At 34.7% G+C, this 72,089-nt stretch overlaps 1 long non-coding RNA gene across 7 annotated transcripts; it reads left to right on the top strand.

The window, feature by feature from the left end:
• The first annotated feature begins 57,729 nt into the window (after positions 1-57,729).
• On the top strand, positions 57,730-71,437 carry LOC131162220 (uncharacterized). Of its 7 annotated transcripts, none has more exons than XR_009138723.1 (4): positions 57,730-58,236; positions 70,026-70,171; positions 70,341-70,430; positions 70,666-71,437. It is a non-coding gene; the product is annotated as an uncharacterized LOC131162220 (long non-coding RNA). The 7 variants fall into 7 exon arrangements; XR_009138726.1 differs by having other exon boundaries at positions 57,732-58,236; positions 69,405-70,171; positions 70,346-70,430; XR_009138722.1 differs by having other exon boundaries at positions 57,743-58,236; positions 69,405-70,171.
• Positions 71,438-72,089: the final 652 nt, after the last annotated feature.

Below are 72,089 nucleotides of genomic sequence, written 5' to 3'. Positions count from 1 at the left end.
GGCCCCACTTGGCGGGTTTAGGGCATCACACAAACTGTGCACACTTTACATGGTGCAAATCCTAGCTTAATTACCCAAGCTGATCCAAACTAGTACACCTTACAGAATGGTGTTTTCCTCTTTAGACCACACCTGGAATACAAGGATATAAAATTTTTTATACAAATAAAATGCATCTCAAAAAGCAAGGTTGTACAAATTGAAGTTCTAAATGCACTCACACTAATATGAAATGAAGCTCAAGTGAGTGTATATTTTTCTCTCAAATGATTTTCCCAATAAAAGTGAGAGAGTAAAAAATAATTTTCTCAAGATTAAGAGACCTTTAAAGCAAAGATAGAATAGTTGAAAATATGCTCAAGGTTCTTTTGATTTACCCAAACACTTTCTCAAAATAATTTTCCAAATATTAAGTTCCAGGAAAACTGGGGTTTTGGCTCAAAAAGAATTTTTGCGAATAAAAACAAATGAGCCTATGAATCTTGCAATGAATGTTCAAAGATTCACAACCTATAAATAATTTCTCCATAAAAATATTTATCAAGAAAGACTATGTAGAGAACCTCTAATCTTACTCTCAAAGATGATTTTCAAAAGTAGAGGCTTGAGAGAGTAAGTGCTTTTGAATACATACATATATATATGCTCAAATGAATGATTTCTTAAACAACTCTCAAATGCAATAACTTTTCAAGTTAAAGAAGTAAAAGAACAATCAAAGCTCTCTTTCAAAATGATTTTTCAAGGGAATTAAGAGAAAGAGAGTAAAAATGAATAAAGCACAAAAATAAATTTTGGGAGGATTTATAATCTAAGCATTACTTAGGAAATGAGTTATGAGGGGCTATTTAAAGATAGCACTTAAAATATGACCATTAGGGACACAGAGGGTATTTTAAAAATATTTAATAAAAAATTAACCACGTTTTAGTGCTTGAAATTCAAGCAACTTGAGAGGGTCGGTCGACTGAGCTTGAGCGATTTCCACCCCTTCGTGGGTTCAGTCGACTGACCACAAGAGCCAGTTGGCTGAGCCTTTGAAGGTTAGTCAATTGCGCTTGCTTTGTTCTTCTATGGCCAGTAGATTGAGCCTTTAAGTATGCCAAGAAAATTAGGTTCGGTCGACTGGTGAATGCACTTGTTAACTGACCTTAAAGTGAAATTCAAATTTTACGAGGTTTGGTCGACTGACAAAACTCAATTGAAAAACTAGTTGGTTGACCGAGCTTTGTAAAATGTTGACTTTCTGACCAAAGGATGGTCGGTCGACTGAGCCAGATAAAGCACTTATGGCTCGGTCGATTGAGCGTGGATAAAAGTGTAATTTTGGCCCTAATTTTTTTTTCAAAAGCATATTAAAAGCTTTGTATGATTTTAGTCTATGATGAAAGAGGTTTTCTTGTGAAAGGTATGGTCCCCTAAGGTCAGTCTATGGTCATTTTTTGAGTTTGGTATTCATATCATCCATGTCATGCATTATTACATACCAAAAACCTAAATGCAATTAAAATAAAAATTGATGTCTTCTTCTTTCTTGCTCTTCTGATCCGTTGTGGAACACGCCAAGTGCATGATCTTGAAGTCTTTCATGGCTTCCATTATCTTTCCCGTATATGTGATATGAAATGTAAACCTACTCATGCACTAAATAGCACACATAAGATACTTGTGCTTTGTCAGCATCAAAACAGAGATCAGATTTAAAAAGTCAACAATCTCTCCTTCTTTTATGATGACAAACAGATAGGAGTAAAGTGGGTTAAGCCTCAAAAAGCTCCCCCTATGAACATCCATATCTTAAAATAAGTAACATAGCTCGAACATATTCATGAAAGAAGTCATTTCAAATTAATTATACATTTAGTTTTTGCATTAAAGCATTTAAGCTTAGTTATTTGCCCCCCAAAAAAATTTGCCCTATTAAAAAATCTTCCCCTTTTGGCATAACGTCATTTATTATTTTGTCATAAAATTTTCCCCCTTTTTGCATCAGCAAAAGGGTTAAGTGTAAAAAAATTTGAGTAAAAAAAATGCTTGGCTTAAGAGAACTCACCCTTTTTGACATAAAACTCGGGCATAAAAAAATTTAAAGTTGTTTTAAAACATTTGAAAATATCGTACACAAAATACTTTAACTGGTCATTTTAGATAAAAATGACATGATAAATATGGTTAGACTAGAAATATCCTTAAACCAATATAATTTAAACAATACATAAGACCCGAAAAAGTTGGGATTTAAAGCACGCGGAATATGATAGTAAGAGTAGATTTGAGCATAAGAGTAATCTAACTAGTTCGCATGTATATCTATGCATGATCAATGAACCCCATTATGCATTAAAAGAAATATACACATATATAGAATAACAAGGCAAGATATAAAGAATATTAGTTTTTGTTAGCCTAGCAAGGCTAAAGAATCTTAATTTGATGATAAAAAATCAAGGGAATTTAACATGTGTTGGTTAAAGTGATAATTGTTTCAGGAAACAAACGTATAAGCTCAAGATTGAATGTTCAAAATGCTCACAAGCCTTATATCAAAGAAGAAAGCTTATACTTAAAGTCAATCAAATGAAAGCTTACCAGAAATCGAAGCTTGGATTTAAAGAGAGATGGAAGCTTAATGGATATTGAAGATTGGTTTCAAAGATAGACAACTCTAAAGCTTAAAGCATACTGAGACATGAAGTCAAGATGGAATCAAAGAAATGGAAAAAGCATGAAGACTTGGTGCTTAAAGTATTTACGTTTAAGAAGTCTTATGTAAGTACTTCATTCAATATCAATATGGATATATGAAGCTCTTTAGGGAACCTTGTAGACTTAGAGACCAATTTTTGAAAACCTTGAAAAATATTTTTTAATGTTACATTTGAAATTTTCAAAAATTAAGGATTCAAAGTATTGAAAAATTGAAAATTGTGAAAAATTTGACAGCTCAGCTGACTAACCAGAAAAGCCAGTTGACTGACATTTTTTTAATTGAATTTCTGCTCAGACAGAATGGACACAATTGACTGACATAGTCGACTGACCTAGGCCCAGTCGACTGACTTGTGAAAATTTTAAATTTTAAATAGCAACCGGAAATTTCCAAAAATAAGTTTTTAAATTCTAAACATTGTAAAAACTTGGGAAACACTCCAAGTAACGTGGGAAATAAATAATTATTTCTAAAACTCTATAAATACTCCCTAAACCCAAGGATTTTTACACACCAAGCAATACAATTAGCATTCAAGCATTGATATTGCAAAATGTTCTAAAGCCCTCTCTTGCTAAAACTCTTGCTGAAGAATACTACTAATATTCTACTGATTAAAAGCCTACTGTTCTTGATTTTCTACTACATTTCTCAATTCTTAAAAAGAACCACCGGTGATATTCATTCTTGAGCTTTATATTGTCTATTTGATATTTGATTTGAAGTATATTAATACTCTAACTTGTACTAATCAACTCTATTTTGAGAGTGTCTTTGTACACCAGGAATTTCTTCTTATTCGTGTGGTTCTTTCGACGATTTGTTAGCTTTGGTGCAATCCCAAGAATGGGGGTGAATTGGAGATTTAAAAATTATTCCTAGGTTTATCTAATCAAATAGTTTTTATTACGCATCCTAGGGGTAGTCTAAGCAACTTCAAACCAAAGAAGATATTTTAATCAATAAACATTGAGGTGTAGAAAATAAACTGACACTAGATATGTTATCGAGGTTCGGCCAAAGTGCCTACGTCCCCGCCTTGGCTCACCAACACAAGGATTCCACTATGGCTCACTTAACGGGTGAAGCAGCACCGTTTACAACCAGGTCAATTAGCAGGGCTGACCTCTCAACCTACACCTTACTAGGATGGTGCACCTAGCTTTCCTAACTGGGTCTAGGCCAGTTTAGGACTATTCAACAGGGCTAGTCTCCCTCTTCAAGCCCACGCCTGGAATACAACATATGTATATGAATTTTTGTGTACACGAAAATATGCTTCTTCAAACAAGAAGATGTGCACCATAGTAAAGCTCAAATAATAACACAAGCACGAATGATAGAAAAATATGCTCAGTGGTTAATGATGTGTGCTAAACACTGAATCAAATATAGATAAACAATTAGGATCTAGAGTGTATATCTAAGCAAGCTTTAAAACACAGTATTGAATATCACAATATCAGTTTAGGGTTTCAAAAAATGCTAGCAAGATGATTCAAACAATCTCAACAAAATGTTCTTAATAAACTAAGCACAAGATATGTTTGAATGCCAACTTGAAAATACTTTTTGCACACAAAAATATGAGCTAAGGTAACTTGCAATGACAATGCAAGAACCACAAGCCTCTAAGTCTTCCCACACAAGATCTTTTAAATAAAATCCGTGGGAGAACTTTAAGTTGTACTCTCAATAATAAAATCAAATAATAAGCACAACAAATGAGAGTTTTAAGCTAATAAGAATGAAGCACAAAACTTTAAGCACACTCACAACTCTTGGATAACAAGAAAAATGAAGCTTTTAAGTGTATGAGAGTGTATGGGAGTAGTACAGGCTAAAATAGAATTATGGAATTTTGAGAGAATTTGGCCTTAATAATCTTTGCTATTCCTTGCAAATTTTTGCAAACGAACTAGTATTTATAGGAAAGGGGCAAATTATAACCGTTGGGGACATATAGGGTATTGTTAATTTGTTTGAAAACCAATTAAAAAAATTAGCCCTGATTACCTCGGTAAAAATAAATCCAACCCGAGAGTTTTAGGTGCTTGAGCCTAAGTTCGGGTGCCCGAACAAACACAGTACAAAAAGTCATTTTAATGGTTTGGGTACTTGAAAATAAGTTCGATTTGCTGAACTAAGGTGATTTTCCAAAAGACTGCGTTTTGAGTGCCTGGTCTGAAGTTCGGTTAACCGAACTCACAAGTTCGGTCACCTGAGGCTAAAACGAACGTAATGTTTGGGCACTCTGGTTAGTGAAGAAGTGACCTAACACAGATTCGGTCGACTGTGGAAGATGTGTACATTTTGGTTTGGTTTGCCAAACATAGGTCGACTTGTTGACCAATCCACGATTCGGTCGACTGAGGTAATTTGAACTGCCAGGTTTGGTTGCCCAACCACTCACAAAATTTGGCCTATTAAGTCCAATTCATTTCAATTAATTCCCATGATAACGTAAGTGATTATGGAGACTAATTTGTGCATTTGTGTAGGGACCCAAGGTCCAACTAAGGTCATTTTGAGCATACCTACCTATCATGCATGATGCTACTTATTATAAGTCATATTGAGGTACAGTCCATAATTAAATTATATCTCATAATGAATAAAATGAAAATAATTACAACTACAACATAATTTTCTTCAATCTTATGCCTCATCAGCGTACGCCATCATGATATGGCTTTCTGTTCGAATACATACGTAATGTGAACCTGCATGCAAGCCTTAGTATGAACATTAGTGCCAAACGCATTTATCATTATCAAAACTGAGATTTGATCAACTAGGTCAACAATATCCCCCTATTTGATGATGACAAATGATTTATACAAAAGTGGGTACAGTCAAGAAAGGCTTCCCCTACCCCAAAGGTGTGGTTCAGGTGGTAGTGCGGCCTGTGGCAGTGCCTCTCACGAGGTCAGGTGTTTAAACCCTCCTGGGTTCATTTTCGCCCCTGGATTCCTAAAATTTACCTCTTTTTGGAGTTGTGGGGTCAGCTTCAAGGGGCACGGGATTAGTCACGTGGACCGTAAAACGGACACGTGGAAGCCCGGTGCGTAATCCAAAAAAAAAAAAAAAGGCTCCCCCTGACTATATGCATAAAGAGAATTAAAGCTCAAGGTGCTCAATTTAATGTACTCAATTTAAATTATTTAAATTTTATTATACCCAATTTTGCCTCTTCTCCCCCTTTTGGAAATAGCAAAAAGGGTTAACAAATATAGCATGAAGGCAAAAATAATCATTTAGATACAAAAGATATATTGGGAAGATTTTTGAAAAATTTGGCAGCATGCCATTTTGAAATAGACCATTCTAAAAATAACTTTGTACCTAAGTGACCAGTTTTGAGTTTCAACAAACAACATATAGCAAATTTTATTCAATAAACTCAAACAATACATAAGTCAAAGAGCTAATATTATCATGCAACACAAAAAACTTAGGACATCCACTAATACCAATTATGAGTTGTTACCACTTTGTTTAATTGCCTTTTCTCCCCCAATTGATGATTATGTAAGGATGAAGATTAATTTTCATTTAGCTTTTACTCATCCTTTCAAAAAGATTTTAATATTTAATCTATCATAATCATTTTGATTTTCGCTTGTCAACAAATATATGTATTCCCACAAGATATAAAGCAAGAAGAGAGATTTGGGACTGACTTATACCACTTGTTATAACCACTTATTGGAAAAATATGATACCAATTATTAAAGTTTACAAATGTATGCATTGATGCCAATTGCTAATATATTTCCATAAGATACAGAATTATAGTACTAAATATATTTTATTTTCTCAAAGCTGTATGTTTTAAAGCAAAGTGGCTCCCCCTAAGATTGTGCATTCTTTAAACTTATACCTTGAACACAATACAAGTATGTTATTCTAGAAGCACAACTTAAGTTTTAAAATATTCAGCATTTATAAAAGATATAGGATATGTGAAGTGATTTTGAAAAATTTAGGCAACATTTTGTCTAAAAATGTGATTTATCCCATAAAAACCTTCAAAACATTTAAATATGTATGCACAAGCAGCTCCAAATGATTCAAATTAAAATGAGCTAAGTGTAGACAATTTAAAATCTAAACCAAAAATTACATGCACATCCTTTTTGATTTTAGAAAATATTTCAATATTTTTGGGAAAATGTCTACCAAAAATTTGACAGCATGTCATCTGTAAACAGGACATTTCCCATATTTAACCTGCACAAAAAGATTCTCAACTAGACAGTATATCACAAGTTTTGAGCATGCAAGAACCTAATATATCTACCAATAGGCAATTTCACATCAATTGCATCCACCATGCAAGAGGCTTTCAATCAGATAAGCATGTATATGTATCAAAGCATGCAAGCCAATAAACTATCAGACATATATAAATATAGGCAAAATGACAATCACCACAAGATAGTATCTGTATGAATTTTTGTATGTGTGTGGTGAGTGTGTACAGCCGAAAAACAAAATAAAAAGTTGTTTTAAGTATTACAAACCCCAAATATAAATGTATGTAAATAAAGCATGAGATAAATCAAATGTAAAACATCTGAACTCCAAGGACTCCTCTAAGTCTCACCATCATCATGGTCATCATCCTCATCACCACTCACCTCCATTTGACTCTTGCCGATGTCCTCATCATTCATCTCTCTCAAGCGCTCACCGAAGATATGAAAGTTCGCCTGCACATCAAACTAAAACTCTAAGAACTCGCCATAGAGAGCATCAAGTTTGGCCAAGGAGGAGGATGCCTGCTCTGTCATGGAGGTCTTAAACTCCTGAAATGATGTTGTGAGACTTGTGATGGCTGCCATGATCTCAACGTTTGATGGCACATGGGGCTGCTCTTGTGGAATCTCCTGAGCCCCTAGTCCTCTCTCTGGAATAGTAGGTAACCACATGTTACCTATGAGCTCATACGCCATCAATTTCAGTGTGGTGGAGGAGATGACGTCAGTGCTCTTATCTTCTTTAATACTACATATGGAGTCCTCGTGACTCTCTCCTAACAAACAACCTAGATAGGATGCCTCCATATGGCAGTATGATCCTCTTTCCTATAGTCTTCACAAACATCCACTGAGGATTAGTCTAGGAAGATCCAGCTTCTTCCTCGTGAATAAACACCATATGACGAAGCAGTCTAGGTATGAGACATGATCCGTAGACCCCGACTTTGGCAAGATAATATATGAAATCAAGTGGTGTACAACCTTTGCCTCCAAAGTCAATGATCTATAACTAGGGGTGTGTGCGAGATCTACCACGGGATGAGACATCACAAGATTCATGAAAGTGCTCACGGTGAAGTCCTACTCATTTATCCAGGTTGAGGTGGAGTCAGAACAGTCAATGTCACCTCGTTGGATACAAACACCTCTTCCAGGTATGCATCATTGAACTAGATGTCTGTCTGAAACACCCTTGAGTAGCAACCCTGGTCCTCCTGCCCTATGTTGGGGTAGAACAGCCTGACGAGTACTGGGTAGATCCCCCTATGCTGGAAACTTATGAACTCATCCCATCCCTGGTATTTGAACATGTTTAATATATTATTAAAATATGTTTGCATAAATTGAATTTCCAATACCTTACCAACAATGGGATCCTTGAGGCGGAAAACTTTGTCATACTTGATCCATCTCTCAGGTGTACGGAACCATTGGTCAAGCATAATACCTACCTCAGCGCATCTTTGGTCTCTAGACATGATGAGAAGAAGTTTTTTTAAAAGGCATTAGGCTCGGAATGAAAATGGAGTGGCTGGAAGTGAGGAAAACTAAAGAAGCTCTCAAGAGTGGAGTGAAAATGAAGCCTTTCCTGAGGGTGAAAGTATTTATACAGCGTGGTTCAGGCACCTGAATAGGAATTCGATTGCCTGAACTGCAATGATTATCCTAGGCACTGAGTTTGTTCGACTGACCAAACAAAGATTCGGTCAGCTAAATCTTTTCAGTTTTTCAATGCTCAATAGCCCGTGCTCAACAACCCGAACTAATTTGTTCATCAAAGTTCGATTGGCTACAATACTGATTCGGTTACCCGAATATATGTTTGATTGCCTGAATGATTTTGAACTGAAGAGTTCAGCAGGCCGAGTAAGGTCAATATGCTGTTCAACATTCTAAGTTCGGTCGCCCGATGAGAATAAGCTGAAATGGTTCAGCCAACCAAACTATGATGATTTCTCTTGCTTTGACCTTTTCTTAATATATATAAGACCCCCTATGATTTACATATAGTACCTAAGGTTTATGAAGTCTTCTTATTCTATTCAATTTGCACTTGGAACAACTTTGGGTCAAGAAGGGATGGAATCGGATTTTTCTTTTACTCTCCACACTTGTTTCATTTTAACTCCTTCTCTTTTGAACACACAATCAAATTTGATATGTCCCTTCTTTTTACACAACGTGCAATAGATATGGGTATAAGGACTGGAGGAGGTACTAGCATAACAATCCGATTCTTTCACAAAGTACCCCATATACATATTTTTCTTCTTTCTATTTCTAATTCCGTGTACCATATACCTTACCTATCTAAGGTCATCTTCTGTGATCCTAGAACTTATCAAAGTTGTCCTTCCCTCTAGTGAATGTGTGGATGATCTTAAACTAGTCTTCTATTTTCTTTTCTAGCTCTTGCATTTTTAAAATTTTAAAACCCTTGCAAACATTTTGTAATTTAATGAACTCTTTAGTCATATTGTTTGTTTTTTGTTCAAGTTCTGCAATCAGAAGATCTTTATTATTATCATTAGAGATTTCGGATTTCAAGATAGAAATTTCTTTTTCTAATGATTCATTCTTGTTCACTAATCTTTTGATTTTCAAGTCATTTTCTCTTTCAGTAAGAACTTTAGATTCACATTCTTTCATACATGCCTCGTACTTGTTCTCCAAAACAATATATTTCTTATTAGATTTAACAAGTAATTTATGACTTCTAACATATTCAATTTGCAGTTCTTTATAAGTAGGCATGCTTTCACTATCACGACGATCACATGATTTAGAATCAGATACATTATTCAAATCATCACATTAATCATTTCTAGATTTGTCTAACAAAATGGAAGGAGTTGAGATTACCTCATCACTAGTTAAAGCAACAAAGCACGGGTTACCTCCTTCAAGATCTGTAGAGCTTGAGTCACAAGGAGTGATCACTTGATTTTGCATGGATGCTCCATATCTCCTCTCAAGTTCATCCCAGATCCCTTTAGCACTGCTGCATGCCATAACCTCATATAAAATATCAGAATCTAAAGCATGTAGTAACGTATTCATAGTATAAAAATTCACTTGCACTAAGTTCCTATCATTATCATCCAACTCATATTCATATTTAAGAACATTGTTAGAGTTAGGGTATTCTCAAGAGGGGGGGGTGGTGAATAGGAATTTTAAAAATTATCTCCTAGGTTAAATGAAATACCCGTATAGTACCACCTAGGATCTTTCTATGCAACTCCAAATGCACTAATAATATAATGTGTGGAAATTTAACTCAAGCGCATCACTCACACCATAACATACATGTGCAGCAAATATAAAGTGCAGAAATATGAGCAAGGCATACGATTTATTATCGGGGTTCGGCCAACTGTGCCTACGTCCCCGCCTCTAGCTCGCAAGCCCGAGGATTCCACTAAAGGCTCACTCAACGGGTGGAGCGGCACCGATTAAAACAAGGCCAATTAGCACAACGCTGATTTCAACCTTTACAACTAGGTCAATTAGCAGGGCTGACCTCAACCTACACCTTAACAGGATGGTGCACCTAGCTTTCCTAACCGGGTCTAAGTCAATCCGGGACTATTTCAAAGGGGTAGTCTCCCTCTTTAGGCCCGTTCCTAGAAATACAACAGTATGTTCACAATCAATGATATGGTATCGTGATTATGCTTTCAAGTAAAGTAGATATGTACCAAGTTACACACAATCACATACACCACCAATAAGATATAATAAGTAAGCTCAATGTGGTCTTAGATGTCTACTCTCAAATATATTTACAATCATTGTAATTAGTGCGTGAGAGTGCAAATCAGTATAATCTTTGTATCACAAAATATATTCAATCTCAGTGCTCAACCAAAGATATCAATAAAATAATATAAATATTTCAATCACCATATTTTCTCAATTGTATGATGCTCAAGTAACGTATAGGTTTGGTTTGCAAAAGGAGTTTAATCTTTGTATTCAACAAATGATATAAATCAATGAATATTGCAACAAAGATTTTCACCTCATAAACAAACATCTCTTCAAACAGTTTTTCAAGATGAGACACAATAGATATTTGCAAATGATTTTGAAAAGATTTTGCAACCAAAAATAAATACGAGCTTCTCAAGATGTTGCAATGAATATGCAATCTCAGAAGATCAAAAGAAGTCTTCTTAGGAGAGACTTATTAACAAAGTTCCCTAAGAAAACTTAAGGTTTTGCTCTCAAACAAAATCGAATCAATTAAGCACAACAAATAGAAGAGCAAACCTTTAGAGCAAACAACACTTAAATGAAACTTACGAATGATTTTGGCAATGAGAGGAGGTAAGTATAAGTGTATGGATTTTAGAAATGAGTAGCATAGATTTTTGGAATTTCAAAGAATTTCTCCTAATCAAGATTGTTAATCCCCCACTAATTATTCCAAATGAGGGGGTATTTATAGACTTTCCCAAAAATATAATCGTTAAGGACATGGTTGGTATAATTAGAAAAGTTTTAAGATTATTTAATTATTTTAACCATGTTTAACTGAGTTAACCATAGTAAAAAAAAATAGGTCCAACCTGAGAGCACCGGTCAACCAGGACAAGTTCGGTTGATCCAAGTTCTAGGGGTTCAGTCGACTAAGCGTGAAATGAACTGTGGTCTTCGGTCGACCAGACATGTAAGTCCAAAGGCGATTTTCAATATTTGTGAGGTTTGGTCGACTAGGGTCAATATGAACTGAACTGGTCGGTCGACCAGATAGTTGGGTTCCCACACGTGGGAACTCGGTCAACCAGGTTGGTGCAAAGCTTTTCATTCTCGGTCGACTAGGAGGTCAAAGTGTTGACTTCCTTGGAAGTTCAGTCAACCAAGGCCAATTGAACTGCAGGAGTCAGTCGACCGGGCTGTGGTCAACCAGTTGACTCGGTCTAGGTTTGGTCGACCGGGGGCAAAATGAACATGAATTTCCAGTCAACCAAAGGTGCACATTTCGTGCAATTCGGTCTTGTTTCATCCAACAAACACCCTATTTCAAATAATCAAACATGTGTATGCATGAGTGAGTGTTGTAGGGTTATTTCGAAGGCCTATTTCAATTATTCTTGGTTTGAGCTTACGTATCAGATCATGCATATGATGTGTGTGTGATTATTACAAACCATAGACCCTAATTACTATTATAGACCCTTTGCATAAATGAAATATATTACAACACATAAAAATTTGGTCTTCAACTTCACTCTTTCTTTATGCATTATGATCTGCCAAATAAAGTTCCTGCACATAACCTCAAATATGGATCAAATACAATAGGTATTTGTCATTATCAAAATCGGGAGTGACCTATAAGGTCAACATTCTCTCCCTTTTTGATGATGACAAATACATCAAGCAAAAATGGCCATAAGAGTTAAGAACACTAGGCAATGGGTAAACGTCATATTTATACATTATAAGTTTTGGAAAAATTTTTGAAAATTTTCGGAAGAGTACCGTTTGAAAATGGGACTTTCCAAAACCGATCCTGTGTAAATAATAACCTGTTTAAGTTTATAAATCCTAACAGTTTATCCACAACTACTTAAACAGTTCTAGTATTATCAAACAATAAAACATAAAGCCCATTATTATCATGCTGCAGATACTTAAAATTATATACACCAGCAAGAACAATTTTTACTATGTCTAATCCAATGAGAAATATCAACAATTATAGTGTTGTTAGACTTGTAAATTATACTTAAAGGCTCCCCCTAGCAAATTGAATTCAAGATAGGATAAAAAGAAACTGCTTAGACTAAGTAGATAGATATTTTACTAAGAATCGTAAGAAGTGTAAACAGTCAATTATTGAGTCTTAAAAATGAATATCATGGATTGGAGATTGATTCATCTTACCAATCAATTAGTATAATCACTCCTAAAGATCACGCACACATCGAAAGACAAACATTGAGGCATTAAATAAAGCATATAACTAAAAACCATCCATATCAAGGCATACAGAATATAATGACGATCAAGGTTCTTAGAAAAGCCTTAATATTTAAAAGTCAAACCATGATGCATGTGAGTTCATTATTTTCTTTCTCTAATGATGGAGCTGAGCTCCTCTAAATATGTGACCATTATGTAAGGATTTAGGTTTGATATCTCTATTTAAGTTTTCACTCATCATTTGAAAAAATTATTTTAAGGTTAATTTCATCATAATCATCCTTGGATAAGGTTTTATGTTGGGAAAAATCATGTTGAAATTTCGGCAGCATGCCATCTGTCAATAGGACATTTCCCAAATAAACCTACATAAAATATTCTCAATATATCAGAGATTTAGGGCATGCGAGAACCTATATCAACTACCAACATGCAATTACACATCAACTACATCTATCATGCAGGAGGCATTCTATCTTAAACATGCAAGTAGGTAGGTAGTGATATATATATATTGTTTATGATATCCAACACACAAGCATCATGTAGTACTTGAGAAATAGATAGCCATAGCATTCCCAAAGTAAATACACATCAACAAATAAAAATAAATAACCCAACCAACAACATAATCTAGAATAAATAGGGGTTAAAGTGTAGTGTGTAAAAAGAGAAAATAAAGAAAGAGAGAAAGAGAAAAAAAAAAAAAAGTAACAACCGTCTTATAAGTACAAATCAGATGATATGAAAGAAAGTGAATCATAACCACAAATTCTAATCTACAAACTGCACTCCTGAATCTAGATGTCCCCCCCCCCCCCAATCAACACCACCATCGACACTATCACTTACATCAAAGTCGAAGTCCATGGTCATCCGGTCTCTCTCGTCCTGCATCTCCTAAATCCGGTCATTTAACTCGCTGAAGTTAACGACCATTGTCCTCTCCAAATCTGTGAACTGGCTAGAAGTGGAGATGGAGAACTGTCGGAACTCATCATGAAGTGCAGCAAATGATGATGTAAGATCCCTAAGATCTGACTGAACTGATCCTCTAAACTGCCCAAAAGAATCAGAGAGGCTGGTGATGGCAGCCATCAGATCCACGTTTGACGGCTATGCGGGCAGTGGTGGTAACTCCTGCGGGACCTCCTCCTGTGCTGCGGCACCCCTAGATGGCAACCAAAAGTTGCCGACTAGATTATTCCACCTTAGTCTTAAGGTGACAGCAGAAAATATATCAGTACACCTCCTTCTCTTCGGCACAGCCACATTGGTGCGGGTGACTCCTATGGATCGAAATAACTTGTTTTAGATCCCTCTGTATGGCATAATGATCCCGTGGCTGATCGTCTTGGCCATCATCCATCGTATCATCAAATTAGGTAAATCTAGCTTTTTCTGAGCAAACAAACACCACATAATGAAGCATTCTAAGAAAGATACATGCACTCTAGATCCCGCCTTAGGCAGGATATTATATGTAATCAAGTGGTGCACAACCTTAGCTTCTAGTGTGAGCTGCCTATATTGTGGGGGGTGATTTTGATTGGCTGCTTGTGGATCAGACATGGTTAGATTTATAAAAGTGGCAACCATAAAATCCTATTTGTGTATCCAGGAAGTTACCGAGTCTAGGCATTCAAAGTCGCCACGATTTATATCTAGGACATTAGATAGATACTCTGCATCAAACCAAACATCTATTTTTACTACCCAAGAGAAATATTCATTCTCATCATTTCCTAGATTTGCGTAAAACACCCTAACATAAGTGGGGTAGTGGCCACTAGGCTGATAGGAAATGAAGGCTTTCCACCCCTGATACTCAAACATATTCATGAAATTTCTAAAGTATTGATCCATAAATTCCAGATCTAGAATCTTACCCAGTATGGATTCTTTTAGGCGAAACTTTTGTACGTATCTGATCTTGGAGCGCTCTGATAAAAACCAGTGTGCGTGAGATCATGGGCTTCAATGTGGTCATTTTGATGAGCCATGAGAGATTTGGCACAAGTCCACAGGTATTGAACAATGCTTGGAGGAATAGTGGGGTAAGCTTTGAAATTTTGTAGCAGAAATGAGCTTTTAATGTGAAGAAGTTATTTAAATACCGTGGTTTGGTCGACTAGGAGCAGATTCGGTCGACCGATGGTTTAAATTCTTCACGAACCGACAGTGTTCAGTCGACTAGGAGAAGATTGTATTAAGAAAGTCGGTCGACCGAGGTGGCGCATGATCCTCTTGTTCGGTTGACCAAGGGTAGACCAACATGTTTGGTTGACTGGGAGCTTTAGTTCAGTTAATGCTTGGTCGACCGAGCATAGTCAACTTTTCTTATTTTGACCAAAAACACCTCCTAAGGTTCTGATTTGATATGACCTATATATTTTCACATTGACATGGTCTTTAAGGATTCTTGGTGAAGTAATATTATACAGTTAAAGCATATACCAAGACTTGATGGTTTAAGCAGAGGCCACTTCCTAGTCCTGCAGTCATTACAACCCCTAAACTTAGAGACTAACGAAAGATAAACTAGAAGTTGATTTCAATTTGAATGTACTTTTCTTTAAGTCTTACGAGATTTTCTTTCATGACTAACCAATCCATTTCTCTTCCCAAGCCTCTGGCACTTCTAAGTGGACAATTAAACCAAACATGCCCTTTTCTTATATAAGATAAGCAAACTTTATATAGGCGTGAAAGATTATGCTTATTTATTTTAGTTTTACTCATTGAGGTATTATTGTGGGTTTGATAAACAGAACATGTACCCTTTTTGAAAAATTTATTTCTTTTGAATCTTAAGGGTTTATTATGATTATTCTTTCCATATTTTATTTTGGGTGAAGCTCTAGAATAATCATTTACTTCTTTCCTTATGCAGATAATTTTCTTTATCCTTTTAATTTTTCTATTATATAGAATGGCATGATGATCTTTTAATTCTCTCAATTGTACAGTTATCCATTTGTTTTGATTTTTCAAAGAAGTTTTATGATATGACATTCTAACTAGAGACTTTTGAATTTTAAATGACTCCTTTTTTAGTTGTCCATTCAATGATATGCTTTCATCATAAAACTCACTGCATGATTCAATACACGACTTGACTCTATAATTATCATATGAATCCATGCTTACAGTATCATTATCAGAAACAATTAGTGATTTATCATCAGATATATCACAGTTATTACATGAACCATTGCATGCTATGTCGATAGTAATATCACAAGGAATATCACATGATTCATTAAATGAATTAGCACAATAATTTTCACATGAATCATTGCATGCGGTAACAGCAGTATTTTCACAAAGAACCATAAATGATTCTTCACATGATATTTTGCAATTATCGGCATAAGAATCATCAACTGCATAACAAACTAAAACAGAAGGTGAATCATATACCTCCTCATTGATTACTAGCTCATGATTCACCACTACCAGATCATTTGATCTTAGAGCTTCTAGAGTGGCAATCTCCCTATCTTGGGTCTCTCCATATCTCTTTTCCAACTCAACCTAGATCTCCTATGCACTACTACATGCTATAATCTAATGGAGAATATCAGTATCCAAAGCACAATATAGCATACCCATGGCATATAAATTTACATGCATCGAATTTGCATCATTTTCTACAGGCATACGAATTCCATTTACAGTCACCTGTCAGGCCCTCCAGTTTATTGATTTTATAAAAACGATCATTCTAATTTTCCATATGGTGTAATCAACACAACAAAATACAGGAGGAATGAAAGGTGACTATCCCTCACCAAATGGGGATACACCAATATGAGTCATTGCGATCTTTTTGCAAAAACGTTTAAGTCTAGTGCAACGAGGCTCTAATACCAATTGTTAGAATCAGTGTATTCCCAAGAGGGGGGTGAATTGGAATTTAAAAATTATCTCCTATGTTAAATGAAATACCTGCATAGTACAGCCTAGGATCTTTCTATGCAACTCCAAATGCACCAATAATATAATGTGCGAAAATTTAACTCAAGCACATCATTCACACCATAACATACATGTGCAGTAAATATAAAGTGCAGAAATATAAGCAAGGAACACGATATGTTATTGGTGTTTGACCAACTATGCCTACGTCCCCGCCTCTAACTCGCAAGCCCGAGGATTCCACTAAAGGCTCACTTAATGGGTGGAGCGGCACCGATTACAATCAGGTCAATTAGCAAAGGGCTGACCTACACCTTTACAACAAGGTCAATTAGAGGGGCTGACCTCAACCTACACCTTAACAGGATGGTGCACCTAGCTTTCCTAACCGGGTCTAAGCCAATCTGGGACTATTTCAAAGGGCTAGTCTCCCTTTTCAGGCCCATGCCTAGAAATACAACAGTATCTTCACAATCAATGAAATGGTACGCGATTATGCTTTCAAGTAAAGTAGATATGTACCCAATTACGCACAATCACATACACCACCAATAGCATATAATAAGTAAGCTCAATGTGGTCTTAGATCTCTACTCTCAAATATATTTACAATCGTTGTAATCAGTGCATGAGAGTGCAAATCAGTATAATCTTTGTATCACAAATGTATTCAATCTAAGTGCTCAACCAAAGATATCAGTCAAATAATATAGATATTTCAATCACCAGATTTCCTCAATTGTATGATGCTTAAGTAATGTATAGGTTTGGTTTGCAAAAAGAGTTTAATCTTTGTATACAAAAAAAAAAATTATATAAATAAATGAATATTGCAACACAAATTTTCACCTCATAAAAAAATATCTCTTCAAATAGTTTTTCAAGATGAGACACAATAGATATTTGCAAATGATTTTGAAAAGATTTTGCAACCAAAAATAAATACGAGTTTCTCAAGATGTTGCAATGAATATGCAATCTCAGAAGATCAAATGATGTCATCTTAGGAGAGACTTATTAACAAAGTCCCCTAAGAATACTTAAGGTTTTGCTCTCAAACAAAATCGAATCAATCAAGCACAACAAATAGAAGAGCAAAACTTTAGATCAAACGACACTCAAATCAAACTTACGAATGATTTTGGCAATGAGAGAAGGTAAGTATGAGAGTATGGAGCTTAGTAGTATAGATTTTGGGAGTTTCAGAGAATTTCTCCTAATCAAGATTGTTAATGCCCCACTAATTATTCCAAATGAGGGGGTATTTATAAACTTCCCCAGAAATATAACCGTTAAGGACATGGTTGGAATAATTAGAAAAGTTTTAAGATTATTTAATTATTTTAACCCTGTTTAACCGAGTTAATGACGGTCAAAAAATAGGTTCAACTCAAGAGCACCGATCGACCAGGACAAGTTCGGTCGACCCAGTTTTAGGGGTTCGATTGACTGGGCGTGAAATAAACTGTGGTCTTTGGTCAACCGGACATGTAATTCCAAAGGCGATTTTCAATATTTACGAGGTTCGGTCGACTAGGGTCAATATGAATTGAACTGGTCGGTCGACTAGACAGTTGGGTTCCCACACGTGGGAACTCAGTCGACTAGGTTGGTGGAATGCTTTTAATTCTCGGTCAACTAGGAGGTCAAAATGTTCACTTCCTTGGAAGTTCGGTCTATTATGGCCAATTGAACTGCAGGAGTTCAGTCGCCCGGGCCATGGTCAACTAGTTAACCTGGTCCAGTTTGATCAACCGGGGGCAAAATGAACATGAATTGCTGGTCGACCAAAAGTGCACATTTCGTGCAATTCGGTCCTGTTTCATCCAACAAACAACCTTTTTCAAATAATCAAACATGTGTATGCATGAGTAAGTGTCCTAGGGTCATTTCTAAGTCCTGTTTCAGTTATTCTTGGTTCGAGCTTACATATTAGATTATACATGTGATGTGTGTATGATTTTTACAAACCATAGACCCTAATTACTATTACAGACCCTTTTGCATAAATGAAATATATTACAATACATAAAAATTTGGTCTTTAACTTCACTATTTCTTTGTGCATTATGATCTGCCAAATAGAGTCCCTGCACATAACCTCTAATATGCATCAAATACAACAGGTATTTGTCATTATCAAAACCGGGCGTGACCTATAAGGTCAACAAACATTAACATATTCAATGGTTTTTATAGGCACAATATCACCCTGATCAATGACTTTCCAAAACCTCCAATTTAAAGCTTTCACAAATACAATCATTCTAAATTTTCATACAACATAATTTTCACCACAAAATACTAGAGGGTGCATAACCAACCTTCCCTCACATGAAGGGGATGCACTAACACGAACCATCATGATTTTTTACTAAATAAGGTTTAAGTCTAAGTGAGGAGGATTTGATACCAAATGTTAGCTTTGGTGCAATCGCAAGAGGGGGGGGAGTGAATTGGGGATTTAAAAATTATACCTAAGTTTATCTAATCAAATAATCAGTATTACACAACCTAGGGGCAGTCTAAGCAGTTTCAAACCCAAGCAGATATTTTAATCAATAAACATACAAGGGCAGAAAATAAAGTGCAGAAAATAAACTGATACAAGATATGTTATCGGGGTTCAGCCAAAGTACCTACATCCTTGCCTTGGCTCACCAGCACAAGGATTCCACTATGACTCACTTAACGAGTGGAACAACACTGTTTACAATCAGGTCAATTAGCGGGGCTAACCTTAACCTACACCTTACCAAGATGGTGCACCTAGCTTTCTTAACTGGGTTTAAGCCAATCCGGGACTATTCAATAAGGTTAGTCTCCTTATTCAAGCCCACACCTGGAATACAACAAATGTATATGAAATTTTGTGTACATGGAAATATGCTTCTTCAAACAAGCAGATATGTACCATAGTATAGCTCAAATAATAACGCAAGCATGAATGATGGAAAAATATGCTCAGTGCTTAATGATGTGTGCTAAACACTAAATTAAGTATAGATAAGCAATCAGGATCTAGAGTATATATCTAAGCAAGCTTTGAAACACAGTATCGAATATCACAATATCAGTTTAGGGTTTCAAAAAATGCTAGCAAGATTATTCAAACAATCTCAACAAAATGTTAATAAACTAAGCACAAGAGATGTTTGAACGCAAACTTGAAAATAATTTTTGCACACAAAAATACGCGCCAAGGTAACTTCACTAAAAAAGAAAAGGGTTTTTAGTGACAAAAGTATTAGTGACCGTTTTAAAACCATCACTAATAGTGTTGTATTAGTCACGGTTCTTCAAAACCGTCACTAATAGTGTTCTCATTAGTGACAATTTTAGCAGCCGTCACTAATACAACACTATTAGTCACGGTTTTAAAACTGTCACTAAATATTGCATGGTAAACAATTTTCGCGCAAAAATTTTTTTCGGGAAAATATTAGCTACGATTTTGTGGTATTAGTGACGGATTAAATTCTTCACTAAAAGTCACTTATTAGTGGCGATTAACCAACCGTCACTACTAATATTTATGAATATATAAAAAAAATTAGTTAAGGGTTTAAGTTCAAAGAATTAGTGACAAATTAAAAAATTCGTCACTATTGGTCATTATTAGTGACAGATTTGACAACCATCACTAGTACTTCATTTTTTTTAAAAAAAAATTGAGTTCAAAGTATTAGTGACGAATTTGTAAATTTGTCACTATTGGCCTATCATTAGTGACAAATTCGAGAACTGTCACTAATACTTCCTGTTTTAAAAAAAATTAAAAATTTTAAATTCAGAGTACTAGTGGCGAATTCATGAATTCGTCACTATTGGTCCCTTATTAGTGACGGATTTGAAAATGTCACTAATAATGCATTTTTTTAAAACAAATAAAAAAAATTTCAGTTCAGAGTATTAGTGACGATGTTAGTCACTAATAAGGGACCAATAGTGGCGAATTTGTAGATTCGTCACTAATACTTCTTTTTTTAAAAAAAATAAAAAATTTTATGTTCATAGTATTAGTGAGGAATTTACAAATTCGTCACCATTGGTCCCTTACTAGTGACAAATTTCTAGATTCGTCTCTAATAGGCCATTATTAGTGACGAATTATGGACCGTTACTAATGTTATGTCATTTTAAAAAAAAAATATTAGACGGAGAGTAGTAGTGACGATTTTGAAACTGTCACTAATTCCCAAAACTCTTATCCCTCCACACAAGATATTTTCCCACACTTTCCCCTACTCCTCACTTTTCCCTCCTGCTTCAGCTGGCTCCTACTCCCGTGAACCTCTCTCCCAATCTCCCACTGCTCTCGCCCTAGTACGTGTTGTTCGCCGGACGTCTCAGGCTTGATCGGAGCCCTAGCAGACTCGCGACCCTCGTCGAATCCCTTTCTCAGTTTCCTGCTATTCCTAGCCGACTGACGGCCTTCTCACCAGACATCTTGGGTTTGGTCGGAGCCCTAGCCAACTCGCAACCCTTGTAGAACCCCTCTCCTAGTCTCTTGCTACTCCTGGGTATCTCTTAAGACCTATACACCTATTTTGTATTCCAGAAATATTTTGCATTTTGTTGGTGCTTTGGGGTATCTATTTCTTTCTTGTTTCTGCTTTAGAATTTTCTTCCTAAAATAATATAATATAAGTGATAAATTCTTATGGGGAACAATGATGGGAAAAGTGAAAGATTATTTCACTAATATAACAATTAATTATGTGTGTGTATGTTATTGATTGATTTCCAAAAATGTAAAAATACCTTGCCAACGAATGATGATTCTAGTGTGGAGCAAGGATGACTGCATGCTCTATCTTGATTTTTTGATAAAAGGTAATGCACCGAAGATGAATCACTAATTAATGGGGAAAGGACTAGTAAATGCATATGATTAAATTGAATAGGAGTAGAGGAGTCAACATCCATTCATCATTAAATACAATTAAATGTTAGAGAATCAATATTTACGTGGATAATAATAATCCAATTGAAATAGATAACAAAGGCACCTTTTGTTGAACAAATTAAAAGTAGTTCGGTTGGATTTGTTACTGAATGGAGGTGGTTGTGTGGTGGTGTGGGTAGTGAGGGGCTCATGGCACTACTAGTTTAGTGATCCTTTAGTTTGGCTTTCCTAAAGGAGCCGCTTTTCCCTTTCTTTCTCATTTCTATCTTATTATATAACTATTTATTTTACTTTCATTTAGTGTGAAAACTTGTTGTTGCTAGTGAACAGAGGGGCTTAATTGTTGTATTTGTTTTTCTCTCATTGAGCCTTTGTAGTGTAAGCCTCATCGTGAATCTTGCTGATGCTTATTAAAAGCGTAAATGTAAATGTTTCATATACATGGATTTCCAAACAGAGCTTATAGATTTTCTTGGTAAAATGATACAATAAGCTAGGAGAAGTCATTTTCATAGATTTTCCAAGTAGAAAAGATGAATGTGCGCTAGTGGGTTAAACTATGTCTAGGGATTCGAGAAATTGATGATTATTAGCATGATTACAAGGGCTTAATATCATATTTGTGTAGGCATTGTGTAATGTCAAATGAGAGTTATAATATGGCTATACAAGTGAGTGATTTGGAGATTCACAATCAACTCCCTCTTTCGATTACACAAGCGTTGTGAGAATTTAGGTTTCTATTACTTTGTCGCATTGCTTTCTTCCTTTCCTGCTGAATTATTTTAATGCACAATTGCTTAGGTTTTTGGGTATTTCTAGAGCAGGGAGATGTAGAATTCATAATTCATAATTATTTTTAAGAGTTCTGGAGCAAAGAAAATTTGATACATTGTTGTAGTTTGAGTAATATTGTTTTGTTAGCAGATCTATCTGTTTGTGTAGTGTGAGAAAGAGCAGGTCACTTGCAGTCTTACCATACATTTTTGGAACCATTAAAATTATATTTGTTTAAATTTAGATTTGTCTATATTCTTGGTCCATTTTTGGTATCACTTTATTTCTTTCTTAAATTTTATTTTACTTAATGGAATTTACTTGAATTTTTTACTCTCTATGTGATCATAACTTACCTTCTTTTAATGATGAAATGTAGTTTTCTATTTGTGGAGTGATTATTTAGTTTTAAGAAATCCTTGATATTCATTTATGCAAGATTTGGAATTAAAACATATTAAATAAAGTGTGGAAAGAAAAGGTTGGTCATTGGTGGGGTAGAATGTCCAATAATTATAGTACAATAAAGTAAACAAACATATTAAATGTAGTCAATTAATATATGTGAAATTCATAAATCATTTGAATATTATTTATTATACAAATATAGATAATTTAGATATAAATGGAAAAATAATAATTTCTAACTAATATCTAAGTTTAATGTTCATATAATGTCAAAAGTTTCGAAAGCTATTCACATCCTTCTAATAAAAGTATTCAGTTAGGAGATAAAAATTAAGAGAGAAATTTCATTCTAAACTTTTCAATCTCACATTTGAACTTCAAGAAAATTTCGTTGTATAGTTAAAATTTTAACAAGTTTAAATTTCAAGTTTTTGATAAATTTTGTGTGATTCATGAAAAATTCAATGGGACATTTGAAATTGAGGGTTACCTCAACTCTCTTTTTTCTTTTCTATATTGTGCTCATAATCTAAATTTAGTGTGGATAAAGTCTCAAATTCAATGGCTCTATGTGGGATGCAGCCTATAAGGGTTGGTTGCACACACACAAACACCCTCATGAACAAATTTTTACAAACACAATTGTATATATCGTTGAATTGAATTGCTACTAATCTGCAACCAGTTCAAAACATTATGTTTCTATTTCCTTTGTACTAAATCAAATCATACTTCTTTTAAAGCAAATTTTAGTTTTCAATTTTTATGATCATCCTATTATTGGGTATTTATTTTTTCTCGGCTGGTATGTTTATTTGTTTCACAAATTCTACACAATTATTTTGATTCAAATGTCTTAATTATTTGTTATGGTTGTGTATGTCACTTTATTATTAGCATCAATTATAAATGGTATGCAACATAAAAATTTTTTAAGGCACTTGTCCACTTGATATCAAGTAAGCCAGAGTTTCCTAATTTGCATAGCATTTATATGTAACATAAAGGAAAAAAGATCTAAACCAGTATGCTATTAGGAAAAAATTGCAATTATCTCTATATGTTTTATGCGTTGGTATAACGGACCAACTCTTCTTCCATTTAAATATTAAGGTTTAATTTTAAGTTGAGGCCATTAGACATGGACTACACAACAAGCAGTAGTCCATCTTCCATCCTACACTCACATCTATCTACAAGATTCTAATTCGAGACCTCCAATATAACATTCTCAAAATATTACAAATGGAATGCCTCTTTGGAGCCATAGATTGAATTACATATAATGCGGAGGAAGCATTAGTGTCTAAAATAAAATGTAGGAAGATAACATCTAGCTATAACTTGTCATTTTGTTTTAGATCTACACCATTCTCTCCCAACATCTTGCTGCAATAATTTATCTTTTGTACATTGGTCATTCTTTACCAATGGAACAAATGTCATAGCCATAAATCACCATTTTTCCCTTAGAGGAACTAATATTCATAATTTTATTTTGCTAGGGCTTGATTCTTTTGTGGTAAATTTTCCACGCACTCTAAATCAGTTTTCCCTAGGCCTCTAGGGTGATACATGGTGAAAATTTTACTATTCCCAATATTCTAAAGTAATGGGAACTCATTTGAAAATTTTCAAGTATAACTCAAAGCTTCTTTAATTAGGCTATCCCTTTTACAGCAAATATTACTAGTTGAGCCCTTTAGGATTCTTGACTTTGTGTTCTCTATCTTTCTTGTTTGTTTACAAAGTTTACCTTAAGTTGTTGGTCTAGACACTTTAGAAAGTGAGGATGATACCGATATTGAGGACGTAGAGGGGGGTAAGCATGTTATTTTTGTCACTATGTATCTGACATGTGTAAATAACTTAAAAATAGATGTTGCATCCATCTAATATTCGTACTTCTTATATTTACTTGTCTATTAATTTGCAGATATGGCACCAAGAGGTCAACGTTTGGAGAAATTCTTTTAGGCACACGAGTACATCACATGAGAATGATCTGACATCCTCCAGACCGGTGGACCCCATCGATCCTGATGCGGAGGCACCATTGTTTGAGCCATCGGAACCTCGGCCAGATATGGATACCACTTATGCGACTGACACGCATGGTGAGTTGTCGACCGTCATGAGCAGTGTTGATATGGATACGATTAATTTATTTATATGTCAACTGTTGATGATAGTTATTCACGTGTATGATTATAATGTTGTTCTTAAATTAACTCTACTTTCAGCATCTACGTCCACGGTCAGGTCAGGCCGTAGTGCAGCTTAGAACATGTCACTAAACAAGCACCTGGATAGGACTAAACATCGGATTCGGATTGACATTCCTCCAGGATACACTGCCCCACTGAACGATTGGTGCACCGCGTGGATGAGGGAGCTCGGCATTATATGCCGATAGTATGCTCTAGTCACCACATTCAGCTGGCCGCATGTGACTCAAGAGCAGCGCATTTTGGTAAGTTCCCAAACCCTTTAAAGTTGTTTTTAATTTAAATGTTTTTTTACTTTTAATATACTAGCCAATTAACAACTGTCTAACATTGTAATTGTATTACCTATATATGCAGGTGGAGTTTGATATGGACATCCTTGAGGATGACCATGTGAGGAGGGCGGTCAACGTCCAATTGTGTAATAAATTTAAAAGCTATTGCTAGAAAATGCGTTCCCATTTTTTAGCGATGGGAGATGAAGAAGAAGCGCGGCCATACGATAAGATATCCCAAGAATATTGTGACGTGGTGTGTCGCCATTTCCATGACCCACGCTATCAGGTGATGTGTTTGTATTATAATCACTAATTTTTCACAATGATGTCACTAATATGTTGTCATTACATCTTCCTTGTAGGCCATATGTGAAACAAATGTTGCGAACCGCATCAAACTCCCTACGACGCATTGTGGTGGATCGAGGCTATTCGTAATTCATCGCCAGGTAATTACTGTATATAAAATTATCTGACCATTACATGACATAATACTAATGATGTCTTATATGATAATGTAGCGTGATCCCGAGACTGGCGCAGAGAAGCTGCTACCGGATCTGTATTAGAGACCACACCAACGGCGATCGGGGGAGTGGTGCGAGGGTGCGCAGGACAGACATGTAAGTGAAGAAAAAGATTTAGTTTATTACTTTATTCAAAACATCAAAGTTGTAGTCTTACTTATTCCTTTTTATCATTTTCATGATTGAAATTAGGCATAGATGGTCGAGCTGAGGGATGCACCTGTTTCAGAGGGGAGTCAGCACATGACAGATTTCGAGATCACTTCCCAAGTGCTTGGGCAACGAGCAGGGACTTGGGTGAAAGGTCTTGGAAGTGGTTACATTGCCCCAATAGCATCATCATCCATGGGTGCGGCGGCTTGTGCAGAGATGGAACGACAGCGCCGAGAGCCAAGTATGATAAGTAGGAGATGGCTCAACAGATGCAAATGATCGTTATGGAGAACGCGGAATTGAGATCAGAGGTCTCTAGCTTTCGAGCCCAAATGCAAGCCATGATGGATTGGCAAGCGCAGTTAGAGGAAAGGATGCGCCAATCTGGACCAAATGATGCGAGTGGCTCCTCTGATTAATTATAAGGTATTATGATCACAAATTGAGTTTTATGTTAAATCATGCTAGTCTAGAACGCCTCCTGCATGGCGGATGCAGTTGATGTGTATTGCATGCTGGTAGTGGATATAGATTCTCGTGTGCCTTCAACTTCTTATAAATGATCTATTTGAACCTATCAGGTGCAGGTTTTATGGGAAAACGTCCAATTTACAGACGGTATGTTGCCAAAATTGCGTTAAAATTTTTCCAAACAAAAAAAAAAAAAAAGATAGGCTTAGTTTAATGTTAAAATATTTTTGAAAAGATGAATGAAACTTAGGAATCATAATAAATGAGGCAATGTAGACTTAGTTCATTTAGAGCGAACATTCATTTATATGATTTTGGTTCGGTAAGCTTAAAGCATTCATTGTCGTGCTAAAAACATTTAAAATATTATATACACTTGACTGAGGATTTAAAATTTTGAAAAAGGCATATGTTGAATATATACATAACTCACAGGGAACATCAGTTTCATAATTATTTAAATTAAATGCTCTCATCACCTTATAACGTTTATGTCCAAATGCTTGGATGAATAATAATACTACACTGAACCCAATACCATCCATTGTTCTCTGCTATTTATATTCTGAATTTAAGATATGGTTACATGTATTACTGTCGTGAATATGCTACATGATTGCATGCTAGTCTAGAATGTCTCCTACTTGGAGGATGCAGTTGATGTGTATTGCATGCTGGTAGTGGATATAGGTTCTCGTGTGCCTTCAACTTCTTACAAATGATCTATTTGAACCTATTAGGTGCAGGTTTTATGGGAAAATGTCCAATTTACAGACGGCATGCTGTCGAAATTGTGTTAAAATTTTCCCAAACAAAAAAAAAAAGAAAAAGATAGGCTTAGTTTAATGTTAAAATATTTTTTAAAGGATGAGTAAAAACATTTGCCATGTTCGAGCAAAAAAAAAAATTGCCATGATCTAGTGGCTTTTCAGTTGTTGAGTGAACACTATAAATCCCTTGGACTATCTTTAGTTTGCAGAATGCTTATTCCTAAGAATAGAGATAATTGTAATAGAAGAACTTGATAATTTGTATTAAAAATGTATTATAATGCACAAGTGAAAATTTATAATTTCTTATCAATCATAGTAAAGAGTAGACAAGGAATGGCTATAATTTCATCATAGATATACCTTCCATATTCCATGTTGAGTAGAAGAATGATGAATAAATATGAAATGACTATTATCTCTATTCCTAGATTTCTTCTTGTATTCCGTCCTATTCGTAAGAATAGCTATTTAGTGAACCAACAAAACCTCAATGTATCTGGTGAACTTTTATGAGGCATCCCACTCATCATCTGATGTCAATTGTTCTCATGTGGTGAGGTGCCCTATTTTTGTTAGTTGTTTGTGGTCAGCTTGTGAAAGTAGCTTGGGCTTGTTTAGTTGTCAAAAACAATTTTTCATTTTTCATTTCTAGATTTAAAATGACCAAAATATAACCTTGTTTTGAATTAATATAGATGTCTTCAAAACAGGGAAATGTGTTGACATTTTTTATTTCATTATATTTTGAAAATAGAAAACAAAAATTATTTTCCAATACTAAACTAGCTGTTACATTTTCTGATACTCAATGATGAGGGGGGCATCTTTTGCATGGAAAATTTGTCAAGCATCAATTTATACTACTGAATATTGCTATATTTGTTTTAATTTTTATTTTATGTTGAGCATCTCGGCAAAATGCATTGGTTAAATGGTTTTGCAGATATATTTTGGAGGGGAAAAAGCTGGAATTCTACATGAAGAAGATCCAGAGGAAGAAGGGAAAGGGAGCAGATGCTGCCTAAAGTTTTGTTGCCTATAGATTGTTTTTATTTTTCTCAATCCCATATCTCATTTCAGGCATTGGACTCTCAAAAGATTTCTAGATGAATTTGTTTGTTTATCTAAACTTTGTTTCTTGTGTTACTATTCAATGCCTCATTAGAATATATCAGACAACATTGTCTCTTATAGTTTTAATTGTTATTTAAACAATTGGAGTTTTTGTATTTTAATTTGAATTTGTACTAGTATTTGTATTCGAATTTTGGATATTTTTAAATAATTTTTGTTATCTGAACATATGTTATTTCTTCATTTTAATTGAATTTGTAGGAAATTTTGAATGGTTTCAGTTTATGTATTTGAAAATGTAATTATAAATTTTTATATAAGAATTCATGATTAAAAAAATTAGCATTAAAAGTTTTTTTTATTTTTCTAATTATTAGTGAAGGATTCAAATTCGTCACTAATACCCTACTATTAGTGACTGTTGATTAAGGTGTAATCCCAAGAGGGGGGGTGAATTGGGTATTTTTACAAAATTCTTTGAAACTTATTTACCAATCAATCCCCATATCTAAGTTTAACTAGTCACTTATCAAGTTGGTGTGAAATTATTCAACATACACAAGCAAGCTAGAAATTGAAATACGATGTGAAAAATAAAAAAGATAAGGGACAAGAGAATGCAACCACAATTTTACGAGGTTTAGCCTACTTAGCCTACGTCCTCGCCTTTAGCAACCACTTAAGGATTCACTAACCCTGCTCCTTAAAGTGAGATAGAGCTTCCCTTACAATCCGCTACTTACAAGAGGCATAAATTCCTCCTACTCTACTTCTTGCGAAAGATACAACTCTATCCTCTCACACCGGTTCACATACCGAACCGTGTATACAATAGAATCTGGAAAATACACTAAAAAACAATGTTTCTAACTAAAGCTGGTGAGTACAATTCAAATTCCTAAAACATTGTCATGTGATATAACTTGAAGCTCATGAATGAATGAAAATGATAAAATCATTTTATGTATGATATGCCTCAACACACAAATCCCTTTTTAACCAAAACTTTCAAGTAATGATAAATTCAAAACGTTTTGGAATAATCTAGGGTTCTTGGTTCACTTTACAAAAATGCACACTTATATAATTGAAGTGAACTTGTTGGCAAAAACTTTGTCTTGAATATACACTCAATCAAAATCACAAAGTTTTATTTCAAGTACTCAACCACAAAACTAAGTATATTAATTTGCAGGAAAATATCCCTCAATTAAAATTATAATTATAAGTGTCAAGGATATTAAATCAAGTTCTAATGTATCTAAAGATAGATCCTTTTAGAAACCACACACTTGAATCAAACCTTTCAATGAGTCACACACCATAAAACAAATAATGATCTTGTTTAAAATAGCTTGGTATATATAAAAATACTTTCAAGATCACTCTTTTAATCAAAACTAGGTTTTTCAATAAGAAGCCCTTTGAGAAAATATATGTATATTTATATGCTCTTGAACCAAAAATTAATCTACCAAATTAGATAAACTTTCTCAAGTAATGATCTCTTAGAAAAATAATTTTTGTACGAAAGGCACACTCAAGATCAATACTTTTCAGTACTAGTCAAGAACAAACAATGAGATGATATGTAAAAATCACAAGACTAATAACTTGAAAGATCAAACCTCAATACTAGATTGAAGTACAGTAGAGTAAATTAGTTCCCTTTGAAAATCTGAATTGATTTGCCCAAGCTTGAAGATATGAGATTGATGTATAGGCAAACGAATAGCACTAAGAGTAGATAATCAACAAACTTGCAACAAGGTGTGTTCTTCTCTTTCTTGTGTGTCTCACACTTGTTCTAGGGTTTAGATATTCATAATATATAGTATATTACCCTTAGGATTGATCTCAGCCGTTGGATCAATAAGATACCTCGCGTGTCTTTTTAATAAAGAATTGATTTTTAGGCTTTCCCGTGAGTTCAAGCAACTGAACTCGACTTCAGGCTCCTGAAGTGTCAACTTCAGGCGCCAGAGGTTCCAATGTCAGGCGACCAAGGTGCCTCTGCCAGGTTCTGTCTTTTCCATTTAATTCTTCAAGCTACCGAACTTAATCTTCAGGCTACCGAAGAAATTCTTCAGGCGCCTGAGGATAACTTCAGGCTACCGAAGTCCCCTCTTTCACACATTCATTTCCAGTTTAAAATTCTACTTTAATTCTTTGCTTGGGTCTTTTATACAACAAGTTTTCCATAATTTTAAACACATTTCTAAGCCCATGTAAGTACTCTAATGATGTACATGAAATGCATGAATCCTAAAATCATTCTAAGTTGTATTGAGCCTCAAGATAAATCATACGAAAATGCAGGTACATGAGTTTTAAATACCCATTCCCAAGACATTCTTGAACTTTGCCACTTGCATCTTGATTCTCATACTCTTTGAGTTCCATGGTACTTTCAAATATGTATCAACTTTACTTTATAGCGTCCATGACCCGTTATCTTTCCGTGCATGCTCAGTGTAAGTCTTGTTCACAAACTCAATGCACAGATCAAATATCAAGTGATTTTTCATTATCAAAAACCGGATTGGACTCATAGAGACAACAGTGACAAATTTGAATCATTCACAAATAACTTACTTTTAGTAACGAATTTTGGATTCGTCAATAATACCATGCTAGTAGTGACGAATTTTTAATTTGTCACTAATATCGCTTCTATTAGTGACAAATTTTTAATTCGGCACTAATACCATACCAGTAGTGACGAATTTCTTATTCGTCACTAATACTCTTTTAGTAGTGACGAATTTCTATTTCGTCACTAATACCCATACTATTAGTGACGAATTTGACTTAAGCCGTTCTATACTATGTAGTGACAGTGTTAGGGTTTTAGTGACGGATTATTCCATTATTAGTGACGAAAGTTAAATTCATCACTAAAAGTTAGTAGTAATGGCACATATAGCAACTATTTTAAAATTGTCACTAATAATCATAAATTTGTCACTAATAACTAATACCCTGATTTTTTGTAGTGCTTGCAATGACAATGCAAGAACCACATGCCTCTAAGTCTTCCCACACAAGATCTATTAAATAAAATCAGTGGGAGAACTTTAAGCTTTACTCTCAATAATAAAATCAAACAATAAGCACAACAAATGAGAGTTTTAATCTAATAAGAATGAAGCAGAAAACTCTAAGCACACTCACAACCATTGGATAACAAGAAAAATGAAGCTTTTGAATATGTGGGAGTGTATGGGAGTAGTATAGGTTAAAATAGAATTTTGAAATTTTGAGAGAATTTGGCCTTAATGATCTTTGCTAATCCTTGCTAATTTTTGCAAATGAACTAGTATTTATAGGCAAGGGAAAAATTATGACCATTGGGGATATATAGGGTATTATTAATTTTGTTTGAAAACCAATTAAGAAAATTAACCCTGTTTACCCCTTTTTAATCTCGGTTAAAAGAAATACAACCCGAGAGTTTCGGATGCCCGAGCCTAAGTTCGGCTGCCCAAATAGATGCAACACAAAATTTCATTTTAATGGTTCAGGTGCGTGAAAATAAGTTCGATTTTCTGAATCGAGGTGATTTTCCAAAAGACCGCATTTCGGGTGCCTGATCTGAAGTTTGGTTAACTAAACTCACAAGTTCGGTCACCTGAGACTAAAATGAACGTAATGTTCGGGCACTCGGGTTGGTGAAAAATGACCTGGCACAGGTTCGGTCGGCCATGGAAGATGTGTACATTTTGGTTCGGTTTGCCGAACATAGGTCAACTTGTTGACTGGTCCACGGTTTGGTTGATCGAGGCAATTTGAACTGTCAGGTTCGGTCTCCTGACCACTCACAGAATTTGGCCTATTAAGTCCAATTCATTTCAATTGATTCCCCTAATAATGTAAGTAATTATGGTGACTATTTTGTGCATTTGTGTAGGGACCTAAGGTCTAACTAACGTTGTTTTGAGCATACCTACCTATCATGCATGATGCAACTTATTACAAGCCATATTGAAGTACAGTCCATAATTAAATTACATCCCAAAATGAAGAAAATGAAAATAATTACAACTACAACATAATTTTCTTCAATCTTCTGTCTGATCATCGTACACCATCATGATATGGCTTTCTGTTTGAATACACGCGTAAGATGAACCTACATGCAAGCCTTAATACAAACATTAGTACCAAATACATTTGTCATTATCAAAATCGGGATATGACCAATTAGGTCAACATGGTTCAAGGTTGGTTGGATCATTGTACCGAGAGTGGGGTATCGTTTGGAGAGGGGGCTCTTCCCTTTAGGAGATTGTAAATGGTTTGCTCCGCCCAAAAAAGAACAATATAGTGGAATCCTTAGGTGGTCTTGCCTAAGGTGAGGACATAGGCTAGGTATAAACCGAACCTTGTAAAAATAGCAGTCTCACTCTTTACCCTTTCTCTTTAAATTTTTGCATATATAAATTGTGTGGTTTGTATTTGAGTGTAGGAAGCTAAAATCTAAAATTGAGAAAACTATTAATTTAGGAGAGTACGTTGATTAATCTTTTGTGGAAACCTTAAAGGGAGTATGTTGATTAATCTTTTGTGGAAACCTTAGTTAAAAGGAAGCAAACAAAATTTTATATAGGGCTTTAATGAAAATCAATACAGGGCTTTCATTCAAACTCTACTTTGAGTTTTAGCAAACGTTGAATATTGCAAAGTGTTGCAGCTTATACATTGGTATTTTGATTAGTTGATTAATTGATTGTTTGTTTGGTTGATTGTCATTGAATTGTGTTGATATTGAATTTTGGGTTGATCAAATTAAGAATTAAAATTAAACAACTCTTGTGTGTTTGCTGAATTTACTAAAGGTTGTGAATTTGTACAAAAAAAAAAAAAAAAAAAAACATGACTTAAAAGAAACTTTTAAAAACCTAATTCATCACCCTCTTAGGACTACACCTTAGTTTTCAATTGGTATCAGAGTGAGGTCATGGTAAATCTTAAATAGAAGTTATAAAAAGATCTAAATGGCACACATAGGCTCCCTTTGGAGAGGGTTATTCCTCAACCAGACCACCAATCTTCTATGGACTCAACTATACATTTTGGAAACAACAAATGAGAATTTGTCTTCTAACCATGGATTAGAAAGCTTGGAAGGTTGTCACACATGGTGACTTGATTCCTACAAAACTAGTAGATGGAAAAGAAGTTCTTAAGGAAGAAAAAGACACGACTGAAATTGACCATAAAATGTTACAAGTCAACTCTAGTGCTATAAACGCTTTATATTGTGCTCTTGATATAAATGAGTTTAATAGGGTCATGACTTGCAAAACGGAAAAGGAAATATGGGATAAACTTGAGGTAACTTATGAAGGTACCGTTGATGTTAGAGACAATAGAATTGATATGTTAACTAGTGAATACGAAGCCTTTAGGATGAATCTGGATGATCCATTACAAACATGTACACTAGGTTTACGCATATCATAAACTCCTTAAACATTTTAGGGAAAAATTATTCCACTTATGAGATGATACGTAAAATCCTTAGAGAGCTCCCACCCATTTGGGAACCGAAATCCATAGCCATAATAGGAGAAAGAAATCTTTAAAATACCTCACTAGATGAACTAATTGAATCCCTTCTCACCTATGAGATGGCTATGAATGAGAGAAATTATGAAAACAAAAGTAAGAAATCTATAGCTCTTAAACCATCTAAAGAAAGCTCAAGTGAAGAAGGTGATGACACAAGTGAATTAGATGATGCAGAACTTGCATTTATCACTAAAAGACCTGGAAAATTCTTTAAAAGAAACAAGAAGTTCACTAGAAAGTTTAAAGGTGCAAAAACTGATAAAGGAGAAACAAGTAAAAAGGAAAACAAGAATAAGAATGATCCTCCTACTTGTTATCATTGTAAAAAGGTTTGACATATTAATCTTGATTGTCCACAACTCAAGAAAGAAAAGAAGAAGAAGAAGACCACAATGAAAGTTACATTAGATGATACAAGCTCAAGTGATTTGGAGAACGAATCAAGCGAACAAGAGATGGCCAACATGTACTTCATGACACACAATGTTGAGGTAAATTCTTATTATAGTTCTTCGGAATAATCTAGTGGAGAATCTAGTATTAATTCATGTGAAAGTATGCCTTCTTACAAAGAAATTAAAGCTGAACTATTCAACTTACACAATAGATTCATCAAAGTATCTAAGAGAAACATAGTCATAAAAGAACAAAATGAGAATCTGAAGAATCAACTAGAAAGTTCTAAATTGGCTGAAAAAGATAAGGAATCTCATATTGATGATCTAATGAAGAAAATTAACAATATGTCTCAAGAATTAGTAAAACTACAAGTGAATGATGATAGCAAGAAAAATCTAGAGATAAGTGATATCAAAAGTAAAAGATAAAGAAATATCATTTACAACTTTACTAAAGGAAAAGAGAATTTTGAGAAAATGGTTGGACAACAAAGGATGGTTAGTAATAAAGAAGTAATAGGTTACAACAGAATTGCAAACAAAAGAAAGAAGAACTTATTCATGAGATACTTTGTAAAAGAAGGCAAACACTATGCAAGTACATCCTCTACAAATGTATATGAACATACTACTTGCTACTTGTGTAGGAATTAGGGACACAAAACGTTTAATAGTCCACTTAAGAAGAAATATGTCAAAGTTAATAAAGAGTGGAAAGTAAATACTAAAACTAGGCATGATTTAAAAAGAATTAAGAGGTTTGGATTTCAAAAAGTAACACCATAAATCCTTCCTTGTAGGTATGCTTTAGGACTACTATATCAAAATAAAAATAGTATTTGGGCAACGGGTGTTCAAGACATATGATGGGAGATAGAACAAAGTTCACGTCCCTAGTTCAAAAAGATGGAGGATATGTGACTTTCGGTGACAATGCCAAAGGTAAAATCGTCAGTATAGGCAAAATTGATAAAGAACCCTTACTTACTATCGATGATGTTTTGTTAGTTGATGGACTAAAGCATAATCTTTTAAGTATAAATCAACTTAGTGACAAAGGTCATGACATAATCTTTAAGAAAGATAAGTGTATAGTTCAAGACTCTAGACAACATGAAATTCTATTCACAACCTACAGAGTAAACAATGTGTATTGCATAAACCTTGAAAACTTAGTCACTCAAGATGTACATGTTTGGCTGCCATAAATGAAGCTAGAAGGCTAGGACATGCTAGCATGGACTTATTATCAAACCTATCTAGAAAGAACTTAGTTAAAGGTTTACCAGACACAAAGTTCATTAAAGATAAAATTTGTGAAGCTTGACAACTTGGAAAACAAATCAAGACAGGCTTTTAAAAGAAGAAACATATATAAACTAGTAGACCCTTAGAACTTATATATTTGGATTTGTTTGGTCCTATTAGAACTCAAAACTTAGGAGGTAAGCAATATGCCTTTGTAACAGTTGATGACTATTCTAAGTTTACTTGGGTATTGTTTTTTGCCTCCAAGGATGAAGCTCGTAATATGTTTATAAATCTATGCAAGAAACTTCAAAATGAAAAAGGATATAATGTTTCAAACATAAGAAGTGATCAAGGTAGAGAATTCAACAAAAAAGATGTTGATAAATTTTGCAATTAACATGGAATTAACCATAATTATTTAGCACCTAGAACTCCACAAAAAAATGGAGTTCTTGAAAGAAAGAATAGAACACTTCAAGAAATGACAAGAACAATGTTAAATTAACACAATTTACCAAAATACTTTTGGGCTGAAGCAGTGAATACCGTATGCTATGTAATCAATAGAGTATCAATAAGATCAAAATTAAATAATACACCATTTGAACTTTGGAAAGAGAGAAGGCCTAACATTTCGTACTTTCATGTGTTTGGATGCAAATGCTTTGTATTAAATGATAAAGATGAGTTAGGAAAATTTAATGCAAAAGTCGATGAAGGAATATTCTTAGGTTATTCATTAAAAAGAAAAGCTTGTAGAATATACAATAAAAGGACCCTTAGTATTGTTGAATCAATTCATATAACATTTGATGAAGAAAATCATTTCAATAAAACAACAAAAGCTGAAGAAGTTCAAAATACTCAAAAATTAGAAGACTTAGAAATTGTAGAAGCAAGAAGAGAAAAAAATAAAGAAAAATCAAATAATGATGTTGTTGAAAATATTGAATTACTAAAAGAATGGAAATGTGTAAGAAATCAGCCTAAAGATCAAATAATAAGAGAACCTACTAGAGGAGTAACTACTAGATCATCATTAAAGAACTTATGTAACCACTATGCATTTTTATCACAAGAAGAAACTAAAAATATAGAAGAAGCTTTAAGTGATGATTCTTGGATAATAGTTATGCAAGAAGAATTAAACCAATTTCAAAGAAATAAAGTATGAAAATTAGTTCCTAGACCAGATGACCACTCAATAATTGGACCTAAATGGGTATTTAGGAATAAAAAGAATGAAAATGACATAGTTGTAAGAAATGAAGCAAGACTTGTAGTTCAAGGATACAATCAAAAAGAAGGAATAGACTACGAAAAGACTTTTGCTCCTGTAATAAGAATGGAAGCTATTAGGATGTTATTAGCATATGCATCTCATAAAGAATTCAAATTATATCAAATGGATGTAAAAAGTGCTTTTCTAAATGGTTTCATAGATGAAGAAGTTTTTATGGAACAGCCTCTTGGTTTTGAGGACATAAAGCATCCTAATCATGTATTTAGATTAACTAAAGAATTGTATAGATTAAAACAAGCTCCTATAGCTTGGTATAAGAGATTGAGAAAATTCTTACTAGAAAATTACTTCCCAAAAGGAAAGGTGGATAGCCCCTTATTCATTAAAACCAAAAGTAAAGACATGCTTGTTGACCTTATAGGTCAAACCCGGTTTTGATAATGACAAATACTCATGTATTTAATGAATATCTAGTTCATGTGTAGGTCTATATTAGCAGATACATTGATGGCACGTGAAAGCTTAAAGTGGAAGACCCAATTCATATTGTACTTTATTTCATGTTGTACTTAATTCATATGCAAAGGGTCTGTAATAGTAATTAGGAAATTTGGTTTGTAATAAGCACACACAACACATGCATGATTTATTATGTAAGTTCAAACCAAATATGAACTAAAAGTGACTGTAGAAAGACCTTAGGATTTACCCTTCAATCGACCGAAGGTCGACCGATACCGAACTTTTTTGGTGTCTTCAAAATTGGGCCCTAAGTGACCTTAGGGCACACACCATTGCACCTATGATTATTAGGCAGTTGAATAGGGTTTATATGTTTCAAGACTAGACTGAAATGCACACATTGTGCACTTTCGATCAACCAGCCAAGGCAGTTCATTCTGCCCTGATCAACCGAAACAGGCCTGGGTTAACAATTGACCAAGGCCCTGGTCAACCGAACCAGAGTAGTTCAAATCCCCTAGTTGACTAAAACCCTCTCTGGTCTACAATTTGACCATCTGGTCAACCGAGCCAATTTTGTACTCCAACTACCTGGTCGACCGAGGGTCCTCGAGAAAAATCCCAATGATCTGGTCAACCGAACCACCAGTTCAAAATGGTTCGGTCAATCGAACCTCGAAGAAATGGGAAATCACCCACTTCTGGTCGACCGAGCATTTAGTTCAAAAACCTCCTAGTTGACCGAACCATACGAACTCTGGTCGACCGAAACTGTTCTGGTCGACCGGACCTCTTGGGTTGTCCTGATTATTACCGTGGTTAAATATTTTTTAAACAGGGTTAAAATATTTGAAAGGTCATTAAACTTTCCTAATAATTCCTAATAGGTCCCCAACAATCATAATTCAAGTGGTGTCTATATATACCCCTTCATTTGGGAAGATTAGGAATTGGATTAGCAAATATAATCAAAAATTTCCTCTCAAGAAAAATACATCCTACAGCTCATACTCTTTCTAAATTCACTCAAACTTACCTTCTTCATCTCTTTGTATCATTTGTAAGTGTATTGAGTGCTATTTTTTAGAGGCTTTCTCTCTCATTTCGTGTGTGTTTGAATCGATTTTTACGAGAGCATAACCTAAGTATTCTTTGGAGGCTTTTCTCATAAGCCTATCCTAAGAAGACTTTGTTGAACTTCCAAGTGTTGCATTTTCGTTGCAATAACTTAGGGAAGTTTGTATTTGTTTTTGGCTTGCAAAAATATTTTCAAACTTACTCAAATATCTTGTGGTATTCATATTGACATTTTTGTGGAAAGATATTTGTGTTTGTTATACTAATCTTTGTGGCAATATTTATTCAAGTTAATATCATTTGCTGAATACAAAGATTGCATATCCTTTGCAAACCAAGCATATACACTATTTGAAGTGATTGACATATTCTGCTATTTGGAATATTTGAATCTTGCATGATATCTTTGTTTGAACATCTTGATTAAGAACATACTGAAATACAAAGATTGCTTGTTTACACTCTTACATACGCATTACACTGATAGAAAATACCTTTGAGAGTTGAACTATCTAGACCACACTAAGCTTACATATTAAATCATTTGTGGTTTATGTGATTGAGCGCATTTAGGTACAAATCTGCTTTACGTGAAAGCACTTTCATATTGTACCATTTGATTGTAATATCTGAGTGATTCCAGGCGTGGCCTGAGGGGGCGGTAATCTAGTCTGGTAAGGATTAGTGTAAAGGTTGAGATCAGCCCTGTGCTAATTGACCTAATTTGTATAGGTGTCGCTCCACCCATTTAAATGAGTAAGTTATTGTGGTAATCCTTGTACTAGTTAGTCAAGGCAGGAACGTAGGTAGTTGGCCGAACCTCGATAACATATCTGCGTGTCACCCTCTCTTTACTGCTTTCTGGTGCTTGTGTGATTGATTAAACTATTTTATTTATTTTCTAATACATTTATATTACTTGCACTAGATTGACCATAGGATTGTGAACATACTGCTGTTAGGAGGAATACCTAGGGGTTAAAATTTTAAAAATACCAATTCACCCCACCTCTTGGGTTCACAGTAAAGCTAACAATGCTAATTATACAAATCTATGCTGATGATATTATATTTGGTGCAAGAAATGATGAATTATGTAAAGAATTTGTAAAGTGTATGCAAAATGAGTTTGAAATGAGTACGATGGGAGAATTAAATTATTTCCTAGTTTTACAAATTAAGCAAGCTAAAAATGGAACATTTATAAATCAATCAAAATATATAAGAGATATGCTTAAAAAGTTTGATATAGAAGGAAGCAAACCCATAGGGATGCCCATGAGAACTTCAATAAGCCTCGACAAAGATGAAAAGGGAAACTGGTAGATATGAAATACTATAAAGGTATGGTAGGAAGTTTACTATATCTAACGGCAAGTAGGCCCGATATAATGTTTAGTGTTTGCATGTGTGCACTTTTTCAATCAGCACCTAAAGAATTACATCAAATAGCTATTAAAAGAATTCTAAGATACTTAATAGGAACAATGGACTTAGTTCTTTGGTATTCTAAGGACACTAGATTCAAAATCATTAGCTATTCGGATACCGACTACGCAGGGTGTAAGATAGAAAGAAAAAGTACAAGTGGAACTTGCCACTTTCTAGGATGGTCTCTTGTCTCTTGGTTTTCCAAGAAACAAAATTTCGTAGCCTTGTCAACAGATGAAGCTGAGTATGTGGCAGTAGGTAGTTGTTGTGCACAAACACTCTATATGAAATAACAATTAAAAGATTTTAATTTATAGTACTCGGCCATACAAATTAACTGTGATAATACAAGTGCAATAAACAAATCTTAAAATCCGATATTTCACTCAATAACTAAACATATCAACATAAGACATTATTTTTTAAGAGATCATGTGCAAAAAGAGGATATTATACTTGAATTTGTGAATAAAATTGACCAATGGGAAGATATTTTCACAAAACCTCTACTAGAAGACAGATTTATATCTATATGAAGAGAACTTGGATTGTTACACAGTAGAGAGGTTGTGTGAAGAACAAATTTTAAGATGAGAACAAAGGTCAGCTGACTAACCACAAGTCTAGTCGACTTACTAATGGAAATGAATTTCAAAAGAGAACAAAGGTCAGCTGACTGACCATGAGTCCAGTCGATTGACTTACGGAGCTTAAAATAAAATCTAAGTGCAAAACCCTAACATTTTGAGTAGTCGGTCAACTGACCCTATTTTTCCTCTCTTGTTTCTTCACTCCTCTTCGATCTTCAGCACTCCAACCTCCAAACACCTCCAATTAATCTTTGAACATCATCATCCAAAATCATTCCCCCACAAAAATCTAGTGTTTTACCCGTTTGATTTTTCATTGAAATCCTAGATGCCGATAGCAAAAGCAGTTGGGCATAAGACTTCCTCACAAGTTTTGGAGGACTCATTCATTGAACAATGTCATGTCACTTCACATGCCAAGAGTTTCTACACAAATCATCTTCATTCGACGGATCCGATTTTGGGTAAAATTCTTGATACTTCATTTTTCACAGAAAATTTTCCCCACATTTTATCAATGTTCAGTGATTTGGGTTGGCTAACTTTTGTTACCTATCAATCCAAAGGCCACTTCCCTAAACTTGTGAAAATTTTCTATGCTAATTTGGTTAAAGGAGACTCTGTAGTTACTATCGAAGTAATGGGCAAGTCAATTGCTCTTACACTTGAAAACCTAGCCACTATCTTCAACATAAGCCAAGGAGATTTCAAATGTCCTCCCTTGGGATCATCATGGATAATGGAACAAGGATTTACTCCCGAATAATTTCTTCCATTAATCATGATTAACGAACTTGTTTCGTTCGAAAATCCTCCATTATACAAACATCTGAACCTCCAAGCCCAGATACTCCAAAAGATCATCACATACAATATCCTCCCTTAGACTAGTTCTCATGCTTATATCTCATACCTGGACTGCTTTTTGCTATGTTGTTTGCTTAAAGGCAAGAAACTTGACTTATTAAGCTTAGTTCTTAAGTGGATGATATCCCGTATTGAGACTCGTTGGGTCATTCTTCCTTATGGAGGAATTTTGAATCTAATCTTTGCTCATCTACATGTTTCCTCGCCTACTGACTTCTTTATCAAACGTACCCATTACGATCTTTTTAATTCTACTATGCTTAAGCAAATGGGACATGAAAAATATGAGCATGGTTGGTTTCTCAAGTGTAGTGGAAGGCAAAGGCAAGCTCTTAAACAACAACTTCCAATTGATGATACCCCTACTTGGTTTCATCCTTTTTATCATCAATTCACCACCTTTGGTAGTGACATGAAATCTGGACTCCAATATCTTCAAGAGTATTTTTCTTCTTTTTAGATCTATTATTCATCACTTGATTAACGACTTCATCGTATTGAAAAGCATTTGGCTAGTTCTTTACGCAGCACATATCCTATGGATATTAGCTTTGTTCCTGCAAGTGATGATGCCAATGATGGAGAAGAAGACACAACTGAAGAAGAGGAAGAAGGTGATGATGAAGGCACTGGAGAAGATGAAGAAGATATAGCTAATGATGATGATAATGCTACAGATGATTGATCTTTTATTGCTCTTTATGCTTTGTATCTTAGTTTCATGATACTATGTTTCTATGTTTTGTTTGTTTTATATCTCTCGATGGTTTTTGTTGACACTTTTGTATGCATTCGGATGAATATGATTATCTATTTTGTGCTTTCAAGTGACTACATTTAACTTTACTTTGATACTTTTTGATTGATATCAATAGAGGGAGAAAAGTCTTGGAGAAAAAATGAATATAATGTTGAGATATATTGTTGACCTACTGATATGTGATACGAGATATAATATGATGCTATGAGATGATTTTTTTTTTTTTCATCTTGATATATATAATTGTTTTTCAAACATTGCTACAAATATTCTTATTGTAAAGGGCAACCTTATCAAGGTTCACTCATTTTTTACTCCTTATTTGTCATCTTCAAAAAGGGGGAGATTGTTGGCCTAACAAGGCTTACGAATCTTATTTTGTTGATAACAAATCAAGGGAATTTAACATGTGTTGGTTAAAGTGGTAATTGTTTCAAGAAAAAAACATATAAGTTCAAGATTGAATGTTCAAAATGCTCACAAGCCTTATCAAAGGAGAAAGTTTATACTTAAAGTCAATCAAATGAAAGCTTACAGGATATTGAAGCTTGGATTTAAAGAGAGATGAAAGCTTAATGGATATTGAAGATTGGTTTCAAAGATAGACAACTCTAAAGCTTAAAGCATATTGAGACATCAAGTCAAGATGGACTCAAAGAAATGGAAAAATCATGAAGACTTGGTGCTTAAAGTGTTTACATTTAAGAAGTCTTATGTAAGTACTTCATTCAATATCAATATGGATATATGAAACTTTTTAGGGAACCTTATAGACTTAGAGGCCAATTTTTGAAAACCCCGAAAAATAATTTTTAATGTTACATTTGAAATTTTTAAAAATTAAGGATTCATAGTATTGAAAAATTGAAAATTATGAAAATTTGACAGCTCAGTCGACTAACCAGAAAGCCCAGTCGACTAACATTTTTTTTAATTGAATTTATATTTAGAAGAAATGGACACAGACAACTGACCCAGTCAACTAACTTAGGCCCAGTCGACTGACTTGTGAGAATTTTAAATTTTAAACAACCACAGGAAATTTCCAAAAATAAGTTTCTGAATTCTAAACGTTGTAAAAACTTGGGAAACATTCCAAGTAACGTGTGAAACAAGGAATTACTTTCTAAAACTCTATAAATACTCCCTAAACCCAAGGATTTTTACACACCAAGCAATACAATCAACATTCAAGCATTCATATTGCGAATTGTTATAAAGCCCTCTCTTGCTAAAATTTTTGCTGAAGAATACTACTAATATTCTACTGATTAAAAGCCTATGGTTCTTGATTTGCTGCTATGTTTCTCAATTCTAAGAAAGAGCCTCCATTGATTTTTATTATTGAGTTTCATATTGTCTATTTGATATTTGATTTGAAGTATATTAGTGCTTTGGCTTGTACTAATCAGCTTTGTTTTGAGAGTGTCTTTGTACACCAAGAATTTGTTCTTGTTCTTATAGTTCTTTGATGGTTCAAGGTTGGCTAGATCGTTGTACCGAGCGTGGGGTATCGCTTGGAGAGGGGGCTCTACCCTTAAGAAGATTGTAAATGATTTGTTCCTCCCGGAAAGGAAAGGTATAGTGGAATCCTTAGGTGGTCTTGCCTAAGGCGAGGACGTAGGCTGGGTATAAGTTGAATCTCGTAAAAATCTCAGTCTCACTCTCTACCCTTTCTCTTTAAATTTATGCAAATATAAATTGCGTGGTGTGTATTTGAGTGTAAGAAACTAAAAGATGAGATTAAGAAGACTTTTAATTTAGGGGAGTACATTGATTAATCTTTTGCGGAAACTTTAAAGAGAGTACGATGATTAATCGTTTGTGGAAACTTTAGTTAAAAGGAAGCAAAAAAAATTTTAAAAAGGGTTTTAATCAAAATCAATATAGGGCTTTCATTCAAACTCTACTTTGAGTTTTTGCAAACGATGAATATCGCAAAGTGCTGCAGCTTATACATTGGTATTTTTATTGGTTGATTAATTGATTGTTTGGTTGTTTGATTGTCATTGAATTGTGTTGATATTGAATTCTGGGTTAATCAGATTAAGAATTAAAATTAAACAACTCTTGTGTGTTTGCTGAATATACTAAAGGTTATGAATTTGTAAAAAAAAAAAAAAAAAGACTTAAAAGAAACTTTTAAAAACCCAATTCACCCCCCCCCTCTTGGGACTACACCTTAGTTTTGAATTTTTAAAATGGTTCTTACCATAAAAAAGAAAATGTCCCCTTTGAGATTAAAAAAATACTAGGGATGATGCTTGCTGAAAAAGAAACTTTAATATAAAGTTCAAGCAAGCAAAGATTTCCTAGTTTAGCATTTTAAGAATAGCTTACAATATAACCTGAAAAAGCAGCAACGATATGGATCTAAATATCTCAAAAATTTTAAAAATAGGATCATATGGCTAATCCAAAGAATTTGTGGCTAAGTATTATATTTTTCATTTGAAGTGTTCAACAAAAAAATTATAATTAAGCACATGCCACGATGAATTAAAACATAGATCTAAGCTAAAATTTTGGTGAGCAAAACAAGATGAAAATTTATTTTAGATGCTCCCCCTTTTGATTTGAATCCTAACTTAGATGCAATAAACTACTTATAGTATTCAAAGGTTGATTTCACTAAGAGCTCCAGGCTGTATAAGCAATCATTTTATATCTCTTAAAACAAATATGCCGGATAAAGATTAATTCACTTTATTTTGCATCCAGTATAATTATCCCTATATTTCACACATGCATTAGAAAAGAAATATTAAGGCGTACACCAATGCTCTTAACCCTGAGAACAATCCATATTTATTCATAGAGTTTTAAGAGGAGGATATGATGTTTAGGGTTCTTAGAAGAGCCTCAATACTCAAAAAGCTAAACGTGATGCATACAAGTCATTTATGCTTTTTCTATAGGAATGAAGCTCACCTTCTCTATATGTTCTTATGCATGCATTTTCAATCAAGGATGGAAATAAAATATTCATTTTACATTCACTCATCCTTTCAAAAAATATTTTAGCATGCATTTTATCATAAACATTCTAGCATATGGTTTTATTTTAGTAAAAATCTCATGAAATTTTATAAGCATGTCATTTGTAAATTGAACATTTTCCCATAAAACATGTACCTGAAATCTAGTTTTTTTTTTTTTTTTTCGTAAAATAATTCATATTAAGCATGCAACAACCAATATCCACTACCAGTATGTAATTCACAATACTGCATCAGCCATGCAGTTGGTGTTCCAATTTAAGCATGCAATCAGGTAGCTCAAATAATAGATCATACAAAAAAAAAACCATCCATCAAGGAAAGTTAGTAATTTAATGCATTATGGCTAGTAATCTGCAATGCTATTTGTTGACCTTATAGGCCATATCTCATTTTGATTATGACAAATACCTTGGTATTTAATGGCTGATGAGTTTGTGTGCAGGATCAGTTGGAGGTTTCTATATGATGCACATGGACTTGAAGAAAATAAAGACTCGAAATATTTATCTATTGTATTTTTATTTTAATTGGGTCTTTAATATTTAAGGCATTATGTTCTGTAATAATTAATGCATATCATGTATGATAGGGTTTAAGCTAAAAAAGACCTAGACTGACCTTGGGACCCTCGTGTTTGCATTAAAATGGGCCTTATGGTCTTAACATTAGTTATCATTAGAATAGGGAAACTTTTATAAGAAGAAAAGGACTGAAAAGCCCAAAATAGGCATGTTCGATCGATCGAACCCAACCAAGCTTATTTAGCTTGGTCGATTGAACTGGTCAGTGGTCAACGATTTGACCATACCGAACCTAGCCAAGCCTATGTTGCTTGGTTGATTGAACCTCCCTAGGGTCAAAAGTTGACCCTTCGGTCAATCGACCAGAAAATGAGCTCCAACGCTCTGGTCGACTGAACATCCTCGAGAGAAATCCCAATGACCTAGTTGACCAAACTTTATAGTTCAAAATAATCTAGTCGACCGAACCACGTGGATTTGAAAATTTGCCTTTGAAACCCTCAAGATGGTCGACCATACTTTCAGTTCAATTTTTCCACGATTGACAAAACTAGACACTACGGTCAATCGAACCTCAAGTATAGTCGACCGAGCCTCTCGAGTTATTAAATTTTTACCAAGAGTTAAACTGGGTTAACTTTAATTAAACTCACTTAATCTTTTTCAAAACTACCCAGCGTGTCCCCAACGACTATATTTTTTCCAATTTCTATAAATAACCTTTCATTTGCAAAAATTAAGCATAGATTAGGATTTAATATTAGGAAAAATTCTCTGAAAATATTTTTGTCCAAAATTCTTATACTTTCATATCTCTTTAGTCCTATTGCCAAAAACCTACCTCTTGTACTCATCTAGCCACTTGCTTTGAAAGAAGGTAGTGTTTTCATATCATTTGTATAAACTAAACTCTCCCTTGTTTATATTTGATTATGTGTTGATTTTTGGAAAGTTAGCTAAGGTTTTTCCCATAATATTTCACTCATAAATATTTGATTGGGAAAAACCTTTGTGCGGCTTAAGATCTTGCATCCTCATTGCAAGTTTTCATAAGCTTGATTTGTGCTTTGATTAAAACATTTTTAGCAAGCTTAAGATCACTATTATCTATTGTGCTTGATATTTGAGAAATATTATCTCAGATATCTGTTAGGGTTTTAGAGAGCTTGTGATTAATTACATTACAAGCATATTGACTTGACTTCAAAAGCCTCACTCTCACATACACACATTTGTTTACATCCTGTTTGAGAGTTACCACATTGGTTAACAAAATCTCACTTGAACTTGATATCCTATCATATGTGAGTGCATTATTTGGTTGAGCATATTGGTACACATCTACTTAGTTTAAGAAGCATATTTGGTTGTACACAAAAATATGTATTTCGTTATTGTATTCTAGGCAAGGGCCTGAAGAAGGAGACTAGCCCAGTCAAATAGTTTTGTATTGGCTTTGACCCAGTTAGTAAAGCTAGGTGCACCATCTTGTTAAGGTGTGTTTAGGCTGAGGTCAGCCCCGCTAATTAACTTGGTTAAAATCGGTGCCGCTCCACCCGTTAAGTGAGCAATAGTGGTAATCCTTGTGCTTGTGAGCTAAGGCGAGGACGTAGTCAGTATTGGCTGAACCCCGATAACATATCGTGTGTGCATTTTATTTTTCCTCAAATTTACTTACTGCACATGTATGTTATATTGTGAATGCTGCACAGGATTTACTTTCCATATATTAATCTTGTATGCGCATTTGGGATTGCTTAAAAAGACCGTAGGTTACGAAATAATACTGATATCTTACTTAACTTAGGAAAAAAAAGTTTAAAATTCCAATTCACCTCACTCTTGGGAATACACCAATTCCAACAATTGGTATCAGAGCCTCGTTGCACTAGGCTTAACAGCTTTCGTAAAAGATTGCAATGGCTCTCATTAGTGTATCCCCATTCGGAGAGGGATGATCACCTTCTAGACCTCCATAATTTTCCAATGTAAATTATTCCCAATGGAAAATTCGAATGAGTATATTTATTAAATCTGTGAATTGGAGGGTCTGGTAGGTGATTGATAAAAGGAATTTGCATACCTGCAGTTGAAAATGATAATAATGTTATGCATTGAAATTCACATGCCATGAACTTATTATATTGCTCTTTAGATTCTGATATCTTGCTTGAGTTTGTGGCCTATAAAAGTGCATAGGAAATTGGGGTTGAGCTCAAAAGGAAGTATGGAGTGACCCAGGAAATGGTGACTACCACTCCAAATGTTACGAGCCACAATCATGATTAAATTGCATTGGTAGACGATGAGGTATATGATTCTGACTCTACTTCATTCACTAATTTGTGCAATGAAGCATGTGATGATTCATATGCAAATTCCTATGATATATTATGTGTTAAATCATTAGCTACCTGTAATGACTGCTTTGACCATAATGCATGCTTCAATTTATGTGATGTTTACCGTGATGATTCTCGTGGCAAAATATGTGACAATATATATGATGAACCATTTATTGCTTATGATAATGATACCATTTATGATGCATGCGTTGATTCATTTGAGTGCTATTATGATTTATCCGATGCTGAATCATGCAATAAATCCTATGATAGTGGCATGCCCTCTGACAAGGAACTAGAATGTGCTTTATTGAAAATGAATAAGCTTCTAGCTAAGATATCTAAACAGAAAATATCTTTGAAAAATGAAAATAGAAGGTTGGCAAAACAATTAAAAGATCTAAGAAAATATCATACCACCTTAGAGAAGAAAAAGATCAAGAAGATATTGAAAATTATCTGTTTAAAGGAAGAAATAGAGAATGATAAACTCTTAGGAATCAAAAGAAATAAATCTTTGAAAAAGGGTTCGTATTTTAGATCCCACAATTGTAAAAACTTAAACATCTCTTCTAAACAAAATAGAACAAATAAGCAAACACGTTTGTATACACATAATGGGTTCCTAGGACACATTGGCTCTACTTATTTGTGTAAAAGTGCAAGAGACTTAAATAAGGAAATGATGTGGGTAATCTTAGTAGCTAGTTCCTAAAAGAGAGAGGGAGGAGGAAATCAAACTAAACCGTAGGATAAGACTTAGTGGGATAGAAGTCACCGACAGCTTGGGAGGTAGTTAAAGCGTCTAAACTTTTACGTTCGAAATGCTCTCGGGCAACCGAACATACAAGTTCGGTAGATTGAAAATCGCCTAATTCAGCCACCCGAACCATTTTTCAGGCACCCAAAGTTCAAAATTGTCTTTTTCTTTTGTGTCTATTTGGGCGACCGAACCTATGGCTCGGTTGACCGAAATTCTCGAGTTGCCCAGATTTAACTACGATAGTTAGGGTAAAAATTTAATTAAACTTTTTTAATAATACCTTCTATGTCCCAACGGTCATATTTTTTAGAAACTCTATAAATAGCCCTTTCATTTGTTTAATTAGCAAGTTTGATTAACTCCCAAATCCTCTCAATTCATTTTGTTAATCAAAGTTCCCCCAACTAATCTTTATTGCAAAAACTATCTTAGGGCAAATCTTTTGCTCTCCAAAACTCTCTTTCATTTAATTTGACTATAGATGATTGAGAAGTTTATATGATGATTTTATTTCATTATGGATAATGTACGAATTCATTGGATAAATATTGGGATATAGTGAGTTAATGAATGTCTGAAATGCGGAAATGATTGATTAGTTAGCAAAATTTCGAGGACAAAATTTCTTAATGGAGGGAAGAATGTAACTCCGAAAAAAATTAAAAAAAATAATTAAAATTATCAATCAATTAATTAATTAAATATTATTAAATTAATGTATTAAATAAACAAATAAAAGGAATAATAAAAAAATTAAATTAAAATCATTTATTATTAATTAATTAAGTATTGTTAAATTTGATTTGTTGAATAAATAATATAATATATCTATATATAATATTATAATATAATATTATTATCATATAAGTTAAAGTAAGTAAAGAAAAAAAAAAAAAAAAGGAAGCTTGAAGCTTCCTACACATTGAATTGCAGAGAGAGACCTCATGCGCTCTCTCTCAGCCCGCCACTCTCCTCTATCCCTCCTTCTCTCTCTCCTTATTTCGTTAGCTAATATTCAGTCGATTGGAAAATGGAAGGTTCCGTTGGATTCTTAACTCCGCCACCGACATTTCTACTGGAGCAGATTTTTCGTGGGAGCGGCGTAGGAACGACTCCTGGGGAAAGGTATATTTCCTCTAAATCCTTAATTTCTCCTTAAATATGCCGTTAAATCAACGATCAGACACCACCACGGGGTCCTAGTCGTGATTGCCATCATTTTGGCATGAGTAAATTTCCAATTGGAGTTTTCTAGGCCTCACTCCAAAGCGAAAGTGAGATTTGAAAAATTAGGTAAATTAGTTATATTTGAGGGTATAATTATTTATTTGAAATTTATGGGTCTATGAAACATTAAAATAATATTTTATTTATGGTTAATTTAATGAAATTAGGATTTTTTATTTAGGGCTCGGGTGAGCACCGTAGGTATTTTTCGGGGTCCTTATTGATGTAGTTTCAAGAAATCAGGTAAGAGGAAAAATATATATTAAACCAAAATTTTTATAAATTTAATGGAAAATAAATTGTGTTATATATACATGTATATGTTTCCGTATTAGTTTAAAATTTCAACCATTTAAATTATGTTTTTCTGAGCTTAGGACTGTTTATTAGGTACGTATATGCAAAAAAGAACTGATGAAAGTAGAAAATATTTTCAGGATAATTATGTAAGAAATGAAAGGTATTTCTAGTATATAAATGTTAAATGTTGTTTAACTTATTTTACAGGCAATGTATGAATTTTATTGCTAAATTGTGTGGCATGAGTAAATGTAAGTTCTGTAAAAGTATATGTTAAATATATGAAATGCAGGCTAAGTACGTAAAACATTGATAATGAAATATGATATGAACCATGCTGCATGTGAGTGTTAATGCAATCATGTAAAACTGCTGAAAGATGTTGGGTAAAATAGCTGAAAGATGTTGGGCAAAACAGTTGAAAAATGTTGGGTAAAACAACTGAAAGATATTGGGCAAAATAGCTAAAAGATGTTGGTTAAACAGCTAAAAAATGTTGGGTGAAACAGCTAAAAGATGTTAGGTAAAATAGTTGAAAGATGCTGAGTATGTAATGAAATGAAATGAAAATGGAAATAAATGAAACAAAAATGAAATGTGAAATGTAAACAATGTAAAATGGGAAAGAGTCACTTAAAGTGAAATGCAATGAAATGTTAAGTTATGAACATGAACATATGTGAATGGTTGAATAATGACAGAAAGAATAATGTATTATGATATTAGAAGTATCTATGCTCATAGAACATGTTACGATTGGGCGAGGTGTACTCTTCGCCTGAGGGCTTGCTGAGAAAGGCGAGTGCGTTAGTAACTTCAGATGTAGTTGTAGCTGCATAACGTACTAAGGCAGGGGGCAAAAATATAACCGTTGGGGACACATTGGGTATTTTGGAAAATGATTAAACATGTTTAATGAAAAATAACCCTATTTAACTATAGTAAAAATCTGACCAACCCAAGAGGTTTGGTCGACCGTATTATAGGTTTAGTCGACTATATTACTGTGTTCGATCAACCGTGGCAATTTTGAACTGTAAGTTCGGTCGACCATATTAAGGCGATTTTGAACCCTCCGAGGTTCAGTCAACTAGGTCAAGTTTGGTTGACCAAATTTCATTAGTTTGGTCGACCACGTCTTATTATAACTAGAGGTTCGATCGACCAAAGCATTGGGATTTCCTACGTGTTAGTTCGGTCGACTAAAGCATTGAAGTTTATTTCAAATTTGGTCGACCAAATGGTCAACTATTTGACCCAGGGGAGGTTCGGTCGACCGAAGTTGCTCTACATGTTAGGGTTCGGTCGACCGAAGCTCTAACTTTGGTCAACTTCTTAGTCTAGTCGACCGAGGTCAAATAACCTTGTGATGTTCAGTCAACCATGGCAAGTGAAATTCCAATTTCGCCTCTAAGGTCAGCTATGGTCCTTGTCCAGTTCCTTACGATCGAAGCTTTTGAATTAAGCCCAAAAACTTGGCGTTGGTTAACCGAAGTTTTTGTAAACTTCATTTTAGCCCTAATCTTTAACCCTAACCAATTAGTTATTTAAGAAATGAGTTTTAAGTCTGTCTATGGTCGTTGTGAGCTATCCATTCACATCATGCATGCAATGCATTATTACAGACTAAAATATAAAAACAAATCCAGTTACGATAGAAAGTGTACGTCTTCTTCTGTCTTGCTTTTTAGTTCCCTAGCGTGCGCCAAATTAATGTGCATTTTAAGTTTCTGTTGGCTTCCATTTTTCGGTTTCTTATGTTTATGCTAAAATGAAAACCTATTCATGCACTAAATGCACACATAAGATGTAACGCCCCAACCTGGGTTTGTTAGGGAGCATTGCATCTCTCTTCCTTCACCTGGACCAGACAACAGGGGGCGGGCCTTATCATACTAATGACTGGCCCCACAAACCAACACATGTTCTTTTCAGTGTGTTTTGTCCTCACTCACACACTTCCTGAGAAAACTTCTCAGAGGTCACCCATCTCAAGATTACTCCAAACCAAGCATGCTTAACTATGAAATTCTTATGAGAAGACTCCCGAAAAGAAATGTGCACTTTGTTGATATGGGTAGTAACATCAAATCCTTTTCAAGCCTTTCTTCCATAGGGTATCACATAAGATACTAGTGGTTTATCAGCATCAATATAGAGATCAGACTCAAAAAGTCAATAAGGTTCAAAATCGCCTAATGATAGTTGATCATATTCTTAGTTCAAAATATCCACATCGACCGAATCTGTTAAAGTGGTCGACCGAACCATGAATACAGTCAACCGAACCTCTCGAGTTGCCTAATTTTTAACAAGGTTAAACATGCGTTATTTCTTATCAACCATACTTAAAATTTTTCAAAAATACCGAATGAGTCCCCAATGGCCATATTTTTTGGAGTGTCTTTATATACTCCCTCATTTGGTTTGATTAGTACTCATTATAAATATAATTAGCAAAAATTCTCTCTGAATTTCCTAGAACTCTCATTGCTTATACTTCACATTTTCAAGTCTATATTTGATACTCTCTCTCATATTTTTGCTTGGAAAATCTTTTTTAAAATAGAGAGTATTATTCTCTTATACTCCTTTTCTTGCAAATTAATTGCAAGTTAAAGGGAGCTCGTTTCTCATTGATTGTATTGTGTGCATTTATATACATCATTTTTAAAACTTACTACCCTCACTTACTTACATTGATATATATATCGATTTTTGAGAGTAAGCTAAGTTATTCCCATTGTATTTTATTGATAACTATCATTTGGGAAAAACTCTCATTTGCTTATGAGTCTTGGCATCCTTGTTGCTCGATTTGAAAGCTTGCTTGTGCTTTTGGTATAAAACATTTTTGCAAGCTTTGATCCTTATCTCTATTGTGCTAAATACTTGAAAATTTGTTTGCTGAGATATTTAATTAAGATTTTTGAAGCTCCTTTGATTTTTGCTCTATTGATTAAAACATCTTGAATCAAAGGTATCGTTCTCACATACTCATATACACATCTCTCAAAGTTGATATGTATAACCTGACCAATCTCATTTGAGCATTATATCCATATCATATGTGAGTACGTATATTTAGATCACATTATTGTACAAATCTGCTTAGTGTAAGAAGCACTTTTCATTGTACGAAAAACTTATTTGATTGTATTCCAGACGTGACCTGAGGTGGGTATTCTCCACCCCTTAAGGAGTGTTTAGGCCTTCTCCACCTCATAAAGAGAGTTTGTAGAGGTTCGGGTCAGCCCTGCTAATTTGACCTGGGGTATTCCCTTGCCCAGTAAGGAAAGGGTGGTTGTAACTAGTGCTGCTCCACGCATTAAGTGAGCATTAGTGATAATTCTTGGGTTTGTGAGCTGAGGTGGGGGCATAGGCACATTTTTCGAAGCCCAATAACATATTTGGTGTCACTTTTTCTTTTACTTTTCCTACTTTATATTCCGCTTCTCGCCTGATTTAATTTCTTTACTGAATATACTGCATATCTGACTGACATAGAATTGTAATTTGTTGAGAGATACTGGAACTGTATTGCTTGTGTTGAGTATTGATTGATTTATCCTTTCTGCAACTTCATACGTGTTTAGACTGACCCTAGGTTGAGATATACTTAACTGTTGATCATTCAACCTAGGATATTTTAAAATCTCCAATTCACCCCCCTCTTGGGAACACACCAATTCCAACATTCTTGATATATCTTTGCTTGAAAAGTTTCATGAAAAAGGCTAGAGCGTGTATTCAATTTCATATACTTTGCTTGGAAGCCTTTTAACATTTTAATTTTAATTAAAAGGTCTTTTTATAAAATAAAATTCATTTTTCATACTCTCACTGTTTTACATGAAAAATATTTTTAGAGACAAAAATTATACTCTACTGAGTTTCATTTCATAAATCATTTGAGAGTGCATTTAGATTTTATTGTGTACAAATTTGTTTGTTTTAAGAAGCACTTTTATTTGTACGAAAATGTTTTTCGAAACAGCCCTTCGTGGTTAAGGTTGTGAACCGTGGGCCAAGTGAGGGTACATGTGATGACCTAAATATATATATATATATATATATATATATATATATATATATATATGATTAAAGTACAATAATAATAAAATAATAAAAATAGTCATTAAGTTAATATCAATACAGAAGTGTTTTTCTGTAACATTCTTGATTTCATGTTTGATGCCTAAGAAAGACCTTGTCTAAGCAAGTGCTCAAAGACCATTGCGGCTCAGTCGCTCCCTGGAGGTCGGTCTGATCAAAATGGAATTTTATAGGATAAACAGGATAGACACTATTTGTACACGTAAATAAGTATATATACATAAGATAGTATTTTGACAGACATAATTTGTAAAAATATATAATAAGATGATAATAATATAGGTATCATATGTGGGGCCCACAAGACTATGTGGGGTCCACATGAGTCCCAGAGTCACAAGACACTATTTATGTACGTAAATAAGTATATAAAATAATGTTTTGACTGATATAATTTATAGAAATATATGATAAAATAATAATAATATAGGTATCATATGCGGGGCCCACAAGATTGTGTGGGACCCACATGAGTCCCGAAGCCGTATGGAGGTTTACACGAGTCTCAAAGTTATGTAGGATGCATAAAATCGTATAAGAATTATTCGAGTTACGTAGGATCCATTCGGGTCTCGAAGTTGTGTGAGGCCCACAAGATCATGTGGGGCCCACATGAGTTTTTAAAATTTAAATTTAATTCTTATTGAAAAATAAATAATAAAATAAATAAATACTAAAAATAGTTTAAAAGTAATAACAATGATAATAATGATTAAGAAAAATAATAAAATAATAAAATAATTAATTAACTAATTGATTAATTAATTAGGAAAGTAATTAATTAAAACTTATTTAATGGGAATGGTGGCAAGTACTCCCACATGGCTTCCATCCCCATCCCATACCTTGCCCATCCTTTACCCATTCTTTAATTTTTTTAAAAAATTATAATTTCACCTATCTCCCCACACTTTTATAAATTTCATTTCTTCCCCAAAATTTTCCTATAAATAGGGAGCTCTCAACCTTCATTTTTCATAATAATTTTTCAAGGAAGAGAAGAATTAGTGAGTGAAAGAATTTGTGGTGGAAAGAAAATTTTTGAATAAGTTCTCAATCACCCACTCTTTTCGATCTCATTTATTAAAGATAGTTATTGTATTCATAGCACACGATAAAAGAAGAAGGTAAGTAAATTTTGATTATGTTAGTTTTTTTTTTTATTTAAAATTCATACCCGAGTTTATTTTATAAGTAAATTTCAATTATGTTAATTAGTTCCACAAAATTTTTATGAGTTTATTTTTATGCGTATTTAATTATACCAGTTCTATCTTTAATATATTTGCATCTATTTTTGGGTTAAGAAATGTTCTAATCTTCTTGGGTAAATTTTTAGCATTTATTTCTATTTAAAAATAAAATTATATATATTTTTAACACAAAAATTGTGTAGCATGAGTTTATTTCCACATTACATTTTTTATGAAAATATGAGTAAAGATGAGATTTTCACGATATTATTTTAAATTGCATAAATTATAATAAGATGATTTTAAAACCCCTTATGACAACGAAAGTTCAAAGTTACAGATGTTTGGTACCGCAACTTAAAGTTTATACGCATCAGAGTGCACTCACACTATTTACAGAGTGGTTATTTATGTTAGTGGACTTCTTCTCAGTGCACACCTGGTTCCGGATCAGGACTTAATAAGGAAAATCTCACTTAAAGTTTACGTACGTTGATTTAGTTTGGTCCGCCAGCCAGCTAAGCCCAATCTTCGGACCGCACAACCCAGTCATGGGGGTAAACATGACTTACGGCAAACAGGCCTAAGGGTGATTTTTATAATATATGTTTATACATATTACGTGTACAAAGTTACTGATGATTTGAAGGAAAAGTATAAGTTTACATGAAAATGATCATTTTAGTGTTTAAATGACGATCTAAAGAAAACGTATAAGGAAAAGTATATGTATATTTATCATTAAATATTTATACAGTTTTAAAGTTAAAAGTTTAATTTAACAGTTATAGTATATAATTATAAAATTTTACTGTTATAATTGATGACAAAAGTTTTATGCAGAAATTTTTAAATTTATATTTATTCTAAAAGAAATTTTGAAGTTATAGTATTAAATATTGTTTTACGAAATTTTTAAAAAACTCATTTTGGCCACACACTAATAATAATCTTATTTACTTACTGAGCGTCGTCTCACTCCAATCATATTTTTATTTCATATAACTTGAAGAGCATGTTGGAAATCAGGCTTAGCAAGCATGCGGGTGGGGATTAGAAAAATAAAGATTAATTAGAAATATTAGTATGATTTCAGATATTTATGTTTGTGTAATTTTCTTCTTTTGAAATAAGTGATTGTAATATGGATAATTAGCGTTCTGATTTAATAAAAATTGAATTTATTTGCTTCCGCTGTAAATTAATAGTAAAAAGTTAACATCCCAGGCCTCTCGGAATCGGGGTGTTACAGTACATCACTTGGAGAGGATGGTTCTGCCCTACTAAAGGAGTGGGTAACGGTTTGTGCTCTACCCAATTAAGGGAGTTAGGGAGACTCTACCTTGTGAGGAGTGTATAATGGTTTGACTTCGCTCGGTTAATGGAGTTAGGGGGACTCCATTCTATGAGGAGTGTAAAAGGTTTCTGTTCCACCCTGTTAAGTGAGTAGGGTTAGTGAAATTCTTGGGAAATTTGCCTAAGGCAAGGACGTAGGCAAGATTGGCTGAACCTTGTTAAAATCTTTTTTTTTTTTTTTTCTCTCTCTCTCTCTCTCTCTCTCTCTCACACACACACACACACACACACACACACACACACACACACACATTTAATTTCCGCACTTTAAATTATGCATGTGTATGTTTGTGTTTAATGTTATAATTATTTTGCATATACGATTTAAATTATGATTGAGATATGTTTCGGCAAATCAACGAATTAATTAGGTAAAAGTTTTTAAAACCCAATTCACCTCTCTCTTGGGATCACACCATTCCCCTCAGTGATGGATTGGAATCCGTCACCAATAATACGACTTTTAGTAGTGATTTTGAAACGATGACTAATAGTTGGAATTTTAATAACAATTTTAGAACCATAAACAATAGTTAGACTTTTAGTAACGATTTTCAACAGAGAAAATGTGCAAGTTATAGTAACAAACACAAATTTTGAGCGATAGAATGAAACTATCACTAATACTCCATTATGAATGAAAATTTTTAAAATGATCACTAATAATTAATTGTTACCGTCGTTTTAATAACTAATTATGGTCATTAACTCACGATAGTAAGTATTAGTAACATGCTGTTATTAGTGTGAACCGTCACTGATAAAATTTTTTTTTTTTTTTGTACTGTGCTTTTAAGCCTCCCACCCACGCCCGAACACGAAAGAGTAACTACTGTTATTCTACGATAACTCCAAATCCGAGTTCGCCCAAACCCAGCCGTCCGAACCCCATCACGCATCTCCGACAATGCAAATCCAATCCCACAACTCAAATCATCATCTTCATCCATAACACACCCATCCTCCTCCTCCCATTCCGACTCCGAACCTGAATCAAAATCCGAATCAGATTCCAACTCTGGATCCGAATTCCACCCAAACCCAGCCGTCAAAACCCCATCAAAGCGCATCTCAGAGGATTTAAACCCAGTCCCACAGCTCCAATCATCCGTAACACACCCGTCCTCCTCCGAATCCGAGTCTGAACCCAAATCCGACCTGATCACAGCAATTTGATCCCCATTATCAATGAGGCCAGAAGAATTGGGACTATAAGCTTACTCTTGCAAGCTTCAGCCGACCCCTCTCTGCTTGTACCTCCTCCGCGAACTCCAACTGAAGCTCTCTCTCTCTCTCTCTCTCTCTCTCTCTCTCTCTCTCTCTCTCTCTCAGGTATGTCAATGTAATTTGGAGTCAAGTCTACATCTATATTTTGCAATTAATTTTTGAATTATATTTTCAGGTTTCTATTTTTCACTTCAAGGTGTTGAATCAAACAATGGACCTCCGCTGTAGTTCATTTTTGTCATTAATTTTCTGAATCATATTTGAAGTTTTTATTTGCATTTTATTTGAATTAGGGTTAGGATTGATGCTTGTTGATAATGGGGATCAGATTTCTTGGGTTCAGACTCGGATTCGGAGGAGGATGGGTGTGTTACGGATGATGATGATTTGAGTTGTGGGACTGGGTTTAAATCGTCGGAGATGCGCTTTGATAGGGTTCTGACGGTTGAGTTTGGTTGAAATTCGGATCCGAAGTTGGAATCGGATTCGGAGTTTGATTCGGGTTCGGCGTCGGAATGGGAGGAGGAGGATGGGTGTGTGACGGATGAAGATGATGATGATTTGAGTTGTGGGATTGGATTTGCGTCGTCGGAGATGAGTATTGATGGGGTTCGGACGGCTGGGTTTGGGTCGAATTCGGATCTGGAGTTGGAGTCGGAGAATCACAGTAATAACTTTCATGATTTGGCTCCGTGTTCGGGCTTGGGTTGGAGGTTTGAAAATCACAGTAGTAATTACTTCGACGATGATTTGGATTTTGGGGTGGGTAGGGATTGGATTGGATTGGATTGGATTGAATCGGAGGATCTAAGGAGGCGGATGATCCATGAAGAAGAAGAAGAATTTGATTCAGAGTCCGATGCATGGAGAGAAGGGCAGAGGCTGTTGTTCGATGGGTTGGGGGAATTGTCTGATATGTCCTCTTCTTTTGGATGATGACGTTGGTTGGGGCATGGGGGGCAATTGCAGTCACGGAGTCTTCATTTGGTTCTCTGCTTTGTTCGGGAATTAAAAATTCAAGAGACATAGACAGACGAGAGAGACGCAAGAGACGAGACAGAGAGCAATAGCACGCCAAATATAAATGAGTCCCCACCACATTAAACAACTTACTGATGTTAAAAGTAAAAAAAATTGTTGGAATTGTGATATGGAGATTAATATTTTTTGTGTGTGATATTGATATTAAAGAAAATCTGTTTCATCATCTATACACATTTGATTAATTTATATATTAGTAAAAGTATGATTGTCGCCCTATATTTTCAGTTGTGCCTTTTGTTTTACTCGTTCAATTTGCTATAAGCTCTTGTTTCAAAATAGTTCACCTTTAGATGTCATTTTCTTAGAAGATGTGAACCAATTTGTAGCAAATTTTTCGTGGACAAGTGAAGAAATATACATAGGTACGCTGTTAGATAGTTGACATCGATATGTTTTAATTATAAGAATTAATTTTTAGCATTCGCCCAAAAAGGTGTAATAAAAAGGTTGGAAAGTTTAATCTCAATTATTTTGAATGACTTACCTATTTAGAATAATAAAAAAAGGTTGAGAACTATAATTTGATAAAATGCTAATAAGCTGCCTTTTTTAGGATTTATTACTGGTAATAACCATACTTTTTCTTTTCTTCATGCTTTTGGCTTCACTTTGTTGAAGTTGCTGAGTTCAAATTTTTTTTTTTGAATTATCTGTTAAGTTAGTAGTTTTACTTTTGAAATAAAATAAAAACCTGTAGAAGACTAATTCAGTAGTTGGTTCATTGATGTGTTCACAAATATTTTAGGTCCTTATACAAACTATGAGTATTGCTACCAAGTCTTAAAAAGTTTTTTTATTTATTAGGTCTCATTTGGTAAGTTGCTATATGATTTTAGCATACTTGTATATATTCTTTGTGCACATTATTTATATTGTGTAAAATAAATTATTTAAAAAGCTTTATCAACTCAACAAATTAGACTGAATTTTTCATCCTTCAAAGACTGATTTTGAACGGTTTAACTAATATTTTGAATGGAAAAATGGGTTCATGATTTGATTCTATGTACGAAAGCATACAAATGCGTTCTTAAATTGGTTTTTGTATTAACTCACAGTACCAAACTTACCTCAAATTTGTAAATAAAATCAAGTAGATCATCTTCATGGGTTGCAATTTGGTCTTGTGAATCTTTTAAAAATGCTACACATTGTTTTTACTATGAATGATGTCATCCTTTGGAAATTTTTTTGAGGTACTTTCCTTGATTTTAGAGTTAAAATTTGCTTTTATTTTTCTACAAGCAAGAAATGCCCCCTCCAACCTATAATATCTGTGGTTTTAAACATGTTTCAACTTTTCTTTATTTTTTAAAACCAAAGTTCTATAGTTTGAAAGCAAGAAAATTCATTATAGTCTCAAATTTGACTCCCTTCTCTCTTGTTAGATCCAAGGCTTCATTAACTTAGTTTAATAAAAATAAATTGTTTTGGACTAATGACTATGTCAACATGGCGGACCGAGATTCGGAGCCTCAATAGGAATGACTATCCAAAAAATATGGTAAATGTCCTTTAACATAGGTTAATAGAGTCACTACTAACCTTTTTTTTATCTACGTGTTATTAAGTTCACTTAATTACTATCAATTAATTGGCCTCCAGTTAATCCTAGGACCCAATGAACTAATCCCTTGTTTGGTTTGTAGAATGAAATTAAAGTAGGAAAGAAATAGGAGGAATGGAATTAATTCTGGAGTGCAATTACTGCATTTGATTAACAACATGGAATGATTATAAGAATCAAACTTCAATTTCTTTCCAACATTTGGTATTCTTCAATAGCTTCTATAATATAATAGAAAATGTTGTATTTGTGTATGACTTTTATACTTAGTGGAGTTCATAAACAAAGAAGGAAAAACATATGAATGAAGTCTTTGTACTGTGCAGCAGTGACTCGTTGACAAGTGGGTCTCAATCGTCGACGAGGAGATACTGAGAGCCAGAAAATCTCAAAGATCTGAGATACTGAGAGCAGCAAATCTCAGACACTCAGTGACTCATCGATGAGTGAATGTCACTAGTCGACTAGTGGACCCCTATCATCGACGAGTGTACCCTGTTCGTTGACCAGTGCTCTCGGGGCTGCGAGAAAGAATTCAAATTTTGAATGTGAACGTTGGGACAGTTGGGTATTTGGAGGGAAACCTTCGAGGGGTTGTTAAAAATGTCTTTATGGGCATATTATGAGTTAAGGAAATCATTGTATCGTTGTATTATGCAACTTTCAAGTTTCATAGTGAAACCTTTGTTGATTGCTTCCGTGGATATAAGCTTTTTCGAATCACCTATATTTGTGTGTTGATTCTTGTTGTTTTCAGATATACTGAGTGTTTGAATTATACTTTGGTGCTTCATAGTTTGCTGTGTTTATAATTTTCAACGTGCAATCTCATACTCTTTTCACAACGATTGGTATCAGAGAGTTGTTGTCATGGCATCGGGTTCTTCTTTTGTAAGGTTTGACATTGTCAAATTTGATGGAACGAAAATTTCGGTTTATGGCAGAGGAGAGTAAAGGATTTTCTTGTGCAGTAAGAGATGGTGAAGGCTTTGTATGGTGTTCAACCGGAAGGTATGGATAAAGCAACTTGGAAAGAGTTGGAGGCAAAGGTCGTTTCCACAATACGTTTGTGTTTGGCCGACAAAATGCCCTATCATGTGATAGAGGAAGATTCTCCAGTGGTTGTGGCAAAAGTTAGAAAGCTGATACATGTCCAAATCACTCTCTAACAATTATTTCTTAAGCAACGTCTCTATTGGCTTACGATGGTTGATGATTCGAACTTAAATCAACACATCAATGCATTTAATCAATTCATAAGTGATTTAATGTATGTTTATATTAAATTTGATGAAGATAATAAGACTTTGATGTTACAAAATTCCTTGCCAACAACTCATATATCACTACAAAAAATCAGGGTATTAGTGAAGGATCAAATTCGTCACTAATACTCATAAATTCCTCACTAATATTAGTGACGAATTTATAAGTATTAGTGACGAATTTAAAATAGTTGCTATATCTACCGTTACTACTAACTTTTAGTGACGAATTCAAAATTTCGTCACTAATAATGGAGTATTAGTGACGGATTATAACCATCACTAAAATCCTAATACCGTTACTATAAATTTTACATCGGCTCAGCTCAAATTCGTCACTAGTAGTAGGGTATTAGTGATGAATTACAAATTCATCACTGATAGTAGTGTTAACCAAACCTTGGTGTTCAAAAACACGCAAAAGTTAAAGGACTAAAGTAGTAAGGTTTTAGGCGAACAAATCTTGGTGTTCAAAACACCTCGGTCAGCTGAACCGTTGAATGGTCAAAAAGTTAACCTGACTTCGAGCAATCGAACTCAAATGAACTGAGTGTCCACGGTTAACCAAACTCAAGCCCTTACTTTTTCCAACAACTCAAGCGCCTGAACTTCTCGTTCAAAATAACCCCGGGCGATCGAATGTTCAAGTTTAGAAGATTGAACTTGAGACCAAGCGACCGAACCTCGGACAGATTGGAAAATCGCCTTGGTTAGCAAACTAAACTTTTATTCAGGCATCCAAAGTTCAAAATTTACTTTTTCTGTTGTGTCTATTCGGACGTTCGGTCGACTAAAACTCTCGGGTTGGTTTAAATTTTACCGCGGTTAATTGAGGTTAAACTGGGTTAATTTTCTTAAACTCATTTAAAACAAATTGAATTATTCCCTATGTATCCCCAATGGTTATAATTTAGGCATTATATATATATATATATATATATATGGGTTCATTTGCGCATATTAGCAAGTAATTAGCAATCTGATTAGTAAAATATTCTCTCTATTTTTGAAAACCCTTTTGCAAAATAAAAAACCTATACACTCTCATACACTCATTCCTTAACTAAATCAAACCTTGTGAGAGTTATTTGAGTGATTATACATTGCTAGAAACTCTCATTGCATTGTTGCTGTTTGATTTTCAAATTGAGAGTTGAGCAAAGATTTTTCCCCCGATTTTATTTAATCAATCTGTGTGTGAGAAAAATCTTATTGTTAGTGAGTCTTTGCATCTTCATTGCAAGACTCATTGAGCTTGTATTTTTAAGTGTGCAAAAGTTTTTCACAAGCTTACTTCTGAATATCTCTTTGTGCTTGATTATTAAGAAAATATTTTTGAGATATTTTGATTACTCTTGGTAGAAATCTTTGAAATCCTAAACGTTGATTGAGATTTTCATCCATACATAGTTTCAAAGATTAGCTTGTTGATACACTTGTGCGTGATTGAATATAGACATTACTCTGAGTGATGTTTGCACACATACGCATTACATTATTGATATGTGTTGATTATACTAGTGCAAATCTGTTTGATTGAGAAGCTTATAATTTGTACACATTCTATATTGTGATTCTGTTGTATTCCATGCGTGGCTTGAGGGGGCATTGATCCAGCCCAGAAGGATTGGTTGTAAAAGGTTGAGGTTAGTTCTGTGTTAATTTGACCTGGTTGTATTACGGTGCCACTCCACCCGTGAAGTGAGCCTTAGTATAATCCTTGAGCTTGTGAGCCAAGGCGGGGATGTAGGTAGTTTCTCGAACCTCGATAACATATCTAGCGTTATCTCCTTTTACCTGCTTTATCTTGCATGTGTAATTAGCTTACTTGTGTAATTTAATTTCTGCATATATATTGATTTAATTTATATTTGCACTAGATTAATCTTAGGATTGTGAAATAATGGTGCTGGTTAATTGACATAGGGAAGAAATTTTAAAATACCAATTCACCCCTCCCCTCCCTGGGATTACTGTAAAACTAATAGTTAATGTTGTCTAAGGGTTGTAAATAGCCTAGGATACTCTTTCATTGATATCTTTCATTTACTTCTTTTCTTATTTATCCTTTTTATTTTCATTGTCTTTTCCTTCTTTTCTTTTCTTTTCAAACTCATTTTTCCCTTTCGAAAGATTTTTTAGCACTCTTGTTTATCTTCTTTTCAACTCAAATTGCCCAGTGTGGGAGATGATCCTTGGCTTGGTTAATAAGAAAGGAATAATCTTCAGGCTCAAAAGGGCTAGCAAGGGACAAATTTCTACATTTTTGCAAGGGTAGTTGAAAAATAGCCTTTCTTCATTTTGATTTCCATCCTTACCTCAATTAGAAAGGAATGTTAAAGGCCCCAACCCTGATGTATATTTTGGTTAACTAACTTAAGAACAAGAAGTAAACTTATAACTTTAAGCTCAAAGGGTTAGCAAAGGATAATTTTAAGTATGCATAGACTATATATGAGGAAATTGATTGACCAACTGATGACCACATATCATTTGATCGCAACTCCAATTGTGGTGTTATTTCATGCATCACCGTGATAGAATGAAATATTCACCAAGCTAATACCTTTTCAATGTGAACTATTAGAAGGTATGGTGATGGCTGTGTAGGCTGCTATATTGATTGATGGTCATGCTTGGGATATTGAAGGCCAATGTCTAAAAAAGATAGTCTATGTCCCAGTTTGATTGCCTTTGTTAGTGTTTTTAGAGCACAGATGATAACTTCTGCCTTGTAGATCGAGAAAAGGTAGCTTCCCTAGTGTAGGGATCATGATCCTTGACTAGGGTGATTTGAAAAAAAATATTTCTAGGCTTAAAATGGGTTAACAAAGGGTATCTTATGATATAAAATGGTATCCAGAAACATTCTGGATTCTGCCCCCTTTCTTCTTCTTCTTTGTTTCTCTTCTCCTTATCTTCTTCTCCTCTTCTATTTCTCTCCCCATAATTCCCTTAGTTCTCTCAGTTCTCTTTCCTTTCTCGTTTGCTGATCTGAACTCTCTCTTTTCTATTCTGATTCTCTGTTCTTCTTCCTCTTTCCTCCTTCTCCCTTCTTCCATCTTCTTCTCTGCTGTCTTCTTCATTCCATGCTTCTCCCTCTCTCCTATCTCTCTCTGATTCAAACTACTGGTTTTCTGATATGAAAATCCAGTATTGGAAAAGAAAAAAAAAAAAACCCACTGAAAAGCAGTTTCTGAGATTTTCTGAAATTCCCGCTGTGTCCCCATTTTTTGAAGAACACTACCTGGATACAATTGTGCAGCACCACCCACACCCACACCCACAAAAACAGAACTCTCCGAAACCCTAGCCCCTAAAATTTCTCTGCCATCTGACCACAAGAGGAGCCCCTTGCACTGGCCAAACTTCTCTAGCCACTGACCCCTTGAAGATCCACCCTTGCTGGAGTTATTTTGAGTCTTTGACACACAACCACCATCACTGTATTCCCTGCCCCCTGAACTACTCTTGCCTAAAAAATCATTGCCGAAAAACCATCGTCGGCGTTGCACATGGCCCATGCACCGGCAACCTGCTACTATGAAACTTCCAGTGTTTAGCAGTTTCCAATCTCGCAAAAAATTGCTTCAGCTAGAGGTTTTGGGTTTTCTCCATGATGTTTTGATCTGCAAGGAGATATTTTGATTGTGGACACAATATATTGCAAACAAGCGCGATAATTTGGCATGAAACCCTAGAAATTGTGACTCCAGCATTAAAAATCAGGTTTTGTTTAATTTTTGAGTTTTCTTTGTGATTTGATTTTGATTTTTTTTTCATTTCAGTACGACATTCAATACCCAAGGTGAGTTGAAGATAGTTTTTGAGGATTTGGGAGTAAGGTTTGTGGGAAATTGTGTTAAAGGGCTGTTGGTGATATAAAGCTGCAGCATATATATGTATACAATTGAGCAACCATGGTGACAAATTATGGGAAGGAGGAATGCCATTTGCCAAACATTGGGCACAATTTCAGGCTTTTCAACACCTCTCTCAAATGTAGAGAAAAGGTTTGCAAAATCATCATTGATGGAAGATGTACAATGAATGTGGTTTCCATAAATGGAGTCTCGCTTGAATGCAGCTTCATCGAGAACCTCACCCTGAGCCTTATGTGATATCTTAGTTGGTGGACTTGATATATATGGATGAACACCAACTTGACCTAAAAGCTTAAGTCTAATAAGTATTGGGCCCAACCATATATATAAGCATCCATTCTTTACTCTATTTTTTTCGATGTGGGACAAACTCATAGGTGGAATTCTCAACAATCTCCCCCTTGTGATTTCCAGCCAACTCTCCCTTGAAAGGAAGCCATTATTTGTCATGCAACCATCTAGGAGACATTACTCAACCATGGGAGTTTAGTCAACACCGCTCCTCTTCCACATGTCTACATCCATAGGAACACATGCATGAACACTCAATCCCATTCGAACTCTTCCGTTTGAGCGGAAATCATCTCCCTCATGAGAGCAAGCCCAATTGTCCAATAGTTGTTCAAGTGGGTCTTACCCCCGCACGCTATGTGCCTCAGATTGCATTCCACGTGTCTCTAAATCAGTCCTACCTCCCATATCTTGAATCTAGTTGGATCCATCTACCAAGGTTAGATGATCTTTATTGGCCGAGGTCATACACTTGGTCCTCCAACCGTTAGCATGTTAGGAGTTTGATATGCATGGATGAATACCAACATGACCCAAAAGCTCAAGCCTATGAGGTCTTAGGCCCCACTAGGCATATAAGCACCTATCCTTCACTTTATTTTTCCAATGTGGGACAAATGAACAAGTGAAATTCTCAACAATTCCTATCCAAATGGGTGAATATTTGGCTAATGTTTGGTGTGATATTATGCCTATGAAGATTGACCATGTACTCCTTGGTTCTCCTTAGTTGGATGATTTGGATGTGACTCAAGGACATGAGAACTCATATGTCTTCCACTATAATGGAAAGAAAATCATTTTTCAAGCTTGCTATACCAACCAACCAGAACAAAGAATTTGAGATTATTGATCACGTCAAAGTTACTCAACTTGAAGATACTACATGGAAGGCAATGAATGTGTTTGAACACATCCAAAGTCCGTCAAACATTCCTATTGTAGAGTTTGTCATCCCGGATGAGTTCATTGATGCTAATTCTCAAATCAAGTTTATGGTGCTGCCACCCCCAGGGTGTGGTTCAGTTGGTAGTGCGGGCTGCGGGAGTGCTTCTCACGAGATCAGGTGTTCAAACCCTCCCGAGCTCGTTTCCGCCCCTGGACGCCTGAATTTACCCTCCCTTTGGAGTTGTGGGGTCAACTTCAAGGGGCACAGGATTAGTCATCAGGATTAGTCATGTGGACCGTAAAACGGACACATGGATATTCGGTGCGTAATCCAAAAAAAAAAAAAAGTTTATGGTGCTGTAAATGGAATGCAGTTTCTTGTCTTATTCAAGCGTTGGCTTTTGAAGAGTCCAAGTTCTCGTCCCTTTTGATCCTCCAACATTTCAAAATTTGCGGCCGAATTTTTTCTAATTAGGGGAGAGTTGATGAAGGACAAGAAGCAAGACCTTGGGAATATCCTCGCTGGAAAAAAAGTAAGAAGAGTTGGGTCAAGGAATTGTTAGGTTTAATTAGTAGTTTATTATGTGTTTAGTTTAACGAGTATGGTATTATGTGTATTTTGTGGGCTTGTTTGTAGTATTTGTGTATTCTAAGGGTATGTTTGTAATGTAATTTGGTTTGAGGGGTTTGTGTGTAATTTCACGTGTAGAGGCTTTTCTTATAAGTAGTGAGTGAAAGCCATGTTGTAGGCAGTTGATGAATTTGAATTGAATTTAACGTGAGTTTTCCCCCTGGTTTCTCCTCTCTCCCTTCCCTTTCCTTCCCCTCTTCTAATTTCTCCATGGCTGCAAACCTATGTTTGTGAAGATCTGTTAACTGAAAGAAATGAGGATACACAAGAGCCAATCCAATGGTGCCTCCCCATCAAAAGTCCTCCCAAAAATGAATTCTCTCATTACAAACTTTATATTGCACATTAGGAAAAGGAGAATGATAGGTCTGAAAAACTTCTAAGGGCTTGAACAAGTAATATATCTGATACCCACAGTTGTGCTATACAACAGGGCCCATGTCATAGACCTGTGTCATTAAGCATTTTCCGACATACCAACTCTAGCATCCCACCTGTGTTGTAGCAGACAATTTATTGTGTATTACCTTATGTCAAAAAGAATTAGGTTCTAAAAAAATGCGCTCTAACTACGTCCCCACCAAAGAGATGTTTTTGGATGTCACATTCCCTATATCCAAGCCTCATGGATCTACGCACTGTGATCGTTCTCTAACTCACTGACCACCATTTGACCACAGAAAATCCCTCATCAACTTCTTTAACCTCCATGCTACTCACAAAAATTCTGAAAAGGGAAAGATAATTAGAACAGATGGAAGACCGACAAGCATGAATAAGAGTAATTCGTTACCCTAAGGTGAAGAGCACTCTTTTCCACCCATCCAATCCCCTAACCACTCTCTTAAAGGCTGGCTCTCAAAGTGAGTGAGCTGTTGTAAGAAACAACCCAAATTCTCCAAAAGTATAATAATATCATATTGGATGTGGTCTGATCCTCATGCCTACCTCAATTCCTTGCACCTAACTTTTTCAACTCTTCTAGCAAAATCATCCTACTCATGGCATTATCCACAACGGTGAGAAGAAAAGGAGAATGGGAATATTCCTGTTCAAGACCCTTGGCTGCAAAAAAACTAAGATTTAGCCTCACCTTTCACTTAGACTGAAAAAACACAGAAGGTAAACAACTTTGAATACATTTCGTCCACCTCAAACCAAAAAGTTTTGTATCCGTTACCTTGTCCAAGAAACTCCAGCTCTCCCTATCATAAACATTCTCAAAGTCCAATTTCAACACTAGGTTCGTCTTTTTCCTTGGAACTGCATTCTCAACCACCTCATTCACTATCAAAACTGCATCAAGAATCTGTTCGTCACCCATAAAGTGCTCTAAGAGAAATAGTACCCTCCAGGGCTGCAGTCAAATCTCTTGGATAACACTTGAGTCTTGTGCACCCTAGTTATGAAGCTAATTGGCCTAAAATCCTTTACTCTGACCACACAATCTCTTTTAGGCACCAGGGTAATAAAAGTAGAATTCATACTCCTTATCACTCCATTGTCAAAAAAGTCATGAAGGCTATTCCAGGAAATTCCCAGGGAAATGGAGAAAGTAAGAAAAAAGATGTGTATTTGATGAAATATGGTATGCTACATCATGAAGGATGACACATTTTTGCCTTCCAGTTCATCATTATTCAGGAATTTAGATCAACAAAGCTTTGTATCTATTGAAACACATCATGCTTTACCTCTTTCAGGCAAACATTGTAACAGTTTCAGACGGGTATGGATAGGAGAAGGCCTTTTGTTCATATAAGCATCATAAGCTGACTGCTTGGATGAGGGAGATGCTTACTACTTTTCTTTCCTCTTGGTATGCTGGCATGCAGTCTGAACATTAAATGGTGAGATAAGTTCAAAATACAAACTTGAGCAAAACTACTTGTTGACGTTACTACACACAGAAGCCTGATTAAGGAATTAAATTCTGAGGTGTGTCAGATATGAAAAATTATAAGCATGTTATAAACATGAAATGCTGCGCTCCCATTGTCCCCATTGCTACACATCTTATTGTGCACAATCAAGATGGTGTCAAAAGTTTGTTATCACTGTAAGCAAACAATGATCCAACCATAGGTTGCGAACTTACATTTGGAAAATTGCGTGACCATTTAATAGCCAATGTCAGGTATTGGAATTCTGCAGCATAGTAGTAGCTGATTCAAGAGGTAAGTGCAAGAATTTTGGGAGAAGTATTTGGATTTTATTGTTATGAATAATTTCAGGGGGGATCTCAATTGAAAATTTCAACAAGGTTCTGGCGTAGGGGTGTTCTGTGAAATTTAGCTTTTCTATTCTCCCTGTTGTCTCTGCAGCACAGGAAGATAGTCTCTTGAAGCCCCTCATTGTTTCCATCTTCTTTGCAACACGGGGTACTCGCATGTTCTTTGCATCACGTGAAGGAACTCTGTTGGTGTTTGCAGAAGACCTAGCAACACAAAACCCCAGGCAATGCATGTAGGTATGTTGCCTTTTCTCCATCATCATCATAATCTTCTTTTTATGGAGTTTTTTATATCTCTCTGAATCTTAAAAGAACACTGATTATATAGTTCCAAAAATATTGCTCGTGTTTCATGGATTGATCTTGTGTGGTTGAATTTCATACTAACGTAATAAAAATTTTGAAGGGAAGAAATCTAGCAAGAGGATTGATTTCAGAAACCATGCCCTAAATGTAAACCGAAGATCATTTGTGGACCTGTGGTCTCTTCCTTGATGTGAGTACAACTGATGCTCCACATAACATTCAACTAATTAACTGGATCATATGTTTTTGGTGTGAATTTTTCCTGGTTTTTAAAGTTTAGATTTTGCTTCATTTGTGTAAACCTACATTCTTATAATTTCTAATCAATTTTTTTGTAAATGTTTGTTAATCTTCATTTTTAAATATACTTATGACATCATGCTGATCACAATGGCTCCCTCACCGGTCTCATCCTTACACTGCAGGGAACTTAGGAAAGAAAACATGACATTCATCTGCAGCCGACAATTTCCAGATGGCAGGTGATTCCTCCTTCTCCAACCTCTATTCTTCCATGGACCACACCAACCTAAACTCCAGCATGACCTTTTCAACGCCACTCTACATCTTGAGCAAACACATCTTTGTGAAGGGTTCAAAGAGGACTATGGAGATGGCTTAGCCTCTGGCAAAGAAGAACGAAGACAAATAGACCTTAAATTAGGGTTTGAAACTGGGGAGGAGCCAGGGTTTTACCAATGTTGTGTTAATATCTGGACTTCCACGACCGAGATTGACCCAATCCGATTCTCTGCAAGGGTCCAGAAGAGCATCAAATAGATGGATGAGTTGATCCAAGAGTATCGAGATTTTGGAGTCTTTGAGGTTGAAATTTAGGGCTATTTGTGTCACGTTGTTCGTAAAATTTGAGTGCATGGTCTGGGATTAAGGTGATTGAGTTTTGAAGGAGGCTTTAGGTTTAGAGTTGGAGTATTTTGCCTAAAAAATAGTCTCCGATTTTATATTATCGATCCATAAAAATTTTCATATCGTCATCTGCCTCATGATGATAATACAATGTTTTTTTTCGTTAGTAGAAAAATTTTAGTATCATGATCATTTTGTTTTAAAGGATATACATTCTATGGATTAAATATAACCTAACCTTAGGTTGTTGTTGGGTATTAATTGTGAGACTTTGTATTTAGATGCGTCTTGATTTGAAGTTAATATAATTTGATACTATGTTTTATGTAATTTCATATAAATCTGAATTTAAAGTATAAATTTTATTCTCGTAAATGCAGGGATTGTGTGTTGTGTTCTAGTGGAGGCTTTCAAGTGCATTTATATATATTTTCGACTGGAATTCTGAGAAGTTCAGAAATCAAGGTCATGTAAGGTTATGTGCACTGCACGTGGAACATATTTTTCATTGTATCAATTAGTGATTCATTTATATATATATGACAACTGACATAAATTTCTTTAAGTTACACAGACGTAGAAATTAAGTCAAAATCAAATTCAAAATAAAAAAATTGAAGATTGAATCCATACAAATCTTAATATCTAACATTCATCTCTTTTGTAAATATATAAATGTTGATATCTTCTCTCTTTTCTCAATTCGAGTATGCCTTCTTAGATTTTAAGAGCTTTCACTTATAGACAAAATGAATTTGAACGCTTATCCACTGTTATTAATGCTTGGACTTTCAGGGAATATGGGTAGGTTTAATTTTGGCGGGCGATGGGGGAGGGTGGTGGTGGTTAAAATTTAGGATTTGAGACATATGTGACATTGTTATTTAGCATAAGGGTAAAAATGACATTATATATTTTGTCACTCTGAAAAATATAAAAAATTATTCTTTACTATTTTAGAAGTAATTTAATAATAAGAATT

Source organism: Malania oleifera, chromosome 1, assembly GCF_029873635.1.
Source record: "Malania oleifera isolate guangnan ecotype guangnan chromosome 1, ASM2987363v1, whole genome shotgun sequence".
Classification (NCBI taxonomy): Eukaryota; Viridiplantae; Streptophyta; class Magnoliopsida; order Santalales; family Ximeniaceae; genus Malania; species Malania oleifera.
The sequence above is the reverse complement of the archived record's forward strand: the minus strand, read 5'-3'. Positions and strand labels throughout refer to the sequence as shown.